Source organism: Eleginops maclovinus, chromosome 15 (assembly GCF_036324505.1).
Source record: "Eleginops maclovinus isolate JMC-PN-2008 ecotype Puerto Natales chromosome 15, JC_Emac_rtc_rv5, whole genome shotgun sequence".
NCBI classification, from domain to species: Eukaryota; Metazoa; Chordata; class Actinopteri; order Perciformes; family Eleginopidae; genus Eleginops; species Eleginops maclovinus.
In genome coordinates, this window is record NC_086363.1 from 18,963,368 (window position 1) to 19,035,456 (window position 72,089).

At 40.2% G+C, this 72,089-nt stretch overlaps 4 protein-coding genes across 4 annotated transcripts in view; all 4 read left to right on the top strand.

The window, feature by feature from the left end:
* LOC134876601 (zinc finger MYM-type protein 1-like) overlaps positions 1 to 2,921 on the top strand; it is a 3,377-nt gene extending 456 nt beyond the window's left edge. The window contains exons 3-4 of the mRNA XM_063901615.1: positions 196 to 276; positions 453 to 2,921. Of these exons, the coding sequence (XP_063757685.1) occupies positions 509 to 2,785 (2,277 nt within the window). The 5' untranslated portion in view covers positions 196 to 276; positions 453 to 508 and the 3' untranslated portion in view covers positions 2,786 to 2,921. The remainder of the gene's footprint in view (positions 1 to 195; positions 277 to 452) is intronic.
* A 16,073-nt stretch (positions 2,922 to 18,994) lies between these two features.
* Positions 18,995 to 21,042, top strand: zgc:112001 (uncharacterized protein LOC550384 homolog). Its single transcript, XM_063901418.1, has one exon. The coding sequence runs from the start codon at positions 19,212 to 19,214 to the stop codon at positions 20,091 to 20,093; it is 882 nt and encodes a 293-aa protein (XP_063757488.1). The 5' UTR covers positions 18,995 to 19,211; the 3' UTR covers positions 20,094 to 21,042.
* A 4,249-nt stretch (positions 21,043 to 25,291) lies between these two features.
* On the top strand, positions 25,292 to 33,478 carry LOC134877365 (G-protein coupled receptor family C group 6 member A). Its single transcript, XM_063902865.1, has 6 exons — positions 25,292 to 25,562; positions 26,789 to 27,080; positions 28,726 to 29,568; positions 29,717 to 29,932; positions 31,629 to 31,746; positions 31,953 to 33,478. Exons 1-6 carry the CDS (start codon positions 25,366 to 25,368, stop codon positions 33,053 to 33,055), a joined length of 2,769 nt encoding a protein of 922 aa, XP_063758935.1. The 5' UTR covers positions 25,292 to 25,365; the 3' UTR covers positions 33,056 to 33,478.
* A 5,098-nt stretch (positions 33,479 to 38,576) lies between these two features.
* pcare2 (photoreceptor cilium actin regulator 2) lies at positions 38,577 to 43,649 on the top strand. Its single transcript, XM_063902415.1, has 2 exons — positions 38,577 to 41,380; positions 43,423 to 43,649. The coding sequence occupies exon 1, from the start codon at positions 38,832 to 38,834 to the stop codon at positions 41,376 to 41,378; it is 2,547 nt and encodes an 848-aa protein (XP_063758485.1). The 5' UTR covers positions 38,577 to 38,831; the 3' UTR covers positions 41,379 to 41,380; positions 43,423 to 43,649.
* Positions 43,650 to 72,089: the final 28,440 nt, after the last annotated feature.

Consider the following 72,089-nt stretch of genomic DNA (forward strand, 5'->3'; position numbering starts at 1 on the left):
TTAAGCCGCACAATTTCAACTTATCACCTATCATAGTGACCCAAAGTTATAGCAGCATGTGCTGTGAAAGTGTATTAAAATGACCATTTGCTATAAAGCGTTACACAAGTAGATCACCATACCTTAAGCATTTAGTTGTCGTACTTCACACATGAAACTGTGCCATGAATTAATTTGTAATTACATATTTTTCAGCAGTGCCATCAACTCCATCACGACTTGAGGAGGAGCAAGTGGAAGCATCCACACCACTTCCCAGCAGTGGTTCAACAGAAGGTGCATTAAGCCGCACAATTTCAACTTATCACCTAACACCCATGTGCTATGAAAGTGTATTAAAATGACCCTTTCTTTTTAAAGCATTATACAAGTAGATCACCATTCCCTAGTTGCTGTACTTACCACATGGCAATTGTGCTATAAATTAATTTGCAACTATATGTTTTCAACAGTGCCATCAACTCCATCTCCACTTCATGAGGAGGACAAAGAGGAAGATGACATTGACATGGCAGAGACCACCCCACCATCCAGAACTGGGGTACCTGTAGGTATTGCAAGCACCACATTAAGTGATGACCCAGGATGTTGGCCCAGTGTCCTAACAAGCAGTATGCGCTGTGAAATAGTCAAAAAAGGACCTGTGCAAATCATGGACATTGAATTCCCGCAAAACTTAGACAATCCTCCTCGAAGATTCACCAAGGACAGTTACAAAAGAACCATGAAAAATGGTGAGAATATACATCGATCGTGGCTGGTGTATTCCATCCACACAGATGGAGTGTTCTGTTTCCCTTGTACTGTTTTCGGGAAGCGTGAGCGTGACAATGCCTTAACGACCTGTGGCTACGGTGGATGGAAGAACCTTTCCTATCGCCTAAAAAAACACGAGTGCACAAAGGTGCACTGTGACAATGTGAAAAAGTGGCACGACCTTCAGAGGAGACTGCAAACCAGTACACTGATTGATCAAAGACAGATGGAGTTGATGCAACTTGAAGTTGAACACTGGAAAGGCGTGATTCGGAGAGTGATTGCCATAGTTTCCCATCTGGCAGAACGCAACCAGGCTTTGAGAGGAACTACCAGTACCGTGTATGATCGCCACAATGGGAATTTTCTGGCTCAAGTGGAACTCCTAGCACAGTTTGATCCGGTAATGAATGAACACATCAGACGAATACAATGCAAAGAGACAAAGGTGCATTACCTGAGTGGAGTCATTCAGAACGAAATCATTCAGCTGGTCGGAGACAAAATCCTACAGGAGATTGCAAGAAGAGTGCACAAAGCAAAATACTTCTCCGTGATCATGGATTGCACTCCTGACATCAGCCACAAGGAACAACTTTCTGTTGTTCTCAGGATTGTCAACTGTGAAACACCTGTTTCTATTGCTGAGCATTTTTTGGGATTTGTACATGTTGAAGACACAACTGGTAAAGGGCTCAGTGAAATCCTGCTTGACCAGTTGGAGAAGCACAACCTCAGCATTTCAGATTGCCGTGGGCAGTCATACGACAATGGCAGCAATATGATGGGCCACAAACAGGGTGTGCAGGCAAGAATTTTAGAGCTGAACAACAAGGCGCTATGCATCCCATGCAGCAGTCACACACTAAATCTGGTTGTGTCAGATGCTGCCAAGTCTTCAGTGTTGTCCATGTCTTTTTTTGGTATGCTGCAACGACTGTACAACCTTTTCAGTTCCTCTGTGCACCGCTGGGCAATTTTGAAGCAGCATGTGAAGCAGCTCACCCTTAAGCCACTTTCAGGGACGAGATGGGAGGCCCGAATTGACAGTGTGAAGGTAGTGCGGTACCATCTACCTGAAATACTAGACGGACTGTCAGCACTGGAGACATATGCTACAGAGAAGGGGGACTCAGAGACCATGTCCTCAGCAAAAAGCTTACATGGTGAGCTTAAAACATGGTCCTTTCTTCTGTGCACAATAACCTGGTACAACGTTTTGTATCAGGTTAACCATATGAGCAAGCTCCTCCAGAGCCCGGATGTTTCAATGCAAACACTGAAAAAAGAAACCGAGGGAGTGACAGAGTACCTAGAAGATTTCAGGGAAAATGGACTCGCATCAAGCCAAACGGATGCAATGGAGATTGCAGAAGATCTGGAAATTGAGAGGAAATTGCCTGAGAAAAGGCAACGTAAAAAGAAAAGGCAGTTCCTTTACGAGAGTACAGATGAAACCCAATCGACCCCAGAAGAGGCCTTCAGAAGGGACTTCTTCCTGCCTTTGGTTGACACTGCCATCACCAGCCTAAAAGACAGATTTTCCAGACTGGAGGGGGTGTATGCCCTGTACGACTTCCTGTTCAGCATTGATATCATGAGGGCCACAATCAAGACTGGGAAATTGCATGAGAGATGCAGGAAAGTGGAACAAACCCTCCATGATATTGATGCAGACGACTTGGCATTGGAGATCAACTCTGCTGTCCACACCTTTCCAGATGAAGTATCCAGGTGCCCATTTAAAATGCTGGACTACATATACAGTGAGAAGCTGTTGGACCTGTACAGCAATTTAAGCATTGCACTGCGCCTACTTCTGACCCTTCCTGTCTCGGTTGCCTCCGGAGAGAGGAGCTTTTCATCTCTGAAGCGCATAAAGAATTACATGAGGTCAACTATGAGCCAAGAGAGGCTCTCTGGACTGGCACTCATGTCAATTGAGAGTGACGTCCGCAGGTCTTTGGACTTGGAGGGGATTGTGTCTGCATTTGCTGAGGCCAAGGGCCGCAAGCAGCAGTTTCAGTAGGAAATAAAAAAAATAATAAAGGCTACTTTTCAGTGTATGTTTGACCTCTTTTGTGATTAAAACGCACAGAATTGCGGAAATTTTTTTTTTAAAGGCCCCCAACAACTTCTTTGCCTAGGGCCCCCAAAATCCTAGAAACGGGCCTGTTCCCCTGTATCCTGTAAGTGACAAATGTGATTCGACTTGGACAAAGACTGGACTAACTGACTTAAGAGAAGCACGATCGATCCAAAGTTCACATGGAAAACTGCGTAAAGCTAGCTGTGTTCGGAAAGATTAGCATAGCAACGCAACTCGATGATGGGCACCGCATCGCTGTAAGAAGGCACAATGAAGAGGTAGATAAAAACCGCAATATTTTATCTAAGATCATCGATTGTGTAAATTTTTGTGGTGCTTTTGAATTAGCAATGCGGGGACATGATGAAAGGGATTCCTCAGACAACGCCGGAATATTCAGAGGTTTAGTCAACCTAATGGCATCCATTGATCGGGACTTGAGGGAGCACCTTGAAAATGCGATCGTATTTAAAGGCACCTCGAAGACCGTTCAGAACGAGCTCCTGGACTGTATGCTGGCAGTTCTAAGAGAAAAGATCGTGGATGAAGTGAAGACAGCTGAGTTTTTAGCTATCCAAGCGGATGAAACTACCGACATTTCCACACACTGTCAGCTAGTCCTGGTCCTAAGATACATCGATGGACGCAACAACATACAGGAGCGCTTCTATGAATTCATCAAGCTACCCAACAGCTGTGCGGATTCAATAGCCGGTGCCTTATTGGAGAGCCTGCACAGCATCCTTCCTGAGGGACAAAATAATAAGTTGATCGCCCAGGCATATGATGGGGCAGCGGTAATGAGGGGTTCCACTGGAGGAGTGCAGCGAAAGGTACAGGACATCTATGCAAACGCTCACTACATTCACTGTTATGCCCATCAGTTAAACCTGGTAATGCAGCAGGCGACCTCCCACATCCCTCAGATCAGTCACTTTTTCACCAACATGGGGGGATTTGCTTCTTTTTTCTCAAAATCGAGCAAGAGAACGGCAGTGCTAGATGAGCTGGTGGCGCACCGACTTCCAAGTGCATCCTCAACACGTTGGAACTTCAACAGTCATGCAGTCAACACAGTCTATGAGCACAAGAATGATCTGGTGAAGTGTTTTCAGACCATCCGGAACAGTGAAGCATTTGATGGCCAAACGAAGAGAGAGGCTGGAGGCTATGTGAGAATGCTGGAAGATGAAGCTTTCTGTTTTTTCCTAGCCTTGTTCCACAAGATCATGCCACATGTAGACATGCTGTATAATCAGCTCCAGAAGAGAAACATCGATGCTGTCTACATCGCAGGAATCACCCAGGCATTCATGAACCGCATGCTATTATGTAGCATAGCCTAATTGTTAATTCTCTGCATATATTATGTGTAGCCTTAAATGCTTATATGTCATCTTATTCAAATAATTAATTTATTTGTGAAGTTTAGATGAAATGTAATTGCCAGTAATTATAACAACCTTGGGTTTGGTTAATATATCCCTAACCAGTTTTCTTATGCATTGGATCAGGGAGCTGTTCATAATCTGGCTGAGGATGAGGAGTACAGGGGACCTGTTCAGGATCCACCCACAAAGAAACGGAGAACATTGGGAGAAGACACACAGCACCATTTGGCACTAGAGGTAAGCACTTGCTTACACACACACACACACACACTAACACACACAGGAACAGACACAGAGAGGAACAGACACACAGACACACAGAGAGGAAGAGAAGACACACAGCACCATTTGGCACTAGAGGTAAGCACTTGCTTACACACACACACACACACTAACACACACAGGAACAGACACAGAGAGGAACAGACACACAGACACACAGAGAGGAACAGACACACAGACACACAGAGAGGAACAGACACACAGAGACACACAGACACACAGAGAGGAACAGAGACACACAGACACACAGAGAGGAACAGACACACAGAGACACACAGACACACAGAGAGGAACAGACACACAGAGAGGAACAGACACACAGAGAGGAACAGACACACTCAGAGGAACAGAGACACACAGGAACAGAGAGGAACAGACACACAGAGGAACAGAGACACACAGGAACAGAGAGGAACAGACACACAGACACACAGAGAGGAACAGACACACAGACACACAGAGAGGAACAGACACACAGACACACAGAGAGGAACAGACACACAGACACACAGAGAGGAACAGACACACAGAGACACACAGACACACAGAGAGGAACAGACACACAGAGACACACAGACACACAGAGAGGAACAGACACACAGAGAGGAACAGACACACAGAGAGGAACAGACACACTCAGAGGAACAGAGACACACAGGAACAGAGAGGAACAGACACACAGAGGAACAGAGACACACAGGAACAGAGAGGAACAGACACACAGAGGAACAGAGACACAGATGAACAGAGAGGAACAGACACACTCAGAGGAACAGAGACACACAGGAACAGAGAGGAACAGACACACAGAGGAACAGAGACACACAGGAACAGAGAGGAACAGACACACAGAGGAACAGAGAGGAACAGAGACACAGAGGAACAGACACACAGAGGAACAGACACACAGAGGAACAGACACACAGAGGAACAGAGACACAGAGAGGAACAGACACACTCAGAGGAACAGAGACACACAGGAACAGAGAGGAACAGACACACAGAGGAACAGAGACACACAGGAACAGAGAGGAACAGACACACAGAGGAACAGAGACACACAGGAACAGAGACACACAGGAACAGAGAGGAACAGACACACAGAGGAACAGAGACACACAGGAACAGAGAGGAACAGACACACAGAGGAACAGAGACACACAGGAACAGAGAGGAACAGACACACAGAGGAACAGAGAGGAACAGAGACACAGAGGAACAGAGACACAGAGGAACAGACACACAGAGGAACAGACACACACAGAGGAACAGAGACACACAGAGGAACAGAGACACACAGAGGAACAGACACACAGAGGAACAGACACACAGAGGAACAGACACACACAGAGGAACAGACACACTCAGAGGAACAGAGAGGAACAGACACACACAGGAACAGACACACAGAGAGGAACAGGCACAGAGAGTGTCTTTTATGTTTATTTTACATTCAATGGGCAATATGTAATAATATTATAGTATGTAATTGTAATATAGTTGTGGAGAATGCTTTGTTGTTTCTCTCAGGCTGTGACATGCAATGACAACTGTATGGCACTGATGCTGTTTTCTCCAAGTAAATGCATTTTTCCTTGAGAGAGGGTATTAAAATAATCTGTTTATGTAATTTTTTTTGAAAATAACTTGGTTCTAAATTCTTTGTATATGTTACATTTTAATAGGAAAGTTCTGTTCCATTCTCTCTTCTCAACCCACACTCACTCATTCACTCACTCACTGTTGATTTGTATAGATTCAGCTGAAATCATACCCTTGTTGTTAATTTATCCCTTGATTGTATTGTACATAGTATTTGATAGCATAAAGTCTAATATAGCTGTAAATTGTTACTTTTTCTGTGAAGCTGGAAACTGTGAAATTAAATTATTATTGTGGAACTGTAGTCATTTTCCGACTGTTCATTTGAATGCTTATGCTAGATTAGGCAGGGAAATCTGTTGGCACACTAGCCCCACCAAGATTTTTTTTCACTAGCCGCCACTGATATTTACATATATTCCTTTAAATTGTCAATACTTATAATATATTATTGTGAGTGATCGGGCTCACACCGGGGTTCAGACTGATGGAAGGACTGCTTGGTAGGGCTAAAACAAAATGAAATCTTTATTGCGAAATGGGCAATTTAAATTAGGAACAGAGGTAGAGGCACTCGTCGGGCGTGGGAGGGGAGACAGTCCTCACTCAGTCTACTGCAAAAGAGACCAGAACCGGGTTACAACTAAGTGATGTTACGTGCTGCGTCGAGGCTTCGGAGCGTGTCGAGTAATGCAGGAAGTTTTTTGTGCTGCGCGTATCGAGGCTTGTATCGTTTGAGGCCAGTGACGTCATCGATGACAAACGAAGCCTCGCTGCCCGTCAATACCACGTGACTGCTTCAGATAGTGCTTCAGATCTGTTGAACCACTGACACTTTACTGTTTTATAACACTCATATTCCCCCTCCTGTACCCGGCCCCAGTGCCCCGATGGGATTATGAGGACTCAAACCCTCACTTAAACCTCTCTGAGGATTGTTGGTTTCACTTCTTGACGGACTGTGTCGGGCTGGGGGTGTGTGTGCAGTTACCGAGCTGAAGCGAAGTGCAGCGAACTAGATAGTCACAACCAGGGTGCGATTTGTAGGGGGGGATGGTGAGGATTTCCCCCCCTCTGGTTTTCCTATCCCTACCTCTGCTAAATTATTTTTATCTCCGGTGGGGACAAGGATTTCCCCCCCTTGATAGCGATGAATGCAACTTAACTGCTAGACTACTTAAACTCTTGAAATCTAACGATCTTCAGTGTCAGAGTAGGCTATTCAGCAGCCTTCTGGCAGACTGCGCATATTTCGGAACGTCATCGAAAACAACAACATTGTAACATTTTAGTGCGGGAACTTTGCAGGAAAAACAGCGCTGATGCAAACATGAAACGCGTTCAGAGCAGCATATCGTCCTACTTTACGGGACCAAATAATAAAACAACGAAATTAACACCTGAGAGTGATAGCGCAAGAAATTCGCTGGAGGTTGGCGTTCATGTAGGCCTGCAGGACGATTCCCAGCCACTTGATGAAAGAAACGCCGATGTTGCTAGCGACTCTGAAACGCATGTGGTAGGAGGGTGCATTGAGCCGGGGCGCTTTGCTAAATGGAGAGAGGGTCGTGAGTGGCTAGCTGTCAGCACAGACGGGTCAGTCAAGTGCCAAGCTTGTTCCGACGTCAGGGATTTAGGCCCACACACACAGGAAAGGCTTCATATAGACTCTGCCTTCATTAAAGGCATAAAAGCCAAAACGGCAAAAAAATTAAATGACAAAATCAGCAAGCACGGAAAATGTCAAAGCCATATCAAATGTATTGAAATTGTACAAAAAAGACAAGACGCCGCAATTGAAAAGGCAAATGAGAACAGTGCAGCTCTGTGGCGAAAGCATCATGAGCATAGTTTAAAAACCACAGAGTACTGCATTCGCACAGCTTACATGATCTGCTACACTGACCTGTCATTCAAAATGCAGCCTCACCTGGTTGAACTGCAACAACTCAACGATGTTAACCTCGATAACATGCTGCATTCTGACAAGGCATGTCGGAATATGCTGATGTTTATTGCAGAGAAAATGACAGTGCGTCTGGTGGACTTCCTTAAAAGCTCACCCGACAAGTTCAGCATTCTCATTGATGAGAGCACAACAGTTTCAAATAAAACATGTCTGATCATTTACATTAGAATTCCATTTGAAGGGGAGTGTTGCAATTTCTTCTTCCAACTTGCTGAGTTGCAGTCGTGCACTGGATCGGCGATCCGTGACACTGTGCTTCAGTGCCTTGAGAAGCAGGGTATCTCAAAAGACATGTTGCGCTCCCGACTAATTGGGTTCGCGACGGATGGGGCCGCCGCTATGTTGGGCCGATACAAGGGGGTCGCCACACTCCTACGTGAGGAGATTAACCCCAACCTGATTGTCATTCACTGCATGAATCACAAACTAGAACTTGCCGTCCATGACACTGTCAAACAAATTACAGATGCAAGTCATTTCCAGATGTTCACTGACTCCCTGTACGCCTTCTTCTCTCAAAGTCCAAAGAACATGCGAGAGCTAGAGCTTGTCGCTTCCAATTTGGAGATGCAAGCTCGCAGGATAGGAAGGGTGTTTGACGTGCGCTGGCTATCCTCGTCTTGCACATCTGTGACGGCTCTTTGGCAAAGCTATCCAGCCCTGGTCAAACTCTTCGCGTCACTGGCCGAAGACACATCACGATCAACCAAAGACAGGGCCAAATGTAAGGGAATGCATGCTAAGATGACTCAGTGGCTTTTCGTGGTGGAGATGGCATTCGTAAAAGACGCGCTCGAAACGATGCAGGCCCTGTCCCTCTTTCTTCAGAGACGAGATGCCACAGCAATCACCGCTACTGCTGAGGTGGGCGTTGCCGTGCGGACACTGAGGGCTATGAGGAATGCCGATGGAGTGAACATACGATGTCTGAAGGAGGAATTGGGCAGTAAGCAAACATTTAAGGGGGTTAATGTGTCTCAGCCGAGTGACGGAGAACAGCGGAAGGCAGAGACCTTTCGTGAGCGTTTTTTCATCTCCTTGGCCGATAACATCCAGAGCAGGCTCGATGACAACGGCATTTTTTCTGCGGCGGCTGCGCTGAACCCCTCAAATTGGCCCTCCGATGAAGATGAACGGTTGCTTTATGGGGATGACAAACTTCTGACCATTCATAAAAGCCTTGCTATAGCAGACACAAATATGCCCACACTCCTCAAAGAATTTCATGAACTGAAATGCAATGGTGTCACTGGGGAGACTTTGAAAAAAGTGCTCATCGCTGTCTCCACGCTCCCTGTGTCAACGGCTGAGTGCGAGCGTGGCTTTAGTGCGATGAACCACATCCTCACGGAAGAACGAAACAGAATGCACGTCTCCACTTTGAATGGCCTACTGTTCATTGGTGTCAATGGTCCAGAGGTGGCATCCTTTCCTGCGCACACATTTGCAGAATTGTGGATAAAAGAGGGCCGAAATGCTGCAGACAATGCCCCGACAGGAAAACCGAAAAAGCCACCACAAATTCGTCACCAGAGCCGACTGTTTACCTAGTCTAGTTTTCCAGACCTGTCCCTGAATTGTTGACAGCACGTTTTGCTATTTTAGTGAATTATTTAGTGAACAGGTGTATATATATAGCCTACCTTTTGCGTTTTTTTCTCCCTATGCAAGTTAAAAGTCCAATGTTCTTGTCTATGAATAAAAAATAAAAAACATCCCCCCCTCTGTTTTTTTGTCAAATCGCACCCTGGTCACAACCCACAACAAATAACTTAGTTTGGTTTCCTAACCTGCTTATCTTTCCTGGTTTTGAATAAAGGTTTTGCACCAAATGACACATCCCCATTGAAGCCCTCTACAGACGAGATACGATGAGTAAGAAATAGAAATGCAGGAACGTGTTGATTGGCAGAATCAACAAAGTAAATTAACTGGAATTTACAGAGTTTTTGGAGTATTTCAACATGTAGGCTGTGGCTCAGCTGGAAAGCAGCTGACTATCAACTGCAGGGTCGCAGGATCAACGCCCGGATGATACATGTTTATAAAAGCGTAAGTTTAATGTCCTAATGTAGTTAATACATGTATTCCTTGATGTTGTTTACCTTTACTGAGGCTATAACATGGATACCTTTACGAATATTATTTAGGAATAAAAACCCCTCTTTGCAATGTTTGCCAGCCTCCTTAGGCTTTTCAATCACAACCATTCAACAGGAATATATTCTATATTGATACGAATTGATTACATGAAAACATGATTTCATGTTCATTTTTAAGGGTTAAAGCTTCCCCCATTGGGAACTAAAGATATCACACTGTGGAGATGTCATATCTGCCTGTTTTACAAACAGGGGGGGTTGTGTGCAAATTAAGCCTCATGAGATGAATACTTTTGTGAACCAATTGGCTGGAAAGCTTCAAAGATTCATTAGGCTTCATCTCGCCATCACTAGTTACAACCATGCTTTTATTCAGTGACTCATTACCCGATTCTGATCAGCTGTCTGACCTCCGGCTGAGCCACTCCCACCACTCCAGCAGCCGGCGCCCTAACCACACCCCACAATTATTTTGTTCTATATTTTACTGTCTATGTTTCTGCCAGCTCTATGGTGTATTCAATTCAGTGTTTATACTACTGTTCATGATGTTTGTATCAATTAGCACTGTTCATCCTGTATATGCTTTTTTAACCCTTTTTTAATGTCATTCATAGTTTTAATAAATTAGCTAGCACTTAACTGTGACAAAGAGCCAATATGTTATAATTATGGTGTTTTATTTTACGTTTTGAAATTGAATGGTGAAATAATGATGTACTGTTAACAAAACATAATTAAACAGTATTAAAATAATTGGTTGTTGAATAAGCAATGTGTGTAGCATATGCTTGTGTTTCTCTGATTACATTTTGTTTCTTTAAATCCTTAATGTTTCTGTGTGGATAAATGATGTATCCAGTCTTCCACTCATAACCTTTCTTTAACATTACGAGTTTTGGGTTATTCTCTCCAGGAAAGTCTGCAGAAATACACACTTAGGGAAAGTGCATAAAGGGCTCAAATTGTCACAGTCTGTTTATTTTTTAGTTTTATTTAGAAATGTATCACCTCTTTACCCCAACCGTGACACAAAATGTCTGTTAAAGAGCACCTTGGAAATTCAAAGCAGTGACAACAAACCACCCTTCCCGTCAATAATCCAAAGTGGTACACTACCGTCCTCATTATTTTGTATCAAAAAAATGCATCTTACTTTTCTCAAACACAACTGCCTTACACAGAGCCCAGTACCAGACATGAATTAACTGAAACTATATCTTCTGAAGTAAAGATCTATAATCTCTATTCATGAAAGCTGCTTATAAAACCCAATTGATTACCATTGTGGGTGATTGCAGTACAATTTCACTCCTATATTTGGTAAGTCTGCTACAATATTAAATATCAATATGTGGGTAGTTGTCTTGGCTTTTATTGAGAGGAGTATTTCTCCCTGGGGAAGGGAGAGGAGCAGCACAGTTTACTCCTCCAGCAGTCACTGCTACTGTTGTAGGCCTACCTGCTCCTGTGTACCACCGCATCACTTCCTGAGTTCAACTGGTACCAGTCACACGTCCCTACAGATTCTTCAGTGAGAGTCAGTGCGAGTTAACGGAGCGTTTGCAATCATGTGCTTGACTGACTAGCACTACACAGCCTATAACTGCATGATGGTTTCAATGACTCATCTGCAGTGACTGATGGATTGAAGCATGTATATAATCTGTGATTATGACTGACTGTGGTGTGGGGGGGGGTATTCGGTGCAGCTACACATATTTTTAGCACTTAAGCATTGAGCAGAAAACTCATTAGCGTGGCTCCTTAGCTGCTAATAGGGGTCTGTCCTGAGTCCTGTTCATGAAAAGAGTTTAAGGGGGCGCCTCAAAGAAAATGTTATTGAAATACAAACTGTTGGGGAGATGGTCCAGCTCAAAGATGGTCTAAAGTATGATGTGAATTTCTTCCTGGTTGACAACCTTAGACCTCTTCCCAGTGTAAGTTTTATTTTTTTTTGTCTGCTCAACCTCATTCATCATAAAACATTTAAAATAAAACTCACTTTACATTATTTTAATGTTAATTTTATTTTATCATCCTGTATGAAACCATACTGTCCTGTTTTCATTCTTATTCTGTTGCTGCTTTAACTACTGAATTTCCCCAAGGGGATCAATAAAGGTACATCTTATCTTAAGTGTTAAAGATATCTTTAATGATTCTGTTTGGAGAACATTTGGATATCCACAATACACTGTCCTAGTTGTACAGATCACTGCTGCCCCTGTGTGTTCAAAGATTATTACTACACAACACTAATACAGCATGTATACACAAATAATAATAAAAGACGACACTGTAAAAGACAAATGTGGTCATGAGAAGAGTATATTTATGCTCATCCATTAAATGTAATAATTACTGATCATGTTTTGATCATTTTCTTATCCTTATTATATCCATTTTAATGTATTTGTTGGGCTATTGCACGTAATGGTATTATAGTGCCAGTTATTATCAACCTCTATTTATGATTTATTAATATTAATAGATTATTGATAATACTCTTCATTAATAATAGTTAATAATCAGACTTGCTCATGCAAGAACCCCAACATTTGAGTGGCTCCTTTTGAGGCATGCTGTCATAACTTTTGACATTAACAGTGAGGCATAAGACCCCAACAATTGTTTGGCCCATAGACAGATTACTGAATGGGTCCAGGACAAAATCCAAGGGTCCCAAATGGTTATGGGGCCCAAAGAGCCTCATCATAAAGGGAATAAGTCAAGTATAGACCTAATGTTGTTGTGTTTCATAGCAACAACATGTTCATTTCCTGCACAGACATAACAGGTGTTATGGTGCCTCCATTGGACTACTCTTTTAATTCAGTCAGATTATGACATCACTATGTAACAATTACGTTTCTATTTGCTAGCGCTCCAACACATTGAACATTATAGGATAAGAGGCGGGAAATCTCTAAGCGGTTGACCTATCACAACAGAGTCGGCCAGCTAACCAATCAGAGCAGACTGGGCTCTGGTTTCAGACAGAGGGTGAAAAGAGGTGCTGCAGCACAGGCAGTATGAGAAAAATAAAGAGCTTTTTGAACATTAAAGCATGGAGACATGTCCCAGTAGAGACACTACATACTGATATGAACCTGAAAATGTTTATAAAATGACCTCTTTAACACACAAAAATGACAATGTATTGATAACTGTTTATTTCCAGGGCATTGAAAGTCATTTGGAATCAACGTCCAAATTATTGACAAGATAGAAATCTACCTCTGAGGTCCAACTGATCATGGATTCTCTGCTCATCTCGACACTCTCAACAGCCTAGTTCTCGTATGGGATTAACTGTTTCACATGTTAGTTTAAATATTGTGCTATGCAGTTCCACATCGACATAAACTTACATGTAAGTCACCCCTTTTTGTGATCGTAGTTTAAACTTGACATGTTTTTATTTCATAAATCAGGAGAGTGCAAGCAGCCTGACAGTATTCGGCCACAAGAGGACACCTCATCATCAGCAGTAGATTTATGATTCCGCATCAGAAAGACCCAGCCTGCCACTGCAGGATTTCTGTCCCCATTTATTACAATCGTGTTCAAGCCTCAAGCAAGCAGGCAATATTCAGCAAACCAAATGTATATAGAAAAGTCATTAAAAAATACAAACTGTTAAGCTGGATGTTTATGTCCTCAGTTGAGATTTATGTATATATATTGTGTCTATTCTGTGCTTAAGTTGACAGGAGGATGCAGTGTTATTGTTATACCACTGTGGGGCACTAAAGTGTAAATGTGTAGGTTTGCATCATATGCAAATGAGGGTGTGTTCACTTCATGCACTTGTCCTGATCTGTGTTGTATTCCAAGTTAGCTCGGCTGAGCGAAGGGTACAATAAACCATGCCTAAGAGCTAAACAGTTCACCGTCTCTGCATCAAATATATCTCTCCAAGTGCAACGCAGGATGAAGCTGCAATCCTTAACTTAACACAAACCAATCCAAAGAAAATGTTCTCTCCTTTATTCATCTTGGGGCAACTCTAACAACTTCTGCATACCACTCTGACTCACCTGGATGAGAGAAGAGGGAATTATGTGAGAATGCTGTTTATAGTTTACAGCTCGGCTTTCAATACCATAGTTTCCCTCCACCTGATTCAGAAGATGAGGTCACTGGGAATCAGCACTCAAATGTGCAATTGGGTGCTCAGTTTCCTCACTGACCGGCCCCAGGTGGTTAGAGTGGGGGGGAGGTGTAACTTCAGGACCGCTGACCCTCAACACGGGCACCCCCAGGGGTGCGTTCTGAGTCCACTGCTCTACAACATCTATACACATGACTGTAAAGCCTCCAGCAGTTCAACCTCCATCATCAAGTTTGCCGATGACACCGTGGTGCTGGGTCTTATCACCGAAAACAACGAGCAGGGCTACCTGAACCACGTGGCAGACCTGGCACTATGGTGTCAGACCAAGAACCTGGCCATAAATGTCATCAAGACTAAGGAAATGGTGGTGGATTTCAGGAGGAAGCAGAGCAGTGGGCTCAACCCTCTCATCATCAGTGGAGAACCTGTGGAGAGGGTCCCCAGTTAGGGATGCACCTCACTCAGCACCTGGTCTCCGAATCAAGGCAGCGGCTGTACTTCCTCCTGCGGGTGAGGAAGTTCAAGCTCTCCCCCTCCTTCTTGAAGACCTTCTACTCCGCAGCCGTCAAGAGCATCCTCACAGGCTGCATCACAGCCTGGTATGGAAGCTGCACTGTACGAGACCGGGTTGCCCTGCAGAGGGTGTAGCGCTCGGCAGGGCGAAACATTAGGTCCTCCATCAACACCCTGAAGGACACATACAGCAAGAGGGTGAGGGCGAGAGCCAGGAAAATCAAGCAACAAGCCTCCCACCCAAATGCTGGGAGAAAAAAGAAAGAAAGACAGTGGTAAGTGGAGCAGATAATGATCTAAGCATAACATCAACAGTAAATGACTACTGTTATTGAACTACTGACTAGTGTTAGTTATTGTTGAACTAACAGGGAGACAGACTAGCAGCTAGTGTTAAGCTAGCTACTATGAATGCTATGATAGCAATGAATAATGAAAGCTATGCACAAGGAGAACAATTACAAATCTCTTTCATATCTCTCCTCAGGATCTTTACTTAAATGTATGACCACAAAAAAAACAGATAAAGTGCCCCTACCAAATGCTGACGATGAAAACCGTAAGTCCAGTGTTCCACTTTAATTGTTAACTGTTGACTGTAACTGTTTAATTGTTAATTGTAAAGATTATTTATGACAATATAGAACTACACAATTTAGTTTTTTGTCACATCAGTTCCAGCAACATCTACCTCCAGTGGGATAGTGGACACTCCGCCTGGTGGTTGTCATGAGCAGGAAGAGACACCACAGGCACATCGAGCGCCCATCCCAAGATATGATGCTGATGACTGTGAGGTCAATACATTTTACTTCAATTGATAACATGTGACATGCTCTGAAAAGATTCTTTAAGATAATATATACCCTGTTGTTTTTTGTCACATCAGTTCCAGCAACATCTACCTCCAGTGGGATAGTGGACACTCCGCCTGGTGGTTGTCATGAGCAGGAAGAGACACCAGAGGCACATCGAGTGCCCATCCCAGGTTATGATACAGATGACTGAGTTTAATAAATCAATACATTTTACTTTAGTTTATAACATATACCATGCCCTGTAAAGATTCTTTATGACAATGTATACCTTTTTTTTTTTTTGTCATTCAGTTCCGGCAACGTCCACCTCCAGCAGGACTGCAACTCCTACCCCTCATCATGACACGTCACCTGCTTCTACAACAGCTTTGACCACATCAGAAGACCCTGCAGAATGGTCAAGTGTTCTAAGCCATACTGAAGTGTGTGCATTAGTCAAATAGGCCTAAGCAGATCAAAGATGTGGTTTTCCCACAGAATTCTGAGAAAAATCCACGTAGATTCACAAAGGAAAACTACGAAATGGTAATGAGAAATGGGGAAAAGATACAGCGAACATGGCTTCTTTATTCAGTTAGCACAGACTCTGTCTTCTGTTTTGCGTGCAAAGTTTTTGGTAAACAGGACAATGCACTTACAAAAGGAGGTTTCAGAAATTGGAGGAATCTGGCTGGACATCTAAAGGAACATGAATATTCCAAAACACACATTACCTGTATGACAACTTGGCATGAACTCCAGATGAGGTTCAAAACTAAAACAGCCATTGATCAGATCAACAAGGATTTGATGCATCTTGAGATGCAGCACTGGAGAGGTGTCATACGCAGAGTGATTGCCATAATATGCCACCTAGCTGAAAGGAACCTCGCCTTGAGAGGGCATACAAATGTGCTATATGACCCACATAATGGTAATTTCACAGGTGGAATTAATGGCACAATTTGATCCAATCATGAATGAACATTTGAGGAGGATCCAAAACAAGGAAACAAAGGTGCACTACCTCAGCAGTCAAATCCAAAATGAAATCATAGCACTAATTGGAGACAAAGTAATTCATGAGATAGTCAAAAAGGTGAAAAAAGCAAAGTACTTTTCTGTCATAATGGACTGTACTCCTGACATTAGCCACACCGAGCAGCTTTCTGTTGTCTTGAGAGTGGTGAACTGCGAGCCATCAGTTGGCGCATCTATCTCTGAACATTTCGTAGGATTTGTTGATGTTCAAGACACCACTGGCAAAGGTCTGTGTGACACATTCCTGGAGAAGGTGGACCAGTTCAGCTTGAGCATTGCAGATTGCCGTGGACAATCCTACGATAATGGGAGCAACATGATGGGACATAAACAAGGGGTTCAAGCAAGAATATTGCAAATGAATGAGAAGGCACTGTGTGTCCCATGCCGTAGTCACACTCTTAATCTGGTTGTAGCAGATGCTGCAAAATCTACAGTAGTCTCCATCTCCTTTGTTGGTGTTCTCCAGAGACTGTATAATCTGTTTAGCTCCTCTGTGCAACGCTGGGCAGTTTTACAGGAACATGTCAAACAGTTAACAGTAAAATCTTTGTCAGTGACCAGATGGGAGGCCAGGATTGACAGTGTGAAAGTGGTGCATTACCACCTGCCGGAGATCATACAAGCTTTGTCTGCTCTCCAAAAACTTTCAGTGCAGAAGAAGGGGTCAGAGACATTGTCCACAGCAACCAGCATTAAGGATGAACTCCTGACATGGAGTTTTGTAATGTGCACTGTAATCTGGTACAACATATTGAATCAGATCAACCACGTCAGCAAGATTCTCCAGAGAGAATCTTGCTGACGTGGTTGATCTGATACAATATGAAAAAGAGAAAGAGAGAAACAAGCAGAGTGAGAGTGTATCTGGAGAATTTCAGGGGAAATGGACTTGCTGCCTCTCAGACTGATGCTAGAGAGATAGCAGAAAACCTAGAGATTGATATGAAGTTTCCTGAAAAAAGAAAGCGGAAAACAACCAGGCAGTTCCTGTATGAGGGCAGAGAAGATACGCAGTCCACTCCAGATGAGCACTTTAACAGAGAGTTTTTTCTGCCCCTAGTGGACACAGCCCTCACTCGTTTGGATGAAAGATTTTCAAAAATGGAGGATGTTTATGCCCATTATGGTTTTATCTTCTCCAAAGAAAATATGTCAAAAAATATTCAGGGTGGCAAACTTGAAGACAGCTGCAAGAAACTGGAAAACACACTACATGACATTGATTCTGAGGATTTGGTTCTGGAGATCAGGGCTGCTGTCTATGCCTTTCCTGATCATGTATCTGCCTCCCCAAGAGAGATGCTTGATTACATTTACAAGGAACAGCTTCTGGATCTGTATGGAAATCTCAGCATTGCCTTCCGTCTGCTATTAACTCTTCCAGTCACTGTTGCCTCTGGAGAGAGAAGTTTCTCAGCTTTAAAACGAATCAAAACCTATTTCAGGTCAACCATGTCACAAGAGAGACTTTCAGGACTGGCTCTTATTTCAATAGAGCACAGTGTGCGAAGGTCTGTGGATCTGGAGGACATAGTGTCAGCATTTGCACAAGCCAAGGCCCGTAAGCAGCATTTGTAAAAGACACCGGTCGGAAGGGCCCCCTGGGAATTTTTGCTTGGGGCCCCAACAGACTCTAGAATCGCCACTGACTTTGCATAATGCTTGCACAAATTTCTAGCCACTTTTCTACATTTTAAACTATATTTATTGACACTTTTTCTTATTTGACCGTTTTTTATAGCGTTACCTCTTTAAGGAATGTCTGTTTTAAACTATTATTATTTATTCAGGTTCCAGTCATTTGCACAGTGACAGACATAATGATGCGCCCCCCCCCCCCCCCCCCCTTTAATTTCACTGTATGTAAAATGTTCTTTTTGCAAACATGTGACCAATAAAACTTTGAACTTGAATTTAAGACCGCCTCACTCTCAGATGAAAATAGTTTTCAATTAAAATGGGTGACATTTATAAAACGGGGAATAATATCTAACTCAAAACCTGTTTTATTTGACGAACAATTAGAAGCCAAAATAATTATAAAAATAATAATAATAATAATAATAATAATAATAATAATAATAATAATAATAATAATAATAATAATAATAATAATAATAATAATAACATGGCATGAATTAACCTTAACCAAAGCTCCCGCTATACAGTAGGATATAATCCTTACCATTTGTAACATATTGTGTAGAGTCTGCAGTTTACCCTTCAGGAAATATTTTGAACACAGTTGTCAATAAAGTTTCAAACTCTTTCGACTTTACTACAGTCTGCGCATGCGTACTAGCTCAGTACTGCAGAGAGGGATCCCGCAGCTGTTGGCAGGAGCGTGCAGGAATGTGTGTGTCTCATTGTGAGTGAAATGACTTCAGGACATCTCTGCAGGCGTGTCCTCAGTCAGTGCTATGTCAGTAAACATGTTATGAGTGTGTGTTCTGTTCCTGGAACTCAAAGCTCTTGAATGGCTCCAGAGCGAAGAAGGACGCTGTCTGCTGGCTAACCCGTTGAGGACATATGTTACCCGGGTCGCCATGGCCTCTGTAACTGTCACCTCGGCGGCTCAGAGCCCCGGGAAGAACTGCAAGTCCTTCTCGCTGCTCTTCTACCGGGCTGTGCGGGACCTGAAGCCGGTGTGGATGCTGGAAGAAATACGGACGATGCAGACCTTTTACCAGGAGGACGCCAGCCAGAGGACTTATACCACTTCGGAGGCGTTGCTATACGCTATAGTTCACGACCACCAGGCGTACGCCAAATACCTGCTCAGCCGGTACACTGACCAAGCGCTAGCTAAGCCCGGGGAGCGCTTCTGCTGCTGTCCGTCCTCTGCCCCGCACCTGGCCATGGCTGTCCGCTACGACAGGCGCTACATTCTCGGCCTCATCTTACAGGAGACACACCGGATACCCAGCGCTACAGCCTACACAGACAGAGACGGGTGTTTTCACATGGAGGACGGTAGGACCCCTTTACATCTGGCCTGCGAGCTCCTGCGGCCGGAGGCGGTCATCATGCTGCTGGGGAACGGAGCGGCCCCTCAAGCCCCGGACCACAACGGCCTGACCCCGCTGGATGTCATTCTGGAGAAACTCAGGGAGGGTAAGGAGGCGAGCTGCGGGGAGGGGAGGCAGTGTCTGGACAACCTGCTCATGTTCATACCAAAGGTGCACTTTAAGATGCAGGGGGCTCTGAGCAGAGAGGCGGAACGATGGAGCGAGGTTCTGGGGGAGGAGACACTCGGCTATCTGTCCGGAAGAAGCCCGGCACCGCTGCTGCTCACCGCCATGCAGACTATTCTGAGGCAGCTCAGCCCGTCCACATTCCCGGACAGCCTGCACCAGCTACCCATCCCGTCCTCCCTCAAACCCCCGGGCCTGCCTGAGGGCCAGTTGGACAACAAGAGGGATATGTAGCATCAGTGTGACATGATGCATGCTCCTTCACTGTTCTATAGCATGATGCGTGAGAGTGTATGTTTGAAGCCTGCAGTGACTCAGATCTTGTACTTAAGTAAAAATATCAAAGTGTCGAAATTCTGTTACAAGCAAAAAGCCTCCTTCAAAATGTTATTCAAGTAGAAAAGTATTCTCATCAAAATGTACTTAAAGTAGCAACAGTAAAAGTAGTCATTGTTAGATTGGTCCATTTCAGAATAATACCTCTGATATGTTTTATAATTATTGATCATTAAAGTGTTCTCAGAGCTGGTAAAGGTGCAGCTAGTTTTAATGGCTTTGTATGCTGCAGGGTAGCTGCTGGATTTACTCCAGGTTTAACTATACTCATATTAAAGTGTTGAATATAATTGAAATAATTATATATCAAAATATGTAACTTAAGGTATTAATTAAATGTAGTGGAGTAAAAGTACACAATATACCTCTGAATAAGTAAAAAGTAGCAATTGAAATACTCAACTCAAAGTACAAGTACCTCAAAATTGGTAAGTACAGTACATGAGTAAATCTAGTTACTTTTCACCCTGCCTGTATGTGCATGAAGCAGTCATTATATGGCTGGAAAGATTACACTAAAAGGGGGCAATTAAATGAATGTTATCTAAAAAAGGACTTTTACCCACTGATTGAGGTTGACTGTGGGAAACCAGGAAACAAACAGCCATATTCCTTTTACACTGATCCAGGCATTATTATGCATTCTAACCTCATTATGAAGTGTTAGCTGCAAATACTACTGCTACTGAAGCCACTGAGCAGACCAACACTGAACACAGTCTACAGGTACTGTTGGTTTTAATTTATTTAAACAGCAATGGGATCTTATAGATCATTTGAAAAAAGACATGTGTCTTATAAACTGTTTGGATGACTGCTTTTTTTTAATAAATAGGAATCCAAGTGATCTTATTGTGTCTTTCTTGACCTCATAAATGTCATTGAACACATGTTTATCTGCTGCTCCTTATCACCTAACTACGTCTCGCGAGTAAGAAACACACCATGCCCAACATGCACTGTTTAGTAGGGATATTTGTTTTTGGCATAAGAGTTTGCAAAATATATCTTATCTCAAGGTCCAGTGTCTCTTCTGGAGCTTTCTACCCCACCCACTGTCTAGTAGGCAAGGACAGGGTGACCTCCCCATTGCTCCTACTCTTTATGCATGTTTAGTTGTCAGTGAATAAGGAATACTTTGTTGTAACTCAATTGACTGAAATGTATTTTGGTGCACCATAAGAACTGAAGTAGTTTCATAAAAAAACTTTAATTGTGAGATGAGGCCAGAGTAATAAATCTGGCCCCTAAAATTTCCCTTTATAATTCACTATATCCACAGTAATACCAGACATGTTTTCAATTTACCCCCCAAGTCATGGATGCTGAGTCTGCCTTGTAAACTATATTATCAATTTCACCACACATCCTATCTTTTCAATCCAGGAGCCAAAAAAAAGAAAGAAGATATATGTAAATATTATCTTAGATGTATCTGTGACAAATAGTCTTTATTCAACTGCGCTGGGAGCATAAATCTAAGAAACAGAAATCTAAAAAAAGCCTGACAAAACAGAACACTGACAGGAAGTAAACTATGTTGCTTTATAATTTGGAGAAGATGGTTAGATGGTAAAGCTTTATTTATTTATACAGCACATTTCATACAACCGGTGCAGCTCAAAGTGCTTTAACAAATTTGGCCCCACGAGACAAATTGAAACTCGGAAAAATTCACCTCGGATCAGATGGTGTGACCTTTTTGGAAACACGCAGCACAACATCTTGATATACAGTTTAACAGACCCAAGGAGGTAAAAGGTATGACAATAAAAATACAATTAAATAAATAATGATCCCCCTTTGGAAAAATAAAGGAAGACATAAGACACAATGAATACCTACAATAATATATAAAAACATGTAAAATATATAATAAAATAAAAACTTAAATAATCATTTTATTAAAGTTTAAAGGAAGTGTTGCTTATAAAACTGTTGAATAAATAATATAAAACACATAAATTAAATAAAACAATATACAAATAAATAAATAGTAAAGACTAGAAGCTAGATGATGTGTCTTTAGCTGTTGTTTAAAAATGTAGCGTTTGTTATGTCTTTTTAAGATGATCGTTGTAAATGTGTTTCATAAAATAGTCCGATAAAATATAATAGAGTATTATTTAGGAACTCTGATTAACAATTTAATTGAAGGAGTCAAATGTTAGCTCACTGCAACATATCCCAACACAGTGCAGGAAATAACAACCAAATCAAATAGTCCAAACATTAAACTCAGGATAGCAGTTTGACTTGTTTATCTTGTTTATCTTGTTTATCTTGTTTATCTTGTTTATCTTGTTTATCTTGCTATCTTGCTATCTTGCTATCTTGCTATCTTGTTCATCTTGTTCACACATATCAGTCTCCTCTTCCTCAGGTTTGGTTCAGTTCTTTTGCTTAAGGTATGTTTGGTTAGGTTTTTGTTAGCTTATTCACTGTACCAGTAACAGAAGCTGACAGTAACCCAGAGCAGGGCCGGCCCTGGGCATAGGCAGTATAGGCAAATGCTAAGGGCGCATCCATCATTGGGGGGCGCTGAAAATTAAAATATATATTTATATAAACGTATGAAGTTAAAGTATAATGTCCAATAAAAGATAAAAAAATAATACAAACATTGTAATTAACATAAGTTCAAAGAAATATTGTAATTATTTATAACATGTATATTACAATCTATACAATTATAAGGAATTAGTGTTAATAATATAATATTATTGAATAGCTGAAGGTGTTTGCTGCTGATGGTCAGTCCAGTGTATTGTATGGATGTATAAAGTGCCTGATTAAAGTTAAACAGTCTAATGGCCACAGGCGAGAAGGACTTCCTGTTTGATGGCAACAGGCAGGAAGCCTTCCTGTGGCACTCTGTGGTGCATATTGGTGGAATGAGTCTTTCACTGAAGCCTATCCTATGCTGCACTGAGACCTCAAAGGGGGCTTGAGCTCCTGCCCTGTTGCCCACCTATTAGCTAAGTGCTAATAGGTGGGCAATAACATTAATATAACAAAAACATTAAACCTGTGTCTGATACACCTTAACTTTATGTTTAGCCTGAATATGTTTACCATATTAAATTATATTAAACAATCTTTTGGCACACACTCTTGTGAAACCAACAGCACAACTTAATAAAAGAAGTAAGTTTATACAACTCAATCACTCCAAAAGTTGGAGTAACTTATTTCCATGAAAATCTGACTCATCAATCAAGACTAAAATCAAGCCACTCCTGAACCAGAGACAACGTCAGAAGCGTCTTACCTGGGCTAAGGAGAAAAAGAACAGAAGTAGAATGAAACCCTCTTTATTGTCAGAATCCACATTGCTTGAAGTCCAGTGTGAAGTTTCCACAGTCAGTGATGATTTGGGGAGCAATGTCCTCTGCTGGTGTTGGTCCACTGTGTTTTCTCAAGTCCAAAGTCAATGCAGCCGTCTACCAGGAAGATTTAGAGCACTTCATGCTTCCTTCTTCTGACAAGCTTTATGGAGATGCTGGTTTTACTTCCAGCAGGACTTGGTACCTGCCCACACGGCCAAAAGTACTAACACCTGGTTTAATGACCACGGAATTACTGTGCTTGATTGGCCGGCAAACTTGCCTGACCTGAACCCTATAGAGAATCTATGGGGTATTATCAAGAGGAAGATGAGAGACACAAGACCCAAAAATGCAGACAAGCTGAAGGCCGCTATCAAAGCAACCTGGGCTTCCAGAACACCTCAGCAGTGCCACAGGCTAATCGCCTCCATGCCAAGTCGCATTGATGCAGTAATTCATGCAAAAGGAGGCCCAACTAAGTGCTGAGTGCATACATATGAGCATTCTTTTCAGAAGGACAACATTTCTGGTTTAAAAAAAGTTTTTTTATTGGTCTTATGTAATATTCTAATTTTCTGAGATACACATTTTGGGGTTTTCATTAGCTGTAAGCCGTAGTCATCAAGATTAAGACAAATAAAGGCTTGAAATATTTCACTTTGTGTGTAATGAATCCATACAATATATGAGTTTAATTTTTTTAATTGACAATGAAACACATGAACTTTTCCACTAAATTGTAAGTTATTGATATGCACCTGTAGTCATGGACATGTTTGGGTGCAAATGCCAGCAGAGGGCATCATTGTCCTGATAAATGTCCATCCTGATCCTCCTGAATTACAGAGCCATTCATTGTCCCAGTTTCAGCACTCAACATGAATCCCTCTCCAGGTAGCTTTTATTAGGGCCTGAGCTCAACTAAGTCGGAGCGAAGACCTATTGAAATCCTAGAAATTATCAAATGAATGGCATGTTTGAGTGCCTTAGCATCCTTAAAAGACGGAGATTTGTTTTACAGTTGTTTGGTCTGGAGAAAAGAAATATATTTTGGGGGTTTCATAATTGGCGCCTGCAAAATGCGCCAATCTATGGTCAACAATGCTATTTCCACCCGGGTGTAAGTAATTGTAAGCAACTTGATTGACAGAACATCGCTTTTTATTTTACTTTTTGTTTCATTTTTAAAATAACACTCATGCTAATAACACCCGGGTGTCTATGGTCAACAATGCTTTATAAACCCACCATGTAAAATTCAATATGTTTGGGGTACAATGGTCTTTGCCGAATGATTTAAAGGGCTGTAAATGCAAAATAACCATCAGAATAGGAATTCCTTTATTTGTCCCGCAATGAGGACATTTACGGTATTACAACAGCTAGAGTGCAGTTTATTGAAAAGAGTAAACTTACATATCATATAAAAAAATAGGTACACGTTATTAATAGTTAAAACACAATAAGTACAAAACCACACAAATAACAGATAAGTACTGTACACCATGGTAAAAACAAACAAACAAAGTAGCAGTATATTTTTTTGAAAGACTATAGAAGGGCCTCTACACGCACCTTCAGGAACAACAGAGACACTCTGCATTGTTCTACCCAACAGAGACACTCTGCATTGTTTTACCAGCTACATATTTTATTGTTCACTTTGCTTCCCTGTACCGGTAAATGAGGGAGTGTCTGAAGATAACATTGAAATATTTGTTTTCAGTTCCTCTTTACAACAGGTTTCTTGTACGTTAAGATTCTGACACCTACCAAGTGCCTTTTGAGAGACAAGTGTTTCCTACACATCCCAGAAAGACCTTTCCACTCAGGGTATCAACATGCAGACGTACTGTTTCCTCTCGGCCCTGATAACACTGAGCAGCATCCCGGCCTGTGTGGGGGAATGTGACTTTGCTCATTCCATGTGTCGAGCGCAGGCTGCTGGAGATGTTGTGATTGGTATATTGATGCCGTGCCACAATAAAGTGGCGGCTCTGCATAAAAGGATTACACCTGCAAGCTACCACTGCTCAAAGTGAGTATAAAAACACATGTGTTTGTAGATGCTATTCGGAAAAGATACCTTCCCTTTTAAATATGTGGGCTTGTTGTGTTATTAATTTCTATGAGGACATGTTTTTCCATTTCCACTGGAGATAGACTGGAGAAAAGAATCACCCACATATGCAAAAAATCATTTAAATTATTCATAGAGTTAAGAGTCATACTAGAGCTACAGCTAGAATTTTTGTTTAAATTGAGATCAAAGTCACAAATCTGCAGGTGAGTGAAACAATGTGTTGCTTAGAAAGGTATTATTTTTTCTCTCCTAAATGCACGACTTTAATTTAAGAGGGTTTGAGTTTTTTCTTTAAAATGTATGACTCTCAGAGAATTGCAATTTGTGAGATTTTCACTAAAATGTACCACCTAAATCTCATTGAATATTTATGTCTTCGTATACTTCGAAACTTTAATTTATATAATCTTTATTTGACCTCTATTTAAACATTAAGAGTCTAATAATCTATTTTACAAAAGATTCCCAGACAAAACAAATTAAAAATAACAAATGAGAAAAACTTATATTCAGAATATTAAATCTTATGTATCTTATCTTATCTTCAAAACGTACAACGATCTCTAAAAACTGGAAAGTTGACTTTAATAAAATGTATTATGTCAACACATTTCCCATAACTGTATTAGGTTAGTTGAAAGCAATATTATCTAGTTGATATAAAAAGTATATGGTTCAACTTAATATCATTGCTTTCAACTATCCTCCTTTCAAGTTTAAATTTAATAAAAGTCAATGTTTCAGTTTTTTCAGTTTGTTGTAGACAGACAAAGTTCTGATTGACTTTTTATAAAATATTTAAATGATTGGACTCTTTTGTGACTCAAGGAGTTAGTCCATTAGTTCATTTTTAAAGATTCAGTTTGTTAAGCTGAAGCTGTTTAATAAATGTAGTGAGTAAAATTACATAATTTCCCGTTTAAATGTGGTGGAGTAGAAGTATAAAGAATGAAGTACCTCAAAAAAGTACAGTACTTGAGTAAATGTACTTAGTTACTTCACACCTCTGGCTGAAGGTTTCCCCAACAAGCTCTTTCAAAGGGTCCTTCGTAAAACAGAAACATATCTAATCAAAATGTCTTTACAGATATATAGTTATTGAAAGGTGTATACGGCTGCTTGTTTGCCACAGTTCTTTAAGCACAGATTTCTTAATGTTTTTCTGCACTGTACATTTTCAGTTTTCATCTGTCGTCATTTATGAGGTCCTTGGCTGTGATCCATGAGATCGATGAGATAAATGCATCTGGCTTCCTCCCAGGAGTGCGTCTTGGATACATGATGTGCGACACATGCTCCTTTGCCAGCACGGCGTTGCAGAATGTGGAGTACATGCTCGCTGTCAACAAGTCTCTAAATGTGGACTGTGACTACTCAGATTTCAGGCCCAGAGTGAAGATTATTTTAGGAGCTTTGTTGTCTGAGGTGTCCGTTGCTGTGGCCCGACTGCTGAGTGTGTACATGATCCCTCAAGTAAGTTACACTGTCGTCTGAACAGCAATATTTAATTGTTAGGTATTCAGTATACAAGTACATTTATTTTCCCCTCTATAATCACCTATTCAGCTCTAATCAAACTTCTGACGGTGTCTAATGCCCTTTGCTGCTACATTAACAATTTGAATTAATTACAATAATTAATTGTGGGCATTAACTTTGTTGTCAGAAATACATTTGACTTCGCATATAACCCGCCTTAATTGGGCCGCTGCCGTGCTGAATCTTGTCTCCATGATTGACTTGATGTAATTATTTCCAAAATTCACAACAAGTTTTAAACAAAATGTTCTGTTATATGCAATCCATTTTACTCATATACAACCACCAAGCAGAGAAAAATGCAGTAAAGCACAAATAAACCAGGATTCAACAGGCTTCCTTGGTAACAACAAATGAACACACACACACACACACACACACACACACACACACACACACACACACACACACACACACACTCAGAGGCCCAGCTAACCGCACTAAATGACTCATACCAGCTGAAAATATCCAAATAATCAATAACTAATTAACACACATAGAAAATGTAACCTAAAAGGCTGCTCATAATTTCAAAACTAAGGGTTAAGTCGAAAGTCCTTCATAACAAATTCTAAATGGGATGAAAGAAATTTGAAATAAATATCAGAATTTGAATTGGATTAATACTTTGCTAAAAGAGGTTAAACTGTCTATAGCCAGCAGATAGTTGGCTATAGACAGTTTAACCTCTTTTAGCAAAGAATATGACTATCATAATCATCGGTCTAAATTGTTCCAACAGTAGAATCAATTCACTTAATATTCTGAAGGCAGCTGAGGCTCTGCCTTAGGTTACTTTTTTCACCGGACAGCAGCACATCTGATTGGATGATTGCTTTAATTTCTATGAGCTGCACTGTTGTTGCACAACTGAGGATGGCATTGGCATTAAAATGACGTTAATAGACTGTTGTAATATTAATTACAATTTAAATATATAAATGTTCTGATTCATTCAGCCAGCAGGGAAAGCTTTGTCAGCCCTCATCTGATCTACTTCTATTTCAAGTCTATGTGTCAAGTACTGATCCTAGCTCTATCAAACTGAATAGCTCTCATATGAACCCATGTAGATATTGTGTTTACTGTTCAAAAGCTGGGCCCATGCAGCACTTTGTTTTATGTTTATCTGTTCCTAGATCAAATTTGTTGCAGTTTGTAATGCATGAGAATATTGTTAGAGGTTAGCTGTTTGCCCATACTTGCAGTCATTTTGCTAAGCTAGGTTATGCACACACTGGAAACAAATTCCCACTCCCACTAAGATGTTGTCATCTTACTGCTGGTGAGGCCTTCAACATGTTTTATTATAATTATTAAAGTTTGTTTCACTATAACAAATAAGATAAGTAAAACATTATTTGCCCAAAGGAAATTCTTGTCCCAGAGTTGCAAAAGATTAAATAGTGTGATATTTCTTATTTAAATATGTAGTCCTTTCTTTAGTTGTTTAATTGAAACATAATATGCTGGGTTACATTTGGGGATATAAGGGGACTTTTGGTGGTTTAAATTCAACAAATTGTTAATGATTAATTCATTTCTGTATTTAAAGATATTCCATTTGTTTTATTATCAGCTGAGCAGCACATCCTCTGCACAGGACCTGAGTAATAAGCTGCGTTACCCAGTTTTTTTGCGCACTATTCCCAGTGATAGGCATCAGACCAAAGCAGTGGGCAAAATGATGCATCGTTTTGGCTGGAACTGGGTCGGGGTTGTGTACGGGGATGGTGAATACGGCAGTGCAGCTTTCCAGAGCTTCCTCAAGGATGCCGAGGAAAACAGTGTGTGCTTGGACTACAAGGAGATATTTCCTGAACACCTCGATGATTCAAAAAGGTTGCAACGCATCAAGCAAGTCGCCGAGCGCATCCGCTCCTCCACGGCCCGAGTGGTGCTGCTGATCCTCAATTCACAGCTGGTGGAGGCCCTCTTTAAGGAAATGATCAGGACCAATACATCAAGGACCTGGATAGCCAGCGATGCCTGGTCCAGGAGCAGGTCTCTTGCTCAAATGGAAGGGATCAACAAGGTTGGAGACATCTTGGGCTTTACATTTGCTACAGGCAAGAATGAATCCTTTGATACATTTCTCACAAATCTAACAGTAACTCCAGGAGGGTACAACCACTTCATTGAAGAATACAAGAACCTGAGATTTAACTGCTCCCCAGAATGTTTCTCAGACAAACCTCCATCCTATTGTCCCAGTCCTGATGAACTGAAAATGAAAGCTAAAAATGCATGCACTTTCACGGATCCCCAAGAGCAAAATGATGACTATCTTGTAACAGCTGTGGATACAAGTGATGCCTTACTTCACAGACTTGCTGTGTGGGCCACAGCAAATGCCCTCAAAAAGCTACTAAAGTGCAACGGCTCTTCATGCCTGGGAGAAATCAACTTCCCACCATGGAAGGTAAGAATGTATTTTATCTTCAGATAAGAACAGATTTTGATTTAAATGTGTAGATCCTCTTAATTGTATGGTAAGGGCATGCTACTGTGATTGGTCTCTGAAAAAGGACAATTATAACTGACATTCATTCCACCCTTTACTTTTGCAGCTTCTTGAAGAACTGAAGAAAGTTCGGTTTGAGTTTGAAAACAGCAGTTTCTTTTTCGACAAAAATGGGGATTTTGAACATTATTATAATCTGATCATATGGGAAAAGGATGGAGACCACAGAAGATTCCTAGAAATTGGGAACTACAATGTCCCTAATAAAACAATAGAAGTGGATGTAAAAAGTTTCAGTTGGTTTTCAACAGCAAACACCACGGTAAGTCAACAGCCTTCTCACAGAGCAAAGGTTAGATTGCTGCCATAGTCAGGTTGCTCACTCTCTGTGTCCTTACCCAAGACAGTAATTAAGAAAGAAAAGGTCAGGGGGTCATTGAAGACTTTACCAGCCTTAAGCTCTAAACTGCAGTCCAACATAGTGATCGGGCACATAGTGATGGAGCTGTGAAACTAGTTTAGTTTAAAACTCTAGCTCAATTGATCTTTTTTTTCTCCAAAGACTTATTTTTATACGAGCAACACTATGAATTCCTTTTGAGAAGAGATTGTGCAGAATGTATTACATTGCTATTTATCATTGCTATGACTAATAGTTGGGACTATAAGATGTGCAAAGGAGAGAGTTATTGAAAAGAGTTATTGAGGCAGCAGGAATGTACGCTGAATAAACTGAAATGTTGACTTAATTAAATGTATGTCAACAAACATCACATAACTGTATTGTGTTGAAAGCAATATTATAAGATGAACCTCCACAATTTGTATTAACCTTAATATTATTGTTTACAACTAACCTAATGCAGTTATGTGTAATCTGTTGAGATAATACATTTCATTAAAGTCAAAGTGTCCGTTTCTTCAGTGTGTGCAGCTGTGTTCTCCACAGTTTAAGCCCAAGCATTGAGTTTTGAATTATAATTTTTTAATGTAATAACTTTATTGTTTTAAATGAATGATATTTAGGGTGAATTCAACTTTACAGTTATAGAGTACAGTTGTGGGAAATGTGTTAACATAATAGTTTTAATTAAAGTCAACGATTCAGTTTTTTCAGTGTAGCCTGAGGGGGGAATATGAATCAAGTCTGACAGAGCCAGGGTCTCTTTGCTTAATCTGGGTAGACAAAGCCCAAAACCATAATCAGAGGTAATAATTTCCTCAAACATTCTTCTTTAGTGGTTAACCCGGGCTTTTTGTCCCTAATGCACTGTGCACGTTCTGGTTGAAGGGGGCATTTGGTTAAACTTTTGACTCTTCTACCATAAAAAATGTATCGATTGACACCCACCAATGACTAAGTATAAATATGACTCTGGCAGAGTATTAGTAAAGCTGAAATCCTTTATTTTGTATGCAAGTAAGCGTGTACTGATGAATAACTAAATTACATGTAAATACTGTATACTGTATGCTACCTGCACATTTTGACATAATCTGGTCTAAAGCATTTTCCATTGCAATCCAGCCAGGTTAAAAGAGAACCACCTTCCTAACAAGAAAACTCTAGGTTTAAGCTCAAATGACCTCACTCACCCTCTAATCTTGCTTTGCATTATCTGGACCAAGCCATGTTTGCAGGCATTTTTTCCAGGCTTTGATAGTTGCCATTTTCAAACAAATATTTATAGTTTTATATAGTTTTGTATTTTGATGTGATGGAGAGACACCTTGCATGGCCTAGTTTGTTTCATGTGCAATGGACCTTCAAAGACCCTGACACTCTAAGCAGACATTAAGACACTGTTTTATTTTAAGTTTGTTTAGTGTGATTGGGCCGTGATCATGAATATCCAATATAGGAATGGAGATTGTCCTTTGTTAAAACAACCAATGTTGTTTTTTTGTATATTTAAAAAACTCCCATGATTTTGAAACAATGCCTTGAGACACAAGTTGGCCATCTCTACAACCTGATCAATTAAAGTTACTCTTGTTCTCTTGCTTTTCTCTCTCAGATCCCTAAGTCTAGATGCTCAGAGCGCTGTGCTCCTGGCTCCGCTAAGAAGATCCTGAACGCATCCTGCTGTCACAATTGCACCCTATGTGTAGAGGGGACCTACGCGGATGACTGGGGTATGCCTGATTGAAACTGATACTGATTTATGTTTAATTTAACTTCCAAATATAAACCAGATGCAGACACTGGGGACTGACAGGTGGTGTTTTGGCCGTACCCATATGGTAGTATAGATTTGATTCATGCTGCCTCCTCTGATCCTGATCCTGATCCTGATCCTGATCCTGATCCTGATCCTGATCCTGATACTGATCTCTTACAGATCTGAATAGCTGCCAAAATTGTCCCAATGGAACTTGGTCTCCCAAGGGTGCGACTCAGTGCCAGCCAAGAACCGAGTCCTTCTTGCGATGGAAGCATGCTCATCCCATCATTCTGATGGCAGCCGCAGCCTTTGGCATCTTGCTCTTGTTGGTAACCTTCATTATCTTTCTGGTGAACAGAAACTCCCCACCAATGAAGAGAGCAGAGGTGAGACTGTCATGCTTGATGATGGCCGGTCTGTCAGTGAGCTTTGCGAGTGTGATATGTTTCATCGGGAAGCCCAATGTACATCTCTGCCGGGCCCGCCAGGTAATGTACGCCATGGGCTTCACCCTGTGTGTGTCTTGCGTCCTCGTCAAGGCCTTTCGTACCTTCCTGGCTTTCCTTCCCTTCGGTCAGCTGACAAGCAGGCGACTACATAAACTCTACAAGCCACTTGTGATCGTCATTGTCATAACCTCTATACAGGGGGTCATCTGTCTGCTATGGATGATCTTTGATTCTCCTAAAATTGATGACACACCTCCATCCCCACAAAGCATGGAGATAGTAATCCAGTGTAGGGAGGGAAAGCACTTCATAGGTTTTGCTATTATGTTGGGCTACATAGCTCTACTAGCATTGGTTGGCTTTCTCTTGGCCTTCAAAGGCAGGAAGGTTCCCCAAGAGTTCAGTGAGACAGGCAACATAATCTTCAGCATGTTGATGTACTTGTTTGTATGGGTGTGTTTCATTCCAGTCTATATCACCAACATTGAGCGAGGCACTCCTGTGCAGGCTTCAGCCATTCTAGTATCCAGCTATGGCATCATCTTTTGCCATTTTTCACCCAGTTGCTACCAAGTGCTTTGGAAGTCAAATACGGAAACAATGGAGAGGATTCTGAACAAATGGCGAGCCATCTCCAGTCCAAATCTTGATGAAGTGACCGAGATAGACATAGGTATCCCTAGAATGAATATACCCTTAGAAAAGAGTGACAGCTTTATCATACCAAGTACATCACCTAAGTTGTGTAGCTCAGGGACACTGAGCATATCTTCCAATACTACACTAATCAAAAAACGGAAAATGGCGCGTAAGAGGAGCATATCCTATTAAAACTAATTCCAGGAAGGTTTGCTATGTACTGCACTGATATTGTAATAAACCTGCTTCCCTTTTGAATGGGAATGCTTTGTAAATGTAATGTGCTGTCAATCCATATATAGTAAAATCTTATTATACAGACAACCATGGAGGATTTGTTTGTATTGTATCCAACTACAATTCATATTAAATTTTAAATGATTTTTAAAAACTTGTTGACGACTTGAAACCCTCTCTGAGGCTGCTGTCCATCAGGACAACAACCTGTTATGATGGGACTTTATCTCTGAACATTGCATATCATATGAACCTTTGCATATTCCTTGGACGTTTTTTAAATGTTGTGTGTCTATGTTGTGTGTGTTGTCTATAAGCTACTGGAGACCTTGAATTTCCCTCGGCATCAATAAAGTATCTACTAAATCTCTGCACAAAGACTTTGTTCGGTTTAATTTGAATAAATGTACATACATAACTATTTAATCTTTTCTATATCTACACAGATTTAGTTAAGTAAACATGCACATGTAATGATTTATTTGTCTTTTTCGACAATCAATTCATTTCAACATTTGTTCAAACTCCCAACAGTTTGCAATACTGACAGAAAAGAATGACATTAAATATTCAAAAACACCCGTTCATTTCCCAAAGTAATCCAGCAGGGATGTTGGCTGACTCGCTGAGATGACCACTCACAGTGCAGGGCCATCAGATTGGCCTGGGGAGGTGGCCATGGACCACACACAAAAATACAACCAATAACTGAAAACACATTATCTATTGCGAATTACCATGGACACGTCTTCTTATCATGAATATTTATAGTAACTTTTATTGATAAAACATTTAATATGGACAGAAACTATTATTTGTGTGCCTGCCTGCCTGCCTGCCTGCCTGCCTGCCTGCCTGCCTGCCTGCCTGCCTGCCTGCCTGCCTGCCTGCCTGCCTGCCTGCCTGCCTGCCTGCCTGCCTGCCTGCCTGCCTGCCTGCCTGCCTGCCGGCCTGCCGGCCTGCCTGCCTGCCTGGGGCTTTGTATGTGTAGTTCTGGATCTGTGTGTTTGCATGCTTGAGGCCTGCCTGTGTGCAACATGTTTGAGGTCCATACATACGTTGATTTGTTTCAACACAGATTCACAGTCAAAGTGAGATCATAAGGTCCACTGAAAAAACAGAAACGTTGACTTTAATTAAATATATTATGTCAACATATGTCACATCACTGTATAAGGTTAGTTGAAAGCACTAACATTAAGCAGAACCTATTTAAATGTAATATTATTGCTTTCAACTAACCTAATACAGTGATGTGACATGTGTTGTCATAATATATTTAATTAAAGTCAATGTTTCTGTTTCTTCAGTGTGTGTATGATAATGGTGCCGGCCATCAACAGGCTGTGAGGATCAAGATGAGGAGGGAAGGGACTCCAGAGGAAGAAGAGAGAGAATACGTTGAGGCTTTTTTTTTTATCTTGGTGATATCAGGTTGCAGGAAGTGATGAATGCCATTGGTCACCTGCCATGGCATGAGTTCCATACATATTGCAAATTGTACTTTATGCATTGCATAGAAAAATCGGTATGTGTTCCATTTATTCATTCGCTTCTCAACATCCAGACTTTTTCAATTATAGCTTTGTGTAGTCGGTCATTTAATAAACCCTTTATTACATTTATAAAACTGTTGGTTGTGTGGTTTTGTGTATGAAACGTTAAATTCAATACAAGTCAAGAACTCAAAAGCAACTTCAAGAATCAAGACTGAAATATCATTTTCCTTCTTTTGAAGGGTTGTTCGTCTAGGCAAAAAAAACTTTAAGAATAATGGACATGTGGACCACATTTTCTAAAAATAATAGTCTCGCTCCATGAAGTTTGCCTTCCTACCAGACATGAATAGTACTGTATGTATGTTTCCGGTGTATTAATAAAGGTTGAATAGAGCACAGAGTAGTGTCTAGTATTAATTGTACGTTCAGTTCAAGAACAAGACACTACTATCATTCATTTAAAACATTAAAGTTATTATGTTCAAAAATTATCTATTTAAAAATCAATCCTTGCATGGGCTTGAACTGTCGAGAACACAGCTGCACTGAAATAACTCAAATGTTGACTTTAATTAAATGTCTTTTTTCAGCAGATTTCACATAGCTGAAAGCAATGATGAAAGCAGTAATATTAAGTTTAAATAAAACATATCAGGTTCAACTTAATATTAATATGAACTAACCTAATACAGTTATGTGAAATCTGTTGACATAATACATTTAATTAGAGGTCAAGGTTTCAGTTTTTTCAATGTACACATGTATATCATATGTAAATACTGCTTCCTCCACAGAGCAATAAATAGCTGTGAAATCCCTGACTTGACCTGAAAGGAAAGGTCCGCTTCACAGTTTATGTGACAGCTGTTGTGCAAGCCTGAGAGAAAAAGCTGGAGCATAGCCATTAAATCAATTTTGATCCACCTGAAAGTTATTACAGCCGATAGTGCCAACTCGCAGACATACGCCATGATCAACAACAACTGTCCTCCCTATTAGAGAACATTAGAAAAAACAGGTTCCTCAGAATTCCTTTGTTAATCCTGCAACAGGGAAGGGTACAGAGTTACAGCAAAAGTAAGATAGCAGATGAAAAGGCACACAATAATGAAGTAGTAAACAAACATTAAAAAATAAAATAAATACAAATATTGTAATTATTATTTTTAATAAGAATAAGTACTCGTCAATGGCTCAAAAATCAGCATTTATAGGTAAGAAAACATATTAAGGTTAGAGATTCTGTAAAAATGATGTCTTGCAAATAAAAGATGTTATGTTTATTGCACGTAGGAATTGCCAAAAGAAGTGTATTGGACATTACAGATGTATTGTGTGGTTGTGTTATTCTCTCTCTCATTGTTGCTCTCTTCTCGGTTCAGCGCATATTTCCCTCGATCTTCTTCCTGTCAACCTTAACAAAAATAATCAGATACTTCCTTGTAAGCATTGATAAGAAGCCAACATTAAATTCTTTAAAACTTCTGGGAATGCTGACAGTCAAAGTCACAATGTGGCCATTTTGGTCGATATGAAAACAGAGATCTAATGTGTGTTGCAATGCAGAATTATGGAGTTCCCGTTAATCCAGTGAGCAGATAGTACCTCTTCAACTGTGCTGGTAGAAGAACTCTGATCCTTTACCTAAGTAAAAAGTACAAACACTATTGTCGTGAAGTACTCCATTACAAGTAAATGTCAAAATCTTATTTAAGTAATAGTACAAAAGTATCAGCATCAAAATATAACAGTGCAGAAGAATGACCAGCTAAATATACTTCAGCTAGAAAGTAACTTGTTATGCAGAATGGATCTTTTCACACTATTATATTATTAAGGTTATTATTTTATACTATTTTATACATGTGAGTAGTATTATAGTTTGTGAATGTGAACCAAATATATAATACTTGAAATACTGGTTGGATTAGTAGTACAGTGCTGCATATCATGTGTTTTTAGTTGTATAAAGTTACTGGGAGTGTTAAATAGTGGAGTAAAAGCACAATGCTTGCCTCTGAGATGTAATGATGTAGAAGTATAAGGCAGCACTGAAAGTAAATACCTTAGTAAATAAAGTACTTAAGTACAATACTTGAGGCAATGTACTTAGTTACTTTCCTCCACTGGATTTCAATCAGATCAGGTTTTGATTTTAAACGTGTGCATTATATAATGATCTGTTATGTGAAATGTGTTGACATAATACATTTCACTAAAGTCAACGTCTCGGTTTTTTCTGTGTAAAGCTTAAGTACATAAGAGATTATATTCAATGATTAGATTAGAAGAGAACATTTGCACACATTATAGAAGGAAATATTTGACAAATTATGTAAAATATTGCCCTCTGACTTTAGTCAAAATTGCTAAACAAGGTCTACTAAGCAGACAGCAAATGAAGCAGACCTCCAGCAGCGTAAGCTCTGTTGGCTAACAGCGTGTTTGGTTCCTGCAGTTCATCAGGGCGTGGGTGGCAAGGATTACAGAAATGCTTTGAGAGAGTTGTTTCAAGAAAAGGTCAAACACAGGCTCATTCAGTGTCTGGAGTCTGTGAAAATAGGCAGGGACAAGAATAAACCACAGCCTTACAGATTATGTTCAGAAGAGTCAGGGGCCCTGGGTACATAGAGGTCATGGCCTTTCTTCACAAGTATTTTACAACACACAGCATTGCATTACTAGCAAGAATACTGTTGCAACACCCCCCTAAATACCCTGCACATTTGAATGAGTTGATACTGAATCAAACATTTCTTAGACTGTTTCTTTGGGCCTCTACTGTCTACAAAGTGTTTGATTGAAGAGGTTTACTCCATGATTTGCCATCCCTGACTATGTTCAGCTGCTATTCCGTGATCCATTTCTAATAGGTCTAAGCCTAGAATTCTTTAAATATGTTATTTTCTCAATACTCATAGGCAGTGCACAGATGTACACATTTTAAAGCATTTAAACATTTTCCAATTTGTTTTAACAATGGATGGCTTTTTCTTTTTAATAATAATAATAATAATAATAATAATAATAATAATAATAATAATACATTATACAGATACATAAATTGATTTGAACTGTTGCTCAAAGATGTCTGCGTATATATATGTCCTTTCCATTGTGTGGTTGAACCATTATAGAACATTTGTTTTTGCTCTATGAAGAGTATTAGTAATAGTTCCAAACGCTTCATAAAAAACAACATATCATTAACCAACTTAATTTCTTGAAAGACCACTAAAAAATATAAGTACTCACCTGAGCCATCCTACAAAACCAAATCAAGCTTTTTTGGCAAGATTTTCTATACTTAAAAATGTTTTTGTTGAAGATAACACTGAAGTAGGTCAAGTTTTGAGTGGCTATATGAAATAAGTCAGGTGTTATACATTACTTTGGGTGTAAGAGCTTTCACAAGATCTGTCACTATGAGGGGAACAAAACCTGATTGGTGTCTCGAGTTACTCGATCGCTATCTTACTGTAGATCCTGTCTTCATCTCCCTTAGAAACCTTAATGCTCTTGCCACAGAATCAGTGGCTGTACCTGACTGACAGAAAGGAGTGAGTTTCGGAGTGTGTCCGTATGTCTGTGAGAGAGAGAGATATAATTATGATTGCAAAGAAACAACTCCAAAAAAGATTGAATATATTTCATATTTACAATGAGGTTACATAATTTATACAAGCGACACATTTCTGAAAGAAATCATCAGAGTTGTTTATCTCTCAAGTGAACCTAACAGTTGCATGTGAACTACCACCAGCAGAGTGGAAGAGGCTAAAAACATCACCTGACAGTAGGCTCTGATTAACCTGATGAGCTTAAAGTCTTACATTTCCATGCATGTGTGTGCAAGTGTGTGTGTTGATGTACTTAAAATGACCATCTGTGCATGCTGCAGTAGAAAACCCCCCCCCCCCCCAATCCGTCTTATCCTCACATCTCCTAACCAGCACAAGCCTCGGTAGGTAGTCAGTTCACGCAACAGGTTTCAGTTCCTGCACTTTTCTACTGTGAAGAAAAGCATTAACTAACTGAGGAAATATATTCAAAGCAACAGGTGGAGGATTGACTGTCAACAGATGGACGTTATCTGAGGATTCTAGAAGACCTTGACTTCAACGAAACGCTGATTTATGGATTACACTTTGTCTTTCCCTTTTTTCCTCTGACTTGATTTTCTTCAGAGAAAGATATTACGTTTTTTTCTTGAACAACAATTGAATGTGAAAATGGGCTCCTCTCCATCCAAAGGAAAGTTATTTTCTAAGACAGGAAATTCTGGACCTCAACCAGATTTGCTAGATGAGGCACAGAAGGAGGGTGTTGATTCTAGACCTGCAGAGGAAAAGAGTCAATGTTTCAAAACTGACGAGAAAGAAAATGAACTTCCTCTACCCATTGAAGAACCTCATACAAAAGAGATTGATTGTTCTCAGCTGGCCTGCGACACAGAGGTTGCCCAAAACATAGAGGACATCAAAGAAAAAGAGGTGAATGTGAGGCCCCTGGGAATAGTCGAGGAGGTTGTACAAACAGATACATATAAAACAACAGAGAAAGTAAAGAAGAATAAAGGCAGGAGAAGGTCTACTAAAAAGCACAGAAAAACGTCTTTTGTCCAGACAAAGGTTGACTTCCCTCCACACATGGTGAGGGCTCACGTGGCAGCCTATGCCTTTCTGAATCCGAACATCTCCAAATATGAGACCCTGTTGGGCCTGCTGGACCAGGCCGCGCAGACACAGCTATCCCTGCAGCCCCCGATGTCCGCTTTGGTGTTGCGCTTCGAGGAGATCAACCAGGCTCTAGAAGAAATGGCGGAGGAGGGGGAGCTCATGTTGAAAGAGCACGGGGACAACATGGCCTTGCAATCTGGGATGATGGGCCCCACTGTTATGCCAGCTAAACCAAAAAATTACACAGGCAATCCCCCCAACCCACCTCCAGATCTGTTACAGCAACTGCTCCAGCATTCAACAGAGAAAATGAGGCTTGTGGGGGGCTCAGTCCACGCTCTTGGTGACACCACCCTTGAGGAGGCGGTAGAGTATTTTACTTCTCTCTCTAAACTGCTGGTTGGGAAGCTGCAGACCAAGCAAGCAGCAGAGCAGAGGTTGTCTCAAGTGCTGGCTCGAGTGGAGGAAGCTGCCATGAGGAAGTATAACCCAGAGGAGTTGTCACTGCACAGTGAGGACAGTGGGATTGGGGGAGAAAATGAGAGTCTGACGTCTGAGAGGTACCACCGGCAGCGTGGGAGTGCTGGAGCTGGAAGTTGTGGATCTGGATTCAACAATCGAGGTGCATTTGATTTTTTGCCCAGCAATTTACCCAATCTTAAAGACTACAATGAAGATGGTGAAGATGACGAGGAGGACGATGAGGATGAAGAGTTTGAGGATGATGAAGGTGATAGGCCTGAAAGGAAAAGATCAAACTCTTCCCCACCAGATCCCAGTCAAGCTTTATTTTACACGTTTGCAAAGTACATGAAGGATTGGCAGCCTGCAGGGAAACGACCTCTGACTGCTGCGGCTGCTTCTGAATACACATCATCCATCTTGAGTGTAGACTTTATGATGGAACTACAAAACAGCCGGGGGAACTTGGATCAACAAATGAAAAAGATGGCTGAATTCCGAGGAAAGAAGGAGTTAGCAGGTCCTCATTACAACCTGTATAAAAATGGACAAAGACGGCATTCAATAAGTGGATCGTCAGGTGCACAAAAAGGCCCTTTCAGAACAAATCAATCACCTGGTTCCTCAAAAATGTTAGCACCCCAACCACCAAAGCACCAATCGGTCAGAAAGTTGATAAATACCTTTAGCCAAGGGGTGGATGGTAGACCAGGGCAAAGCCTTGCAAATGTCCCATCTCATATCAGGAGCCACAGGAGAGTTCGGATCCCTCAATCATCTGACATGGTAAATGGTAATGATGGGGGGTTTGTCATCAATGGCAACAATAACAACAACAGCTGGCCTGAAAGCAAGGATGACCTGGATGAGGACAACCTACCACCTCCGCCCCCAGAGGTTTTGTGGGACAATTCCTTCCAGAGAGATGATGGCATACTAGGAAATAAGGAAGGGTCACAGGAAGATTCGTCTCTAAATCTCCCAATAATAAACCAAAAGACGGGAGTGTCCCAGCGCCTCAAGGCATCCATTCAGAATGTGGAAGTGCTGCCAAACCGAGTCAGCGCCAGGTCAAGAGCGATCACTATCTTGCCTGCCCTTGCTGCAAGACGGGATGCTGTTATGGGGGCACAAGATGCAGATAAGCAACCAGAAACGTGGAACAGATGTGAAAGTACTGAACTCTATGAAGGCGAGATAAGCTCCTACAGACTGCCTGTGACAGCACCACCTGTGTCTAGAGTGCGCCTACCGCCATCTTGTCCTTCTGTGTGCCACAAATTTCCAAGGCCTCCTGCTTTTAGACCTCAGTCCACCTCTCGCCCAAGTTCTCCAGTAGAAGTGACACGTGCCACAGATAACAACACTGAAGACATCATTCCGTCTGTGTCCTTCCGCGATGCCCGCTCAGTCTTCCTACAAAAAGAATCACAAAACTCACAGACCTGCATCACATCTGGAGGTACTATACTCCCCAAACTCTGGGAAGAGAGCTCCCGAGGCCGGTTTTCCACAAGAGGGATAGACAATTCTAACCGTCGCACCCAATCAGAACGGAGGCCAACTTCCCATTCAGAGCTTTCCAATGGCAGCTCCTCAACCGCTACCCAGGCTAAGGGGACTGTTCCGACCAAATAAATGTAAGTAATATCACAAAATTGTGGGTCCAAGTGAACCTTGCTGGTCTTAATAGCTACTTCATATCCAAGCAAAATATTGACTGCAGTCCATAATAAAGTTCAAATACAGCAGTGTCCATAGCAACAAAAGGAAGTGTCTTTCCCTTTGAGAAAGCTATTAGATACTTTTCAAATCTGATGATCATATTACATAACATACTCAGAATTAGCTTTGTGTAAGGTTCTTGTAGGACAACATTTGAACCAGATAAAGGGACAGATCATTGTGATTATTGTAACTAAATCACCAACAGTGGTTAATTTGAGGTAAGGTTGGCTACGTCGTTGATCAAATAGACTCCCGGAAAAGGCTCTGCAACTTAAAGATTGCAGAAGAGTGGTAACCATAACACTTTTCAAGATAGCTGGTTTGCCCACTGTTCAAAACTGGCCACTGCTTCATACCACAGACCTCTAGGACTCCAAACTGTTAAATGGACCTTTAAAAAAAGCTATGACAACACACAGGGGCAATGTCAATTCATGCATTGTAACGTTAACTGGTTCCTACAGCTATGGAACTTAAACAAAAGTGAAATAGTACATTTCTAGATACAATAATAAAGTGAAATTTAATTAAAAATGTCAGAGGTTTTCTTAGGCTGCAGGTCAGGAGATTGGGTTAGTCATGACAGTGTCTTGAATTGGTGGTCCTGCCTCCACACCTTTCTTCCAGGATAACCTTGTATGTGCCTTTATAATCTGCCCAATTCCAGCCTTGCTGAAAACACCCCAGATAATCACGTATCCTCCACTAAACCTTTTTCAGTGTGTGCAAGGCACTGTGGCTTGTAGGCAACTTCTATTCTCAGAGCTGGCAAAAGCTGAACATTTGAATTATCAGAGAACATGATGTTACTCCAGTCTGATACATTCCAATCCTTTGGACTTTTGCAAAAACCCAGCCTGGCTGTTGTTCGCTTCTTATTGATGAAGGACTTTTATCCCTGACTTTGCGATGTCAACTCAACATATTTTATATTGAACCATCAATATCAAACCACCTTCAAAATTGGCAAAAGCCACTAATTTCTATATTTTATTTGGGTATCTGGATAAAAACAGCACACAGATACTATACACAATTATTCTTCTGGCTCAAATTCTTATGTTTAAAACTCGATCTAGGACATTAGGTGTGTGAAAAGTATATTGAACACACAGTTTATTTAGGAAAAAATGATTGCCACTAAAAAAGCGAAGGGTGGCTCAACACATCAACAATCAGCTTTAACAAAGAGGGGGATCATAAGGAACAATAAATATGCTTGGCATGTTATGTGTGTGTTTTGGTTGTATTGGGCTATCAACCTAGTTTTATGAAATGTTTTTTATGTCTGGTTTTGTTCTTCGGTTTTTGTCTAATGAGTGCTTTCACACTTAATTTATTGAGATGGGAATGTAATCTCCATGTCCTGAGGAGCCAGTTTGGAACAGTAATCACCAGCTGCTGTTCTGACCCCAAGTCAGTACAGTTGTTGAGGGGACATTTCAATGACCTGAAGCCCATTATGCACCTCAGCAATCATCAAGATGAATGATCACCAGGTTTTTTGTGCCTCAATGCTATTGGGTTGCAAAACTTTACTCAACAGCAAAGACTGATCGAGAGGATGGTAACCCACAACAAAGCTTAAAAATGAGGGGAAACCACGGAAAAATACTTTTTGCAGTAGTCTCTTAATTGTTTTGTTGAACTGTAGGTCAGTGGTCATAGCCTTAATTCTTCTTTCTTTAGATCATAACTATTTTAAAATCTGTGATTCATATCCCTTTAAGGCTTTACTTCAGCGATAAGAAGAACATAACAGTCACTCTGCTTTAATCAAAAAGTGTTTCTTATTCAAACCTGCAGTCACAGTGTCTGGTTTTACATCACCAGCTCATCTCCTCCCTGAAGAGAAACCATTCAACCCTAATCCAGATTGGATTAGCCCTCTGAGCCCACATAATCAACTCATGAACTAAAACTCCTTCTCTCCTGCTTTCTTGCTCTCCTAAAGGCTGGACAGTCCTCTGATGATGGGTGACGACATCAGTTGGACCCAAGTGCCGCTGTGTCAACAGCCGAGAGCCCAGCTGTGATTGGTCGGGATGCTTAAGTAAAATAGGACGTTGGAAGGGAAGGGAGAAAGGGATTATGGATTAGCCGGATTCTGAAGTTAAGACCCTTTGTCTTTACTTTCCTTTGCTAATAAAATATGTTTTTTCCAGCATTTGTGTTGGATGCATTTATATACTAACGTATTTATATACTAATCTGATTGATTTAAAAAATGATTGTCAGAGTTTGCCTATATCAGTTATTAGAATTGTGTCTAAGTTTTGGATTAGTTTTACACTGCCCGGCTAAAAAAAGGTCACAACCCTGTGGGGGCAGTGCTACAGTGGGGCAAAAAAGTATTTAGTCAGCCACCAATTGTGCAAGTTCTCCCATTTAAAAAGTTGAGAGAGGCCTGTAATTTTCATCATAGGTACACTTCAACTATGAGAGACAGAATGGGGGAAACAATCCAGGAAATCACATTGCAGGATTTTTAATGAATTAATTGGTAAATTCCTCGGTAAAATAAGTATTTGGTCACCTACAAACAAGCAAGATTTCTGGCTCTCACAGACCTGTAACTTCTTCTTTAAGAGGCTCCTCTGTCCTCCACTCGTTACCTGTATTAATGGCACCTTTTTGAACTCGTTATCAGTATAAAAGACACCTGTCCACAACCTCAAACAGTCATACTCCAAACTCCACTATGGCCAAGACCAAAGAGCTGTCAAAGCAGACCAGAGACAAAATTGTAGACCTGCACCAGGCTGGGAAAACTGAATCTGCAATAGGTAAGCAGCCTGGTGTGAAGAAATCAACTGTGGGAGCAATTATTAGAAAATGGAAGAGATACAAGACCACTGCTAATCTCCCTCCATCTGGGGCTCCACGCAAGATCTCACCCCGTGGGGTCAAAATGATCACAAGAACGGTGAGCAAAAATCCCAGAACCACACGGGGGGACCTAGTGAATGACCTGCAGAGAGCTGGGACCAAAGTAACAGAGGCTACCATCAGTAACACACTACGCCGCCAGGGACTTAAATCCTGCAGTTCCAGACGTGTCCCCCTGCTTAAGCCAGTACATGTCCAGGCCCGTCTGAAGTTTGCTAGAGGGCATTTGGATGATCCAGAAGAGGATTGGGAGAATGTCATATGGTCAGATGAAACCAAAATAGAACTTTTTGGTAAAAACTCAACTGGTCGTGTTTGGAGGAGAAAGAATGCAGAGTTGCATCCAAAGAACACCATACCTACTGTGAAGCATGGGGGTGGAAACATCATGCTTTGGGGCTGTTTTTCTGCAAAGGGACCAGGACGACTGATCCGTGTAAAGGAAAGAATGAATGGGGCCATGTATCGTGAGATTTTGAGTGAAAACCTCCTTCCATCAGCAAGGGCACTGAAGATGAAGCGTGGCTGGGTCTTTCAGCATGACAATGATCCCAAACACACCGCCAGGGCAACGAAGGAGTGGCTTCGTAAGAAGCATTTCAAGGTCCTGGAGTGGCCTAGCCAGTCTCCAGATCTCAACCACATAGAAAATCTTTGGAGGGAGTTGAAAGTCCGTGTTGCCCAGCGACAACCCCAAGACATCATATATATATATATATATATAGTGGCGCAGTTGGCGTTCCACACGGACGTGCGCCGAACGAGACGGCGGCGGCTAGCTAACCACTTTGACATGAATAGCTCGCTAGCTGCCGAGGCAGAGTGTGAAAACAGCCCTGTTAATGAGGTGGAGGCTGAGGAAGCAGACTCTCCCGAGTTTCTGAGTAGGAACTTCCCAGTTCAAGTGGAACGCAGCATTAGCTTTCCCCTTATTAGCCCCATCTGAGGAAACCCCACTAGCTGACACAAGATGGCTAATATTGCTAACATCTGTACCAACCTATATATCGGAATGTGTAGCGCCGGGAAAAACACTCTCGGAAGCCATATCAAATTTACACTCTTTATTTCAATAATATGGCTGCTGTCTCCTCCCCGAAACAGAAGCATGGGTAGGCCCGCCGCGGCCAAGGTCACTGCAGGGCGGCGGGAGCGGTTGGGTGGGCCCGCGGTGACCTGCTGCGGCAAGGGCTCTATCGCCGGACCCTTCTGCTGGGCGGTGAAGGCCGCTAACCACACGAGGGCGCGGCCTACCCCGCCCCTGGGCGTGGCGGCCTACCATGAACTCATTGGCCTGAGCCGAGGAGGGCGGTTGAGGAGGCAGAGGGGTCGCCATCCTCTCGGTGGCCGAGGCAAAGAGGGCCAGCAGGTCGTCGAGGGGGTAGCGGTGGTCCACCGGCGGCCGATCGTAGTCGTTGTCGAAGTCACGCCCACGGGTCGTCTCGCCATAGCTTAGCCTCCGCTCGTGCTCCTCCCGTGGGAGCGCAAGGCAGACGGCGCAGCACCAAGCCTCATCCCGATGTCGGTGAGCATCCATGATGAAAAACTAGCGAAAAAACTGCGACACCGGATGGTGAAATGAAAATCACAATAAAGAAGTCCTGTTCTCAAGTTGTTGAGTACAAAAGGGCAGGAGCAACGCAGTTACTGGGTTTGATAGCGGATGCTACCCCCTTGATTGGGCGGAGAGTACAGTCAATCTTTCTCAGGTGCCGAGGTGGAGCCTCGAGAGGGTAAACCAATAGCGAAGCCTGTTAGAGGGCGGGGCACACATTGATTGGCCTTCACAGAGTCCAGACCTGAACCCCATTGAGAATCTTTGGGATGTGCTGGAGAAGACTTTGCGCAGTGGTCTGAATCTCCCGTCATCAATACAAGAGCTTGGCAAAAAATTAATGCAAGACAGAAATAAATGTTGTGACGTTGCAGAAGCTTGTGGAAACGGTGCCACAGCGAATATGTGCCGTAATCAAAGTTAAAGGCGGTCCAACGAATATTAGAGTGTGTGACCTTTTTTTTGGCCAGGCAGTGTATTTGCTATACCAAAATCAAAGTGTACGCCTTTGACATGCATAATATTGTATGTATGTATTTTATTCGGTGTTTGGATGTTTTTTTACTAGCTTCCCATCTATGTAAACCATGTTTTCTACCAGGACTGAGTCCCAATAAAGGAAAAATTCTGCCCAAATCCAGTCTTACTTTATGTCATTTCTCAAAAATAATGTTTGTGGAAATGTTTAGCTATAGAGTGGTGCTGTGATGACGTATTTTTGTGAACTGATCCGGAATTTAGCATCTCACTGCTTCCCTTGACAAAATGCAATGGGATTTTTTTATATTGGATTATTGCAGAGATAATCTAAGGCCAACAAACCTTTATGATATTTGCACGTTTTGGTCAGCAGAATAATATAATATTAACCCTTTTTTTTAAACGTAAATGCAATCACCAGAAGTAAAAAGCTACCGTTAGGCTGCAGATTAACTACGACTTCATGTCACCATCAATAAGCTAAAGGTAGCTAATGTAAGATCACTTTTAGTATTCTTATTTAGCCACTTGTTAGCAACTACTTCTTTTATGAAATATTAAAGCTTTGGAAATTTACAAATGGGCTATTTAATTACACATTTTAGGTCGTAGAATCAAAATACAACATTTATATGTTTTACTTGAATGATAAAAGAAAATGTTTTTTAAAATGGCACTACTAAGTAGATAAGCGTTATAAATTGTCTTAAGCCCATTATGTGTTTTATTTCCTCAGCCATCACTGAAAAAACTGAAACGTTGACTTTCAGAATGTATTATTTAAACAGATCACATGTAAGGTTAGTTGAAAGCAATAATATTAAGTTGAACCTATTGTTTTTTATTTAAACTTAATAGTATTGATTTCAGCTAACCTTACATATTATGCTTACATAAAAGATTTAACAAAGTCAAGGTTTACGTTTTATTGAATGATTTCACATAAAGTAACTGTATTAGGTTAGTTAAAGCAATAATATTATGTTTAAATAAAATATTAGGTTCAACTGAATATTTTTGCTTTCAAATAACCTAGTTTGTTTCAGTGTGCAGCTGTGTTCTCGACAGTTTAAGCCCATGCAAGGATAATAACTTTATTGTTTTAAATGAATAATATTTAGGTTGAATTCAACTTTACAGTTATAAATTACAGTTATGGGAAATCTGTTGACATCAAACAGTACATTTAATTAAAGTCAACTTTTTAGTGTTTACTTGTTGACAAAGCTGATCCACACCAAAATGTTTTTTAAATGTTGACTTAAATAAATGTGTGATACAAACAAAAATTACACATAATTGTATTGTGTTAGTTGAAAGAAATAATATTAGGTTTCAATAAAAAAAAGAAAAGGTTCAACTTAATATTATTGCTTTCATCGAACCAAATACAATTATGTGGAAACTGTTGACCTAATACATTTAATTAAAGTCAACGTTTAATTTTTTCACTGCAAGCGTCTCAGAAGAGATGAGTAGTACCCCTATATACTTTTTTGCTGAAGATGTTCTTTCTAAAATATACCCTTCTGGAGTGTACTAAACAGGTTTTCTGTTTAATACTAGATCAAATAAAAATGAAAACCAACAGCCAAAAAGCCCTCCACCATCTCACCCCCACCTATATCTCTGACCTCCTCCAAGAGCACATCACCTCCCGCTCCCCCCTACACACCAGACACATTCACACCATCACTATATTCAAATCCCTGCTCAAAATGTAGCTGTTCAGATTCCGCTGCTCACTGTGGCATTAATCATCTGTCTTGCTAACGTAATTGCTAATGTTCTGTCAGCCCCGTACATGGCTTCCTTCTTTTTGTTTTGTTTTGCTTCCTTCCTGTCATGTTGTGCTGTTTTTACATGTGAGGTATTTCTTTTATGCATTGTGATGTGACTTTGGGTGTTTGAAAGATGACTACAAATAAAATGTATAATAATTAATATTATTTGTTTAAAAAGAAATGTACTGTTTTAGTACAGCTGGAAATTCAAGTAACTTAAAAGACAATGGTCACACCAGAACACAGGTTTGTTCCATATGTAATAAAACTGCTACCCTGTACTCCTGTGACCATTAACAATACTCACTTTGCAGCAGCGTGTTCTATGTATCATAGTGGCTGCATACATTTTGGAGTATGGCTTCGTCTTTTTAGGATTCGAGTGGGTTACTTATGGTTCTTTAACAAAATAACAACAATATGACACCCCAGAACACTGCGTTAGATCATCAAAACATAGGAGCTTGGATCTAACACGTTGAATTGAGTTGAACATTATTATTGATGTTGGTGCGGAAATGCTGCCCTGTATTGTCTTGCATTTCCCTTTGGTTAGGGTTAGGATTATTGAGTTGTCTGCCTTCATAAATGATTCATTTTTCACCCACATTATTTGAACTACCTTGCATTTCACTCCTCCTTCACACCTTTTCAAGATGACCAAGAAGTGTCCCCAATGTGCTCCAAGGGGATATTAACAAAATGAGGAGTCATCACAGTGTGACGGATAAGAAATCATTGGCATTATTTGGCATAAAATATGACCTGTCATTTCTTTGCTAATATTTCTGCTCACAATATCGATGATTTTATCAGACAGATCAGATCTCATCAGATACTTGTGTTTGATGCTGGACGACGATGATGATTGTGTCAAATGTGTGTAGGGGGAAATGGAGAGAGTAACACAACAACCAATAAATTGAGGGAGTCAAATGTATTTATTCTCAATTACCAAAAATGACAAGAAATATTATTTAAGTGAGGGGAGGACAAAAAGGAGATTGTGCCAAATAAAACAAATAAATATAACAAAATAAGGCTTATCTAAATCTATCCCTCGAAAACAAAACTAAAACAAAAAGCCCTCACTATCTGATCTACTAACAAAGGGAACTAAACCATTACATGGGGGGCAACAATAACCTAGTATGTCTAACAGATTGACTTGCTTTTTAAAGTGTAGAATGTACCCAAAACATACCTATATCCACCAGCTCCTGCCACACAAACATTTAATAATCATAAACCGTAGAGTCACAGAAGATTCAACTACTCTAACAAAGCTCAGAGAGGCTCTGGATTCAGCAGCAGGCCCAGGTCAGCGAGAGAGAAGGATTCCTGGATTGCCTCCTTTATGACTGGCTCTGGCTGCTGATAGGTCAGCTGAGGGTGAGGAAATCCAATCAGAAGTCAGTCTGAGGTGCACAGGCAGGTACTGATCAGCTGTTGATTACCTGAGCAAAGAACGGAGGAAGGGAGTAAAGAGCAGTAGGAGGGAAAACAACACACAACAAGCTATGATGTAATTATTTAAACAGGCAATACTTGAGATTTCGGTGCAGGTTCATTTAGCGACACACTATTCACTGATGCTAAGAGGGAATAGAGTTTAATAACACAGCTCCCAGTATACTGTTAACTACTGTATCATATGGTCTTTAAACACGGTTTTGTCAATGAAAGTTATCCTGTTACAAAGTCATTATTACTCTCAGGGAAGGACCAATTATACCAAATTACACATACACTGTCCATTTTTACAGAGATATTTATTTTACATTTATTGAAGTCAGGCTTGTAAAAACATTACATAATCCGGATATTTTTTAATGCAGTAGGTGGACACCTGATTTATTAAACAGTCTATACTTTGATAAATGCATAAGGCTTAAACAGCATTTGTAAACTATGACAGTTACTATATGTGTTATATGAAATATCTTAGCTTTTAGGTTACATACACTTCAGTAAAAAAACATCTTATTGTTATTTTATTTTTTCTCTTGTTTTTATTTGCATTGCATTTGATATTGAGGTCATTCAAAAGAGACAGAAAGTAATCAGGTTGCATTACCTTATATTTTGATACTCAGAAGAGGTCACTGATTACATTTTTTGACATGTAACGGATTACATTTTTAAAGTTACCCTCCCAACCCTGATTACAGAGAACCTGTAACAATGTGACAACAGTGTCTTAAGTAGAGGGCACCACCTAGAGGTCAAAAGCAAAACAGAGAGGATTCAATCACATCTCACAGAACAGAGGAACAATATTTCCCTGGTTATGATATATTTATCTTTATTTTTGGTATTAAATACACAATAGAGACTCTGACTTGTTAGTATGCATTGGTTGGACTTCAATCAATTCATCAATGTAGAGGCAAAGTGGTGAATCTCACATTTCAGTCTTTGATTCCCCCTCAAATGTTGGTTTCGGACAGATTTTGTAACTTTTGTGCTCCTATATCACTTTGAAAAATGGCTGGCAAGTTATCCACAGAATTAGTTCATGTTTGACATCACTTTAATCGTATTTGTTTGTCTTGGAGTGTTTTCCAGTTGTGATTCCAGTGGGTAAGCAGCAAACTTTGTGCTTTTTTTGGTTGTAAAATTAAAGTTGCCGACAGCACAACGGCCTAAAACACCTCCATTAGGAGATACACGCTGCAGCTTTAAAAAAATTGCAGATATAAAAAAAATAATTCATTCATTCAACATTCACTAAAACCAAACAGGTGCAGCATTTCCTAAAAACCCTGCATAAATGTAACGTAAATGACTTATCCGCTTATTTTAACAATGTGTTCATATGATTCCTTCTGATATCATTACAGATCTGCTGTAATGTAGTGAGCTTACAGAGCTAACCTGGTCATTACCATAACTTACAATCATGAAACAGTTTAACTCTGCTAACTGTGACGGTTGGCCTACGTTACAGTAGTAGTGTGCATCCCTCTTTTATTATCTCCATTTCAGTTTGTGCTTCCATTATTTCTAAAAGTGAAACACGTTTCTCCTAATGGAAGTGTTTTGGGCCTCTGTAATGCGTTTGCCCCATTGGCACCATATCAATTATTGTCTTTGACATCTTTCACAAGGTCAGTGATTTCAACATTACAGTAAGGAAGATGCCTTTGAATCATCTCCAGGAAGTACAAGTAAGACAACGGCAGCTAAAACTCCTTGTATTGAATGTAACAATTGTGTGTCTAATAAATTCGTTTTTTGTATTTAACATGTGTCATTTCTTCCTTGGAAAATGTGTCTAATTTCTAAGACACTGGTAATAACAACAACTCCAATGTGACATGAATACAACGTTGGCTTTATTAAGCAGAATCAAGTTTATTGCCAGGTATGTTTACACATACAAGAAATTAGATTTGTTGTCTGGTGGTGTGAACAAAACAGAGCGCAACACAACACCAAAGCAGCCATCCGCGGCGCCATCCTAGTTGTACTTTTTATTACATTTACACTTGCATTACACATTTTGATCAAATGTAAATCCAAAATGAGTGCATGCATGGGGTTACTTAATAAAGGGTTAAAAAATGCGAGACTGACTAGCTTTTATGTACTGATCGTCTTCTAATGTTCTGTTCTTTTCTGAGGTCTGGTACAGATCTATTTCGATAATGTCTGTGTACTTGGCCCGCTCGACTCTCTTACTAAAAGACTCCATTGCTTGATGATTCCACCACCTTTTTAATGATTAGAGCTTTGTGTTCGGAGAGACTGTCACTTGATTTACCTGAGAGACCCTGTGAATGAAAAGATATGAGGCGAGCAACTCCATACTGTTGCTGCTGCTGCACAACCCGTCTACAAGTGCTCTTGACCTTATCAATGTGAAGCATATTATATTGAGTGGCCTAAACCTTGGGTCTTATAACATTGTCTTGGTATTTGATTATTGATAATTATTCATGACAGTAATCTCTGTTTTACAGCTTTCATCATGTTCTTTTATTTCGCTTTCATTTTAATGTTAAAGGCTTTAACGTTCTCAGCTTGGGTGGTTTGAACAAAACAGAGCGCAACACAACACCAAAGCAGCCATCCGCGGCGCCATCCTAGTTGTACTTTTTATTACATTTACACTTGCATTAACACATTTTGATCAAATGTAAATCCAAAATGAGTGCATGTGGCATGGGGTTTACTTAATTAAAGGGTTAAAAAATGCGAGACTGAACCAGCTTTTATGTATATCATCTTCTGATGTTCTGTGTTCTTTTCAGTGAGGCTGGTACAGATCTATATTACAGAATAATGTCTGTGCTACTTGGCCCCCGCTCGACATCTCTTACATAAAAAGACTCCCATTGCTCTGATTCTCCCCATCCTCTTTTTAAATGATTAAAGAGCTCCTTTGTTGTTCGGAGAGCTGTCAGCTTGATTACCTGATGAGGCTGTGAAATGAAAAGCATAAAGAGGCAGAGCAACATCCATCTGTTGGTGCTGCTGCACAACACCGTCTACAAGTGCTCCTCGACCTTATCCAATGTGAAGCAACTATATATTATTGAGTGGCTCTAAACCTTGGTCTTATATACATTTTGTTCTTGGCTATTTGATTATTGATAATTTATTCATGACAGTACATCTATGTTTTACAGCTTTCATCATGTTTCTTTTATTTCAGGCTCTAATCATTTCTAAATGCTTAAAGGGCTTTAACGGTTCTCCAATAGACTGTTGACCTTCTCTCTGATACCTCAGAATCTGTAAAAAGCGGTAGGAAAAGTTCTCCAAAGACCTGGCCGAAAGAAGTCACACCTGGGAGAGTGAGAAACTACAGATGGAGACAAAACTCAAAGAGCTGACTGAGGAGAAGAACGACCTGGCCAAGAAAAACCTGAGCTTGAGGCTGCTATTAAACAGGTGGAGGCTCAGTTTTTAATTTCTAATTATGTGCAATGCCTTGTTTTATTTTATACTGCTGCAACGCAACAATTTCCCAGTTTGGGATTACTAAACCAGCTCTTATCTTATCTTATCTTAAAACAGGTGGAGAAAGAGAAAGATCACCTGGCCAAGGAAAACCTGAGCTGCGAGACTGAGGTCAAACAGGTGGAGGCTGAATAAAGAAGGACAAGAAGGAGAAGAATCAGCAGGCCAGGAAAGTCAAAACCTTGGAGACAGAAGTCCAAGAGTTGAAAGACAAGAGGAGGGAGACAGAGGAACGGTTCTCTAGAGACCTGGCTCAGAAAGACCTGAGCTGGAAGGAGAAGGAGACAAAGAATGAGGATGAAAAGGAGCTCTCTCTGAACATGGATTACCAGAGGAGAAGGTTCAGGTTCCGCAGGAGGGAGAGTGAGAGAGACATGGCCTCGCAAAGAATGCAAAGCAAGAGGCAAGAGAAGCAGAGGCGGAGACGGTGCTGCCATCTGGCAGACGGAACCGCAGCATCCGGACCAAGACCACCAGACTCAGGGACAGTTTTATACCACAGGCTATAAGACTGCTGAACTCCTGAGCTCTGTGAATGTCTACTCACATCTGTTTATAGTACACACATACATATATATACATATATATATATATATATTAAACACATCTGCCATACATATCTGTTTATAATACCCATATCTATATATTATACATATCTGCCATATACATCTGTTATACATAATATATGCATCTGTCCATACCTCCTCATTCAACAGTGTAAAGTATTTAAATACTTTCAATGTATTCCACGTATGTATATATTTCACATCTTAAATCTTTATTGTTGTTATTGTAAATATTCTTCTCTCTTTTTGCACTATTTTATTTATCTTATTTGCACCATGTATGTTGTTGTTGGAGGAGCATGGGATATAAGATTTTCATTGCCAACATATATGCTGTATATGCTGTGCATATGACCAATAAAACCTTGAAACCTTGAAACCTACTTCAAACATGATTTGCTTTCAATGCAGGCCGGTGGAAGTCAGCAATTTGGCACAATTGGTTTGAGCTTTGTCAGCCTCTACAGCTAATTCTGAATTTTGCAGCCCGACTTGTCTTCAACCTCCCCAAGTTCTCCCAACCACACCGCTCCTTCGCTCCCTTCAGAGGCTGTCAGAATCCACTTCAAGATACTGGTATTGGCCTACCGAGCTTTGAAGGAATCAGCCCATTCATACATCCAGGCCTTGGTTAAACCATACAATCCACCATGTGCAGTTCACTCTGCGTCAGCCAATCGGCTTGCTACTCCATCTCTGCGAGTATAACCCAGGTAACCCTCAAAAACACGCCTGTTTGCTATCCTGGCACCTAAATGGTGGAACGAGCTCCCCATCAGGACAGCCATAAACTGAAAACGCATCTGGGCAATTAAATTCTTGAAAAATAAATACAACAATAAATAAAAAGGACTTTATAGAGTTAGCTTAGGCCTTGTAACACATTCACCAGCATTTACAATGGTAATTTGCTTGACGTTTGGGCTGTTTTTGTACAGTATTTTTAATGCTATCAATAATCCTTTTATAATGACTGTGATACAATTCTTGAAAAAAGGAACTTGAAACACAAGCACAGCTTCGAATGGATATCAGACACTAAAGATGAATTAGTTATGGCTGGAGAAATGAAACAGAAATTTGCTAGTAGTGACACAGCCTCTGTCCGACCGACTCTGAGGTTCTCTTCCCCTGTCCTTGATACTTTATCTCAGAGCATAATCAACATTCTTCTACAAGACGGTGCAAGTTGTCCCTGGCAGGGTAAAACTGTCCCCAGTGAGGCATCCACCCGATAAGATGGACTTCCAGATATCTCTCCTGCTCTCGGACGATTTCAGTCAACTGTTCCAGACAGCCTCTCTCTTGAGTCCAACCAGAGACTTTTAGGAGACGGAGCTGGGTCGCACGGAGAACAGTCCAGAAGTCATCCAGACAGCCATCAACGACCTGAATGAGATAAGAAGTTATAAAATCAAAATGTTTTGTACTTGTAAAACCTATGCTGTATTTTGTTTGAGAAATGATTTGCTGGAAAAATATAATGATTTAGTTTGATAGATACGTTTTTAATTTCCAAATCAAAATGCATTATTTTGTAGATGGTGTTTGTTAGGGGACTCATAGGGCATTTGTAAAACATGTTTACTTTGTTTGTATACCTATGACAGTAAATGACTTCCATAGTAAATGCTCTCCTTCTGTACAAGATTATCCACATCCTTACCTCCCCTCCTCTCAGACAGTCTATCACCATACAGACAACTGCAAATAGGTTCACAAGAGATGCAGCGGAAATTGCATTATGCCGCTCAGGGAAAGTAATATTAGTCAATCTACATTTTCTGTTAAAGCTGCACAACAATGGAACTCGATCCCAGCAACAATTACAGAACAAAACACATTCAGTTACTTCAATATAGTTTAAAAATATGGTTAGTGAGGAATCAGCTGTCAACACTGAGACAATCTACTGCACGGTACAATCCTCTGTCTGTCTGTCTGCACTGCCTGAACCTGTAGCTGTCTTCTTGCTATGTAATATGTATGTTTTGTTTTATAGTTTTTATTAGATTTTCCGGCATTGTATGTTGCATGTTTTTATTGATTGAATTTACCTGTTATTTTAAATGAAATTAGGGTGACTAACAACTGTCCGGATGAAAAACAGCATCTTAGTGGTGCATTTGCAGTCCATTTAAATTAACAAATAACATAAATACTTACTTCTGAGTCTCCTTTACAACTACTTTCCTCCTGTAATCCCCTTTTTGCTGAGCCCCTATGTTGCACTATGTTAGACAGTGGTTTTAATCCATCAACACTGCTGCAGTGTAAGACCACTTGCTATCCTGTTAGCGTCCACACTAAGGTCACTGGGGAGGAGGACTAGAAGTGACACGGTTGAAGAAAAGTCCAAACGAACGCTGAACTAAACACTTTCAGGCCAAATGTGAAAATGAAGTTCCATTTACTGAAACACACTGAAAGTTCCAAGACAAAAATTCATGGTAGCAACTTTTCAATCACAATGTAACCCCACTTTAAAGCATGCGGTGCTCTATTATCAATTGTATGGGGCCATTAAAATAAGCATCGTGCTGTATTGAGGAAGACTTGAAATTAGCGATTAGGACCATAAACACATAAAACAAAAATGATCACCAAGATAATAAATCAAGTAGGATCACTTTGTCATAACGCCACTGTGTTTTGGTCATTTGAGATTCTGGTTGGCTCGCAGTAGTTGTTCAAACATAAACTTGTATGTCTAACTCCACATGGAGTATTACACTGCTGGTGATTAATACTTCTGCTTGGAGCTATAGCTCACTTGTAGGTTAAATAGAAGCAACACCATAAATCACGGTAGCAAAAATCCTGCCCACAAGTTCCATTTAGTAGCTTTATACAGTGGGGCAAAAAAGTATTTAGTCAGCCACCAATTGTGCAAGTTCTCCCATTTAAAAAGATGAGAGAGGCCTGTAATTTTTATCATAGGTACACTTCAACTATGAGAGACAGAATGAGAAAAGAAAATCCAGGAAATCACATTGTAGGATTTTTAAAGAATTAATTGGTAAATTCCTCAGTAAAATAAGTATTTGGTCACCTACAAACAAGCAAGATTTCTGGCTCTCACAGACCTGTAACTTCTTCTTTAAGAGGCTCCTCTGTCCTCCACTCGTTACCTGTATTAATGGCACCTTTTTGAACTCGTTATCAGTATAAAAGACACCTGTCCACAACCTCAAACAGTCATACTCCAAACTCCACTATGGCCAAGACCAAAGAGCTGTCAAAGGAGACCAGAGACAAAATTGTAGACCTGCACCAGGCTGGGAAAACTGAATCTGCAATAGGTAAGCAGCTTGGTGTGAAGAAATCACCTGTGGGAGCAATTATTAGAAAATGGAAGACATACAAGACCCCAGCTAATCTCCCTCGATCTGGGGCTCCACGCAAGATCTCACCCCGTGGGGTCAAAATGATCACAAGTACAGTGAGCAAAAATCCCAGAACCACACGGGGGGACCTAGTGAATGACCTGCAGAGAGCTGGGACCAAAGTAACAGAGGCTACCATCAGTAACACACTACGCCGCCAGGGACTTAAATCCTGCAGTTCCAGACGTGTCCCCCCGCTTAAGCCAGTACATGTCCAGGCCTGTCTGAAATTTGCTAGAGGGCATTTGGATGATCCAGAAGAGGATTGGGAGAATGTCATATGGTCAGATGAAACCAAAATAGAAGTTTTTGGTAAAAACTCAACTCGTCGTGTTTGGAGGAGAAAGAATGCAGAGTTGCATCCAAAGAACACCATACCTACTGTGAAGCATGGGGGTGGAAACATCATGCTTTGGGGCTGTTTTTCTGCAAAGGGACCAGGACGACTGATCCGTGTAAAGGAAAGAATGAATAGGGCCATGTATCGTGAGATTTTGAGTGAAAACCTCCCTCCATCAGCAAGGGCACTGAAGATGAAGCGTGGCTGGGTCTTTCAGCATGACAATGATCCCAAACACACCGCCAGGGCAACGAAGGAGTGGCTTCGTAAGAAGCATTTCAAGGTCCTGGAGTGGCCTAGCCAGTCTCCAGATCTCAACCACATAGAAAATCTTTGGAGGGAGTTGAAAGTCCGTGTTGCCCAGCGACAGCCCCAAAACATCACTGCTTTAGAGGAGATCTGCATGGAGGAATGGGCCAAAATACCAGCAACAGTGTGTGGAAACCTTGTGAAGACTTACAGAAAACATTTGACCTCTGTCATTGCCAACAAAGGGTATATAACAAAGTATTGAGATGAACTTTTGTTATTGACCAAATACTTATTTTCCACAATAATTTGAAATAAATTCATTAAAAATCCTACAATGTGATTTCCTGGATTTTTTTTTCCCATTTTGTCTCTCATAGTTGAGGTACACTCTCTCATCTTTTTAAATGGGAGAACTTGCACAATTGGTGGCTGACTAAATACTTTTTTGCCCCACTGTATCACATGATCTTAATCAGCAGGTGGAGATATTCAGTATTTTCTCTCTTATTCATCTCCAGATCTTAAGGACATGCTTCAATGTGAAATCTGTTGACATAATACATTCAATTACGTTTTTCCATTGTATGACTATTGAAACAAACCCTCTTTAACTTCTTCTTTAGTGTTTTTAGGTTTTTTTTGATATAATAAAATCACAATAAATCAAATGCCTCTGTGCTGAACACAGCTGCTTTTCTTAAGATACTCAGATTTGTGCAAAGTTATTAAGATACACTATGTAATATCTATACTTCTCATCTGCTCTGTCGGTCTGGGGGAGCAATTACAAAGCTGTGATAAAAGCACAGTCATTTAGCAGACATGAGAGCTAAGAGGCAGTTCCACAAAACATATTACACATCAAATAAATGTAGTTGTTTGCTTATAACACCGCCGCTCTTCAAGTGTAAATATGCAAATTAAAATGCTTTTTCCATTATGTAAATTACTATCCACTTCCAAACCCTACGCTCTGTGGGTGTTCGCAGTGATTCAAATCAAATACTGACAGCTCGACTTTAGCCTGCAGTGGTCGATTAACAACTAACTTACGGTAATTAAACTTTACACTTGACATTTTAAATTCATAACGCTGCAAACCATTAAACATATTTAGCTGTTAATAAAGACTAATGTCTTAATGAGCTCATGAGTTGTTGAATACAAGTGATATCTACATCTGAGGGAATAAATCAAATATAATATAAAATAGTTTATTAATATAGCAGTTATTTTGCTTACACTCTCTGATCTCACATCTCTTATTTCAGTTCCTCTACAATCATGGTGCTGCAATGTATTTTTTTTTTTGTAGAGAACAGACATATGTGTCCTGTAAATCAACATAATATTCATTTGAAAAATGCAGACTGCATGTTTATGATAAATATTTGTTTTCTTGAACACGGTTGGGGGGGTCGGTTGGTCTTCTGCTAAACTGTGTACAATCTCAAAGTGTTTAACATCAATACTTATGGTAGATAATAATGAATAAACAGGCGTATGAATTATTAAAGTCCAAATACAAATCAAACAATGAATAATGATAATTAAGGAATGTGATTTCATTATTCTTATTTAAATATACATTTAAGATAGATATCACTTTTCATGATAGGGGTGTTGTCCCCTTCTTCTCACGTGGTAGAATGTGGATATTATTTACATAAGTGGGTACTTTAGTGCTTTACCAGTAAATGTCTGGGTGGGTATAACCAGCTTTACCTTCCCACTCACTATTTCTGCTTTAAATGCATATCTATAATTACATTGGGAGTCCCCACTCAGTCTTGGTGTGATAATGTGAAAGACACTCTCTGCTCCTGTCTATCACTCTGCTGTAAAAGTGAGATGTTGAGACGCAGTGTACAAATTGATGTCTAACCCTCAGAGGATACAAAAAAAGCCTTGTCAAAAAAAAGATTTTCTCTGCACTAGATAAAGCTTTGTGAAAAGTCCCTTTGCAGACTAACTGCTGCTTACTTACAATCACTGAGCACTAATGACCGTACACTTTAAAAGAACACAAAACAAAAGAAATGAAGACGAAATTAAAAGGTCCTAAACCATAATTCAATATTCTATGATGCATATGAAGGTACTGTTGACTGTGAAGGTTTATCATGGTGAGTGGAAATAATGAGGGACTTTGTTACCCAATGATTATATATATAACTGCTTCTGAACATCCATAAAGTGTGTTCAGATAACTCAATCTCTCAACTCCATACTGAGGTACAGTACATCATAAGATAGCACCAACATGTTAGGCTATAGGCTCATAATGACCAAGGTGCTCCTGAAACCAGAGTGAAGTGAATTAAGCATGGGCAAAAAAGTTAGATTAAGGAAAGTAAATATTGAGTTTGGAGAACATTCCAGTGACAGGTTCATTTCTTCCTCTACAAGAAAGTTTTTTTGAGTTGGTAAGTAAGTGAAAATGTGCAGCTAGGCAGACATTAATGAATAAAAGAACTCAGACAGGGTGATCAGGATCCTGATGCAAAGCGGTTGATGTAACGTAACTTTAAATGAAGTCAGCACTGATCGAGGTTCCCTTTTGTGTTTACTTCCGGTCTGCTTTCTTTTGCTGTTCCCTTTAGTGCCTACTTCCCATTTGTCTTCTTCTGCTGTTCCCTTTAGTGCTTACTTTCTGTCTGTCTTCTTTTGCTGATTTCGCTATCATCCAGCGCTCTGTCTTTTAACCTCTTTCCTTCTCTTGTGCTCTTTTTCTTTACCTACTGGGGACAGATTAGCCATCATGAATGTCCGAATTGACCAATCAGAAACAAGCATTTAACTAGATCTTATCAATTGAATTGATACCTGAAGAAACAGGAACATGTCACTTTGATGCTTGAAATTAAAACATTTTTACATCCTAGTCAGTGGAATGATGTGCATTTCTAATTTCCCAAATAAAAAGACTGCATTTTTAGAAACAATTTGTCACATCATTTATTATTTGCAAGGAACTCAAATTATAAAGACGCCTTTGCTGTTGTCTTACTTGGCATAACTTGCAATATAAAGGCTGTATAGTTTTGCAGCAAACATACAATACAGTATACAGCACCATTGTAATCACAAGTTAGGATATAGTCCACTCCTCTCATTTCATTAGCTGCACAACAGTGACCTGTCATGGTGTTAAAACCAAGCAGAAGCACAGATATAAAGTTAATGCTGTGTCCAGCGAGGATGCACCCAGAGGAAATGGAAGCTGTGACAGACAATGACTTACAGCAGGGGTGGGGAACCTTTTTGACATCAAGGGCCGTATCAAATTTTGGAACTTGTTTCGGGGGCCGCACTCTTTTTAGGCCTTTAAAAATAACTCATATGTCATACAAAATAGTGTAATGTATGTATGTGTGTGTGTGTGTGTGTGTGTGTGTGTGTGTGTGTGTGTGTGTGTGTGTGTGTGTATGTATAATAAAGATTCTTTAGCACAAGCAGAGGACAAACTCATTCTGAAAACTTGAAATGAACTGCCTGTGCAGTGCGGTATTTCGGCTGTTTGGCTCATGAATTGGTTCATGTAGCCTATATGAGCAGTCTTTCTCGCTTCTGCAGAAAATTAATGAAGGACGATAATGAAGGTCATTTCCCTTGCAAAAGGCATGAGTATGTGTATGTACAAACATAGCCTGCATTAGGAATAAATGTGTGCCAAAGCGCAGACTCAAGCAGAGTTGATCAAGGTATAGCCAAAACTGGTTTATTCTAACATCAGCGGAACGCAACAGAACATCAAACAGACGTATAAAATATCAACAGCTATCATAATACTACACATAATAATAATAATGTTAATAATATAATAATAATAATCTTCAAATAGTTAACAGCATGGATAACAGCATGGATTGGCACAGTAGCTATGCACGTACATTAACAGCGCGCAGCTGACTAACGCAGCAGAGCATCAAACAGACGTATAAAATATCAATACTTACATCATACATAATACCACATTAATAATAATAATTATAATAACAATAACAATAATAATAATAATAACAATAATAATAATAACAATAACAATAATAACAATAATAATAACAATAATAATAATAACAATAATAATAACAATAACAATAATAATAATAACAATAATAATAACAATAATAATAACAATAATAATAATAATAACAATAACAATAATAATAATAATCTTGAAATAGTTTTTTAGAGGAAATGTGCAAGAGTCAGTTTTGAGAAGAATTGCTCACAGCAGTAGGTTGTGCCAAATACAGACGCAAATCTCAGTGCATGTCTCCTGAGAACAGGAAAATCTTCAGCAGGCACATACAGTTTATAGAACTCAAGCAGAGGGAGGTTGTTGTAGCTACTTTGCTTTGAGTTAGTCATTGCTTTGCAGCTCAATGATTTCGAGTTGCAGTTTGTCAGGCACGTCAGCTGGTTCCACATTAAATGGAGTTGCTAAAATGTTGAGTTCGTTCATCTTACTTTTAATGTCTTGAAACCTGTCACCAAACTCTCCGCACTCTGCTGCATACTCAGATGTCATAGCAGGCTTCTGATCTTGCAAAGTAAGAAAGTGCACGCTGTTGCCCTTTACCAGTTGCATTTGCCACGCTTTAATTTTGCTTCAAATGACTTAACATGGGAGACTATAGCACTGAGAAGCTGGTTGGGGTCTTGGAGCTTGACGTTCAGCTCAGAAAGGTGTTTGGTGATGTCCACCATGAATGGCAAATCACACAGCCACTTGCTATCACTGAGTTCATTTACAGGCTTGCCCTTCATTTCCATGAATTGTTTTACTTCTTCCCTCAATTTGTAAAACCGTGCGAGCATCTCCCCTCAACTCAGCCATCGCACCTCACAATGGTACACCAGATCTCCGTATTCTGACTCAAGCTCACTTAGAAGTTTCTTAAACTGGTGGCTATTCAGTCCTCTGCTTTTTATGAAATTGATGGTGGAAACGACAGTTGACATCACATTACTGAGCTTCAGGGAATGTGCGCACAAATTCTCCTGATGTATGATACAGTGGCATACAACTAACTCACTTGGATCTAGGTTTTGACGGCTCATTTATTTTCTGATCAATGCGGTTGATCCCTTTTGCCCGCCGACCATGGCTGGAGCCCCATCTGTCGCAAGGCCACTTAACTTTTCGAATTGAAGTTGAAACTCCTTCATAGCTGACATTACTTGCCCAAATAAATCCGCACCTTTGGTCATGCCATGTATGGCTTGCAGTCAAAGCAATTCCTCCGTTACATCAAACTCTGCAGTAATCCCACGCACAAAAATGGCTAATTGGGCCATATTCGTGATGTCTGTTGTCTCATCAAAGGCTAGTGAAAAGAACTCGAAATTCTGTGTTGTGTCTTTCAATGGTTGTCCAATATTCACTGCCATATCCGTAATCCAATCCGCGACAGTTCTTTGCGATAAACTTACGCTTTGGAACAATTTGACTTTGTCAGGTGCAAGCAGTTCTGCTGTAGCAACAAGACACTCCTTCACAAATTCCCCATCGGAATGAGGTTTCAGCTTCTTGGCGATGAACCACATAACTTGCATGCACAATGTTTTCTCTCTCCAAATTTGTCCTGGTGAAAGCTGCTTGTTGGGCACCCAAACTTCACTTAAGTGTGTCTATTTTGTCCTTGTGTGACTGACCCTGCCATTCTCTTAGCCTAGCAGGTTTCGTACTGCAATGACGTTCCAGGTTGGTCTTTTTCATTACAGCGAGCGATTCTCCACACACAAGGCAAACTGGCCTGCATCTTACTTCAACAAACGGACAAACATTCGGTAAGTTATGTCACTTTTGATGCAAAGGTGACATTGTTTGAGATGTCCTTGTTATGACAACTTGACATAAACCAAGACAACAAAACCTGTCATAAACATGTCATAGCAGACGTCCATATATGACGGTTTAATGTCGCGCTAAGATATCAAGCTAAACGTTTTTTTTAAGTTTGACAGTTAGGTCTGCTATGACATGTTTATGACAGGTTTTGTTGTCTTGGTTTATGTCAAGTTGTCATAACAAGGACATCTCAAACAATGTCACCTTTGCCTCAAAAGGGACATAACTTACCGAATGACACTTAACGTCAACTGTCATAAGTACTCATTAATGTTCAAGACAGGTGTCATGTCATGGTTATGACAATGTTATGTCAGTCTTATGAACAGCCATTCAAGAAAAGTGTTACCAAAAGTAATCCTCAGTCAATTTGTCTTGAAAAACACGACATTCATTGTCAACCTTTCGTTTCTTGGCGGAAGTCATGTTAGCCGTCAACGGTTAGATTTAGAAATGACACTGTGACTTGTTTAGGCTACGTCAGCGTGATCCTCAACATTCAAAAGTAAACAAAAAGAAAACTAAATTTTTTCTCCTTCTCGTACAAATTCTTCCTCCACTTATGCTTGTAATTTATTAACATTTAATTTAATATTATTAAAAATATATTTTTTTATTTTTTTTCTTGTCTCCGCGGGCCGGATGAAAGGCTTTGGTGGGCCGTATACGGCCCGCGGGCCGTACGTTCCCTACCCCTGACTTACAGTATCTCAGTACTGGACTGAGGTTACTGCTGTGGCTGCTGTCTGAATGAGTTATGTTGTACACATTCTCACATTAGTCTACATGTCTGCCTGCAGTGTGAGGCCAGCCTGCAGCAGGCATTTACAAGTATTTACAAGAGTACAGGAACACACAGAAAGCAATGTGCTGATGCCTGACGTAAAAGCCCAAAGGTATAATAAGAAAGAGGTCATGGAACAAGGTCATTCTACCCAAGGTCTCTGCTTTGACAGGCTCTGAATGAGCCCTTGTTTATGTTAATTAATACTAAAAATAGACATGTCATGCACAGCGCGAAGAAGTTGTCAAGCTGAAGGACTGAATACCCAGGAGAAAAATAAAAGATGAGTTGAAGGCACTCAACTATGGCGGAGAGGAGGCCTCTGAACAAACTGTCCATCATGGATGCCCCCCCCCTCTCCACCTGCAGCTGGACAGACAGTGGAGCTCCTTCTCCAACAGACTGCTCTTTGCTGTAATTTGGCCCTTCAATAGTGTTTCCTTTGTCAGATAGTTTATAGATTTTTTTTCATCATGTTCAACTTTTATATTTTCAATTTTTTAGTTCAGTTTTATGTTCTATTTTGAGATGTTTATTTTGTATAATTGTTTATCTTCTACTCTTTATTATTTCTAATTATGTGCAATACTTGTTTTTACATTCTGCTGCAAGGAAAACATTTCCCAATTTGGGATTAATAAAGTATATCTTGTCTTTTATCTTGTCTTTAAATCAGCTAATTGGTTCGGGGGAGCAGTCTGATCCAGCTAGGTGACTCAATAATATATGTAAGGAAATATCAATTGATGTTTTGTCCTTCCAATCTCAAACTTTTCCTATGTTCAGTATTTGATGACAGATGTAAATCAGAGATATCATATATTACACATAAAGCAGCTGTGCTTCTGTGATGCAGCTACTCTAATCATGTCTCCTACCTTGATGCGTTTACCTGTTGGGGAGAGCGGAGGATTGAAGGTAATGACTGCCAGTCAGTGTTGATTGGTGAGCAGCTGTGAAGCCCAGGGGATGCTCCGAGATCTGATGAAATCTTTATCAAGGACATTTACTCTGCGAGGCCACCAGGGGCTAATTAGCACAACCCTCAGCTAGAGGGAGAGGCAAAGAGAAAAAGAGCCTGTGGATTAATAAATCATGCAAGCCAAGTGTTCATAACGCTCAAAAAGAGCTTAATTAAACATTATATATGATATGTGCTGGGATCTGTACACGATTGCGATTCACAAGCTGTTGATAAAAATAATATAAATGCTGGGTGTATGATGCAGATTTCAAAGCTGTTTGATGATGAGCAGTACATCAAGGAATACGAAATGATCAGGCCGGGTGGCAGGGTGGTCAAAAACATCAATACAGTGTCAGCAGCTGGGATTAACTAGAATCTCTTTCTTCTTTCCCTTTCAATTGTCATTACAGTGCTCGGCAGGCCTAGGAACTACACCCACTGGATTATTCTGGGCCCCTTTACACAGAGGGCCTGAGCTGTTCAGCAGTATAGGAGCCCCGTGTGTTACAGCTGTACGGTGTGTCAGGGAGTGGAGATCAGGATGGTGGATTGGATGTTGAGAGCTTTCAGTTTAGCACAATATCTGTTCTTCGCTACTCTTTTTGTTTGTTTCACATCCCCTTTCCTCAAGTTGTCTTTTTTTCATTATAACTCAATTCTGGTATCCAATGTGGTAAATAAAAACAGAAATCAAATTGAAATATGTTTCATGCAGGAAGTTTTACATGCCCTCACAGCAAAGTTTATATGGTAGCCCGGGCTTGTTCGAATTAATTCGTTTGTTCATCAAAATGTCACACTGTGTTATTGTGATGTCCGACTGTGAGTTAATGAACTGATGTGGGGGGTGTCAGAGATATTTTATTATTTTACATTGTTTTATATACACTATTTATCCCTCCTGTCGTGTTCGTTTCTCCCCCCTTACTTTGGTGGTTCCAGTCAAATGTTACCCAGTCTGTTTAAACTGCTCTTACATTAACACAAAAAACATTCATCATCACAACTTCATATTTAACACGATTTGAAGCACTGAAAGTGATGATCAGCATTTTTATGTAATGCCTACAGTGGAAGGATATCATAAGGTGTTGAGGCAACCAAATGTAAAACACAATCTTTATGATGGATGAAAGTAGTAAAACAGTCAGATTTGACCAGAACATGACAGGAGGGTTGGAGTAAAAAGTCTTATTTTAGGCCTCTATACGTGTAACAGATACATGTTGAATAAATATTTACACGAGTTAAGCTACTATTATGCTCACAGTAGCCTAAAAGTGTGTGTGCAGAGACACAGACACAAACTGTCTAAAGTAGGTTGGTGCCTTTTTTTTTCAGTGTTAAGTGTTGTTAAAGGACTTATTTTTCATTGTGAATAATATTTTGTTATGTTACAATAGGAGGAGCAGGACCACAACGTTAAATATATGGTACATTTATTAATTTGTCTAATATATATATATATATATATATATATATAAGATATAAGTTCTTCTTGGTTATCAGCTTTTTTGGCGCTTTTGGTTAAGAATTTTCAATGTCATGTTTTAACTGCATCTAGGTTTAACTTGCTGCTAAACTCTAACAGTTTCAGCTATACCATTTTGAAAATGATCTGATGGGAAGGAAATAACTTTAGGTCATTTATGTGATGAAAATGATTTGTTAACGGGTGTTCAACAAGGTCAAGTTCATACAATTACCCATTCAGCTGTTAGTATGTGACTGGCAGACTCCTCTGTATTCATACAGTTTATGCACAAGCACGGTTAAAGTGGTGGCATTTCCATTTTACACAGGGAAAGGGTAATCATTCGACCCAGCGTTTCGTGTTGCCACTGCTGCTGATGGGAGGCTGTGATTGTTTCTGCGTGGATGTGAAAAGGGTTTGAATATCCATGGAAACGCAGTGGCCTGCTGATAACACTGTCTGCTCAGTGAATCTGTCTGCTGACATCATGTCAAGTGTCCAGATTTAGATATCCACTTTTAGATTGTGTTGTTTAAAGGGACATTTTAACATACCAAAAAACAAGGAGAGGAGAAATTATTTTTGTATGTACAGTATACACACATGCGACATTAAAGTCCCCTATTATGCAAAATGCACTTTAAATGTCTTTAATACATATGTGTCCCCGGTGAGTAAGGAGACTCACAAAGTGTCAGAAAATACAACCCTCTCTCTTTTCCTCCTTACCCACATCTCTAAAAACGGGGGTACAAACAAGCTGATCCAGATTTGCTGTCCTTGTGACGTAATAAGGGAAATGTGGGCTGGCTTTACATTGAACTCCTGGCAAAGTCCCCCCCCTTTAGAGACATCATTTGTATAAATATGGCCCTATAATATATTGTTCAAATATAATAAATACGGGACATTTAAGCCCAAAATACAAAACATGCACAAACACATCCTTCATGGAAAGGTGTCAGAGCAAAGGGGCTACCATGTTTCAGGAGCAGTTGGACAGATGTTTTTTTTCTCATTAATGACTGCCTTGCTGCACATAATGCCTGAATGCCTCACTATAAGCGTGGACTGGACCCAGCACCAGCCTCTGAATGTCTCGGTCACCCTCACCCCTAATTCCCTCGCATCTTCTCATTTCCAATTTGACCACCTGTCTGCGGCAACACTGGTGCATCAACAGCGAAGCATTACTGTCAAAGTAATATGACAGCAAGGTGGGGGGATTCGTCACTCTGGCTTTTGTGAGAACAAAATCATCAATTTCACACTGACTTCAATTACTTTCCCTTCTCTCAACACCTGCAGACACATCTAATACCATGCTGCAGATTATGTAGTGATTGGCTGCTAACTATGGAGGCATGTGTAGATGCTTTTATCTACAGGCTGCTGTGGGTCATATTGTCTCTTCTTATCAACGTTTTTAAGCAGAAATGCGGTTATTTATCCCAAAATGTGTCAACTACGCATTTTCTCATGAAATATGATAATTACATATTGTTATTTTATATTGTTCTACATTTTATGATATTTTCACAACACTCCTGATGTTTTATCATTAATAAAATGATCACCATTTGCGTGTTGATGTTGAAACAACAGTCCCTCCATATTTCAACAGTCTATCATATTCATCTCTTGATTTATTGTCAGCTCCTTTCAATGCACCACAATGCTTCCTGAACAGGCATTTCACATTAAAAGCCTTGCACAGACCAAGAAGGTGTTTCCATGCTTTTACTTTGAAAATTCTGCACAGTTGCACAAATTGTTTGGCCAAAGTCATTAAATAAAAAACTATAGCTAGTATTCCCACAATGCAGTGTATCACCATATTCTGCTACAGTAATGTGACACTCTACATTAACACACTAACGGATTATGATATAAAAGACATTTTGATTTGGTCCTCAATACAGAATAAATTATTGTAGTGTTTTGGGAGAAGTGCATAAGTGAGAGAGAAAAATGACTTTCATCCCCAGTGAAATTAAATTCTGATGAAAAACTGCAGAGAAATTGACATTTAACATTGTTAGCATATTTTTTTCAATAAATCCTTGAAGTGATCTAAAAAGGTTAAAAGGGCATTCTTCATTTCATTTTAACTTAGAAAATAAAACCCTCAAATCACCTATGAAGGGTTTCCCTATCTCCATTTCATGTTTGATGATCTTCCATAAGCTTGAATAAAAACACAAAGACCTTCCAGGTTAGGGTCCAGGGTTTCAATCCAACAATACTGATGTTTTTGTCTACCACAGTACTGTCCTTTTGATCAGGGACAGATGGGATGACACCAGGCAGCCGACACAACTCTTGGTCTCAGATTATGGTACTATACTCTGCCCTCCATGCGGTTAACTGCTTTCACACTCCAGCAACATTCCAGATAACCTCATTAATGTGGAGGCAGGATCATTTGGGCTTCTGCCAGAGTGCCAGGAGACAACACTGCAGAGGCCCCGCTGCTTGTGCTTTTCCGGGTTGGGTGATATTAGCATGCATTCACACACACACTCACACATATTAAACAATTCTCCTCCATGCCAGATTTCAGACCCAAGATGAAAAACATGATCAGAGAATATGAATCGAGTACACTTAAATCAATGAGTGCTGTAAAGCTAAACATACTTATCCTGGGAAATTGTGTGACATGCTCACCAAAGTTACAAAGTGTAAGATTAATGTTTTTTCACTCTACCTTTACCAACAATAAATAGTGGTTGGTGTGAATAAATAACCTATCTTTGTAAGGTGTCTCTTTTGATTACACTAAAAACTTATAGCTTGAGCTGTGTGGTTACTGTAAATTGTAAAATGTAATAGGAATCCTTGTAAATAAACTGAGTCCCTTAGCCTTTTAGCTCATTCAGTGCACCTGCTTGCAATTAATGGACTCACTCCACTCTCTCTGCAGCTAACCTCCCACAGTGTGTCTCCACAGAGCTGCAGCTCTCAGTGAGGATCCGGTTTAATTTGTTTCTGGCCAGCAAACCTTCAGTATTAATTTGTAGTTTATGGTGATGTTGTATATGTCTAGCTAAAAAAAGCATAAGGAAGGTTTTACTGCAGCTTCACAAAGTGAGAATATTGATGAACCTTTCTGTGGCAGATTGGGGAATTGATCAACACTATTCAACTATAATTGCTTTCCCAGAAGCCAGTCTCCTGAGCCCACATTCGTTGGCTTAACGATGGTATTTGTGTTTCTCAACAGTGTCTCCCTTTCAAACATGTACATCACCATGGTAACGCAGGCTGCTGAACCAACCTGCCATATAAATGATACAGTAGGTTCACAATATTCACCTTATTCTTCTACTTCATTGGGGCGCTTACACATTGCATTGTTTCATGGTTTGTGGAAGTGCTATAACTTAGCATCACCGTCTGTAACATCTATTATTCTCTACAGAAGCTGATTTGAAGCTTTTAAAAAAGTGTTTTAATAATATTTTAGAAGAGAGGGTAATCATTTAGGCTTCGATTATGTGATAAGTTTATCCAAATTAGGCACATTTGGTAATTGATGCCGAAATCTTGAGCTGTGAGAAGCTGCTAGCTGTGAGAGAGACCGTAGAAAAAGCACGTTGACAATGTTGTCATCATTACTCTCTTAAAAGGGAAGGCACAGGTATGCACTGCAGGTTTAACCATTAGGTTATATTAGTTATAAATATTTAAATTATGAAAGCCAACATTAAGCAATACCTAGCAAGTTAACTAGCTTAATATATTAGCTCGCTAGCTAGTTTGCTAGTTAGCGACCATGCCTGTGGGTGTCAGTATGTATTTGTCTGTCTCTAAATCTTTTTTCCAGGACAAAAAACAAAACGGATCAACTGGATGTTGTCTTCATGAGAAAGGTTACAATAGGCATTGATTCACAGGCTTTTTATTTTACTACAGCTCTGATCTGCCATACAAGATTTGGTGAATTATTTGGCACAATGCTGTGTGACACGTGTTGAAGCGAATACATAATGAACAAATGAACAGGCTCTGGACAATTACTACAATCGTTTGAAGAACGATACATACAACTATGGTATGATCAACATAAATCCTGAATTCAGCAAGTTACACGGAAATAGAAACCAGAGTTGTATATTCTCCTCAAAGCCATTAGATTCCAATAAAACAAAAAGTGGTCTTTCTCATAGCTATCTTTGTTGCTCTGAAAGAGATACTGAATACCTAACTGAAGTTGAAGTTGCCAACCGGTCAAGTTGCATTTAAAGTCAGCGTGCAGTATCTGTCCAAATGTCATCACTTCATTGTTTTAACGATTGGCCCCGAGTAAAAACTGCTTTAATTTAATGAGTACCAATTATGTGAAGACCAAAGTATTGAACATTTCAAATCGTTTGTGTTTTAATTACTTTTTGCATAATATGGCGTCAGTTTCTCTTTGATATTTGTTATTGTACATGCATTCAACCACCAGTGCTGCCCGCCCCATAAAAATGAAATGCATAAGAAGTCATCAAGTAAAAGTTAAGACATGAGCAGCTGCACCGTTATTTGACAGGCCTACCTGGTACATACCATGTAGAAAAAGATTTGTGCTTGAAGATGATTTTGCAACTGAAGACGCCTGAGGCACATTTCAGTGTGCAGCTTGGGGCTGACTTTGTGAATTAAAATCTTTGTGAATTTGTTTCAGGCTGATGAGACAAGATGGGAGGCTCTGTGTGAGAGAGCAGCGTTAACACACCTCTCCTCTAGCAATCCTCTGGGGCCTTGGCAGAAGAACGTGTCAGTTTTCTCTCGTATATTCTTTACATTCGGAGCATAATGGTGGGCGCTTTATTAACAAATATGTTTTGTCCCATGCTTCACACTTACACGTCTGCATAATGCCGCCAGCCACTTGTCACAGATATTCGCAAAGGTTATTTCTGAATAACTGTTGAATCATTTAAGACCTTTTTTTTACCATAACATTGCATTGTCTATGTGTCTTTAATGGCAGGAAAATTCTTAAGAGCACATAACAAAGAATCTCTCTTTAGATTTTATCAGCATTGATGTCAAAATATTTGCACCTGTTGATAATCCCAAACATAATGGAATCATCGACCCCATTCATTGCAAATTCTATAGAAATCGGTCCAATAGATTTTGATATATTTGTATACAACTGGAAAGTTTAGCTTAGTTATGGCGCTGGAGAAAAGAAGTGGTCGAAACATTAGAAATGATCATGGAAATCCACCGCACATTTCCTGTCAATCCTTCCAGCAACTAAGATGAGAGAGACCCATCCAGGGACTTTTCTCTATGTTGCCCCGTTTTGGGTGAAAATAC

Excerpts from the sequence above, each read along its gene's own strand:
- zgc:112001 (XM_063901418.1), top strand. The coding sequence starts at position 19,212 with ATGGCCTCTGTAACTGTCACCTCGGCGGCTCAGAGCCCCGGGAAGAAC.
- pcare2 (XM_063902415.1), top strand. The coding sequence starts at position 38,832 with ATGGGCTCCTCTCCATCCAAAGGAAAGTTATTTTCTAAGACAGGAAAT.
- LOC134877365 (XM_063902865.1), top strand. The coding sequence starts at position 25,366 with ATGCAGACGTACTGTTTCCTCTCGGCCCTGATAACACTGAGCAGCATC. Across the intron at positions 27,081-28,725 it reads GTGTGTACATGATCCCTCAA|CTGAGCAGCACATCCTCTGC; the intron begins GTAAGTTACACT and ends TTTTATTATCAG. Across the intron at positions 29,569-29,716 it reads TCAACTTCCCACCATGGAAG|CTTCTTGAAGAACTGAAGAA; the intron begins GTAAGAATGTAT and ends TTACTTTTGCAG.